General features: G+C 46.8%; 1 protein-coding gene and 1 non-coding gene across 3 annotated transcripts; both read right to left on the reverse strand.

Annotated features, from left to right (window-relative positions):
• Positions 1 to 3,271: 3,271 nt before the first annotated feature.
• On the reverse strand, positions 3,272 to 53,677 carry LOC137324226 (cyclin-dependent kinase-like 4). Of its 2 annotated transcripts, none has more exons than XM_067988366.1 (9): positions 53,510 to 53,677; positions 29,805 to 29,926; positions 19,937 to 20,009; positions 19,456 to 19,546; positions 17,950 to 18,147; positions 17,763 to 17,851; positions 15,501 to 15,557; positions 15,241 to 15,373; positions 3,272 to 3,484 (listed from the first exon to the last, which is right to left on the reverse strand). In XM_067988366.1, exons 1-9 carry the CDS (start codon positions 53,675 to 53,677, stop codon positions 3,381 to 3,383), a joined length of 1,035 nt encoding a protein of 344 aa, XP_067844467.1. In that variant the 3' UTR covers positions 3,272 to 3,380. The 2 variants fall into 2 exon arrangements, with proteins under 2 accessions (XP_067844467.1, XP_067844468.1); XM_067988367.1 differs by having other exon boundaries at positions 3,272 to 3,476; positions 15,239 to 15,373; positions 17,950 to 18,150.
• LOC137324859 (U5 spliceosomal RNA) lies at positions 44,097 to 44,210 on the reverse strand. Its single transcript, XR_010963735.1, has one exon. It is a non-coding gene; the product is annotated as a U5 spliceosomal RNA (small nuclear RNA).
• Positions 53,678 to 72,089: the final 18,412 nt, after the last annotated feature.

Genomic DNA, 72,089 nt, shown 5'->3' on the forward strand with positions numbered 1-72,089 from the left:
GACCACTGCCAGTAGTTGCTGAGGTGCAGGATCCTGCACTCCTGCAAGAACAGCAGTTCCACCTTGACCCCGGACAAGTTCAGGGTTGCATCAGAATTAGGGTCCTACAATTACATAAGTCTGGGTTCTACATTACCCTCCATTTCCATCCCTTGGTATAGATTCTGCATTTGTGTGGTGTCCACGAACTGCTGGACGTTCCTTGGGCTGAGGAACGAGATCTGTCCTCCTTTGGGGGAGTGTCTGCGCTCGGGGGCCGTCGGCAGGGTCTCGTGGGGTGATGTGCCCGTGAGATCCACAATCAGGTCCGGCTCCTCGCCTTCACTGGTTGTTCGCTCTCTGCAACTGTCGTGCTGCCCCGGTTGCCTGGAGTCAGGGCTACTTCTCCCAGGTTCCTGGAGCTGGAGTGTGCTGTGTGTGTCACTGGTCACTGACGCATTTTGCTGTTTTCTTTGAGAATAGCTGGGCCTCCCCACTTTTCCCTTTTCGTCAGCTGGGGAGTGGCCTCTGCTGTCCGTTGGGGACTTTAAGCGCCTCTTGCTGCTGGTCCCACCTTTGGCGTCAGTTCCTCTGCTGCTACGGGATTTCCTCTTTCTCTTTTCCTGAGTGGTCCATCCTTCTTCCACCTTAGGTTTACATACCATTGGCTCTGCGTGCTCAAGGATTGTATCTCTGCGTGCTCAGACATAGTTGAGTGTTGGGGTTTGGCTGGTTTCCTCGACTCTCCCTTCCTGCTCTTTGTCCCCCTCCTGATCGTTGGCTCTTTCACGGAGGCCCACTGAGGATGGGAGGGTTCTGACCTCCTCTGGGGCAGCCATGGCTGCTGCTCTCTTCTCCTGTGTCACCTCACCCCTCGCTGCCTGTGTGTAGTTGCGTCTGAGGTTTGGACAGGTCTTGTACAGGTGCCCAGCCTCTCCACACAGGTTGCAGCACATGGCTTCTGACAGTACAGTATCTGGTGGTCCTCCTTCTTGCAGTTTCTGCAGATCACTGCCTTGCAGGAGGCTGCCCTATGCCTGGGTTTGCCGAAGGTGCGACACACTCTGGGCTGCCCCAGGTACACCACATACCCACGACTCATCCCAATCGCGAAACTTGAGGGAAGGTGAACGATGTTTCCCTCGTCATCCTCCCTCAGCTTCGCCTTGATGCTCCTCTTGCTCGCCCAGATCCTGAACATGTCCTCGATGTCGATGCTCCGATCTGCTCCATCCACGTATCTCCCGTGGAACATCAGTACATCCATGACGGGCACATGTGGTTTGAACATGTGGACCGTCATTGTCCGTTCCTTCTCCTGTGGGAGTGTGAAGAGCGGCTCCGCAGTGAGAAGCATTAACGGTGATTCCTTCCCCTTCTCCTTGAAGGCCTGGAGCATCTTTAGGCATCCTGTGACATCCCTGTAGGTCATGTCAAAGTATCCGCTCCTCAGGAAGTCTTGCAGTCAGAAGATGCCCGCAGCCTTGAAACCACAGGTTTCGAGAAGAACCTTCTTCACAAAGACATTGCATTGTCATGGCGAGGTTCCTTCACTCGTCCTTGCAGTCAGTCTGATGATATTTTGCACCCTGTGCCCAGGTGCTCGGGTAGCCCTTGTCGCCATGTCCACTGTGATTTAGTTTTCACCCTACTGGAGAAAGGTGTTAGGCCAGTCTCTGGCCAGCATTAGGATCCACATATGTCAGCAAAGCTTAAACTGGTAATAGCTGATTCTACTTGATCTGGCACCTTCTTGATGATGGGATCTTCCCTGCCAGATAAGTATTGAATGGCTCGAGCCTCCTCAGTCTAGTGAAAAAGGCTTCACTTCTCAAGTCTCTTCATTTCTGTAACCTCATCACAGGTAACATTCTAGTGAATCTATGCTGCATTTTTTCTATTGCTTTTATGTCCTTCCTATTATATATTGCCTAACAGTTTTAGGCCTTAAAGTGATATAGTGGCAATTTTAAAAGTGAGTAAACTGTACATCATTGATGAGATTTTTTTCTATGGGTGTCTGGGGCATGCCACTCAAAACAATTTTGATTTGTGTCACTTTATTTGGTGTGTTTGGAGTACTTTTTCATATATATTACATCAACACTTCATGTTGCATATCATAAAGTAGCATATGTAAAATGAATCAATCAAAACACACAAACCATGCTCTCATGATGACTCAGTGAACAGCTGAGCAGACCAGCGAGGCCTGTAGTCAGCCCAGCAGTCTGCGTATTAGCCAGCTGTAATCAGCAGCCAGTTACTAGAAGCGACTGTCCTGTCCACCACCACCAGCCAGTCCACAGCCAGCAGTTTGCAGCAACCCCCCAACTTCCAGTCCTGTGTAACATGCTGCAGTGTGTACCATCCACAGGATGCACTGCAGCAACTCGCTAAGGCTTCTTCGACAGCACCTCCCAAACCCGCGACCTCTACTACTTAGAAGGACAAGAGCAGCAGGCACATGGGAACAACACCACCTGCACGATCCCCTCCAAGTCACACACCATCCGGACTTGGAAATATATCACCGTTCCTTCATCGTCACTAGGTCAAAATCCTGGAACACCCTTCCTAACAGCACTGTGGGAGAACCTTCACCACACGGACTGCAGCGGTTCAAGAAGGCGGCTCACCACCACCTTCTCAAGGGCAATTAGGGATGGGCAATAAATGCCGGCCTCGCCAGCGACGCCCACATCCCATGAACGAATAAAAAAAAAACATCCAGGCCATTTAATTAAAAAGGGGGAGAAGTCTGAAAATGTGGTTGGTGAGATCCACAAGTTAGAATTCCCTCAAAAGCTGAAATTATTAATCTACTTAGTTCCTCCTTATAATGTGGCTCAGATGGACAAACATATCCTGTGTAACTGGTTCAAGGCATTGTATGACACTAAGCACATGAGGCTCCAAACACTTTTTCAAACAGTGAGCTGACATATCTGTTCCAAACCTTACCTCAAAAAGATGGAAAACTGATTTGCATGCTATTTGAAAACTTAGCTCTTGGTATTAAGATGTATCTGGATGGATGTCAGCTGAAAAGAGTTAGGCTCCACAGTTGAACAACCTGACAACACTTACTGTGCGTAAACAATCACGGACAAAATCCATGTCTATGGCGTCGCTCTGTCATGGAATTTAATTTGCATTTTTAATGCCACATTAAAAATTATCCACTTGGAGTCTAAGAAGTAAAAACAAGAAAACCTTAATATGAAACGTGGTTTGTTGTTTTTAATTAATGTATACACGAATCATATTTACAGAAAGTAAAACAAGGCAAAGTAATAGCTATGACACCATTTCACTCATATACAGAACCTTCATTGAATATGTTGCATCTAGATGTCTCTGTGTCACTTCATAACCATACTGAGTTTTGATAGGGATTGTTAGATGGTAGGAAGGTGATCAAACCGCTGCTGACGAACCTGTTTTCTGGGATCTGGTGCAGGAGACCCATTATAACCAGGGAGCTGAGGCAAAAGCTGATTTTAAAAATGACAAAACAAACTAATAAAAATGCCACAAGAGTTTGTGATGTGAGCCATAGGCCTCGTTTTTATCCCCCCTCCACCCTTCCTCCCACCCTCGACAGGCAGGAAAGGAGCGGGCGAGTTAAAATCTTGTAAATAGAAATCCCGCCTCACACCCATCGCGTTCCCGGCTGTCGTAATATTAACGGGGGCAATTCAGGCCCTTGACAAGGCTCCCGCTAAAAGCAAGTGGGGGCCAATTTAAGATGCAAAAGTCGCAGTCCGGTGATGTTAACGACACGGTGACATAATAATAAGGTCCATGGGGGTGGAGTCCCGCGCTGTCTGCTGCCTGGCAACAGCAACATGGCGGGAGGAGCCAATTGGCCAGAAGAAGCCACAGTAAGTCTTCGAAATTTCCTTCTGTTTGAACTCCTTGTCCACCGGGAGCAGGAGTGCTCCCCTCAGGCCCCACAAGGAGTCCTTAGGCCTTCCCAGTCCCGGCCTCCTCCCGATCGGAAAGGAAAGACCCTCCTCCCACTGAGTGCCAGGGACCATTCTTACAGGTTCCCAGCTGCAGCCAAATTCCTGCTGCTGCCCACTGGCCAGGTAGCGATCGGGCCGGGTGTTGGGCGGGATTCTGGGAAGTTTTATTTAAACGAGGCCCTGCCATTAAAATTGGTAGGGCCTCCACGTCCCTGAACCCTCCAGGATCACCGCTCACACGGACCGTTCCCTCCCCCTTCATAAAATTCGAGGCCATACAGTGACTGTCAAAACTTAATATTACTTATTCTATACAATGCATTAACACCCAAACAAAAGTAGGACAAGAGAGAATTTATTATTTTACTTGTACAAGTGGAAGAGCACCTCAAGACAATGGTTGAGGATACATCTTCGCTGAGTTCAAGAAACAGCTCACGTTTATACAGCTCAGTAACAACGCCCACCTGTCACAGAATATGGGCGTACACGTACATTCTTTATTGGCTCGGGTAGTTAGTCAATCAAAATAGGGAACCCACCCTTGAGTTCCCATAGCCATCTTGATATTTTGGACGCAGGCCTGGGAAAGTGCTTTTCCCTAAGAAACTGTCTTTATTATCAGTAAGTCTGTAGCTAGTCTCAAGGCTATATCGTAATTTATTCCTGTTAGTCAGCTACCTCTCTATCTAAGGGAGGACAGCTATCAGCATGAGAAAACTCAAAGTAATTACACAATTGTGCTTCTATGTGTTTTCGTGAGAAACTTTATTATGTGAGTTTAAGTGAATTAGCTGGTCAGTTAATATGGTCAAGTATCCCTTCATGCATTTCTATATTCGTGAGTTAGGTGTATTAGAGAGAGTTAATATGGTCAAGTATCCCTTTATGCATTTCCACAGACCACTTCTCAACCTTGGATCAGAATTTCCTGCAATTTAAGCAGAATGTGCATTTTGATTTTTGTGAGTCACAGCACAAATGAATTTTGCATTTTTTGATTGATTAAATGAATTATAGTTAAATATCCTTAATGTTTATATTTAGTCAGATGGATTTTTCTTAACCTAATTTGCTGAGACATTGATGTGTGGCAAAAAGTCCCATTCCTCAACTGGCCATTATTTACCAATGGTAAAAATGTTCCTGTACGTGTTATGTTGGAAACTGGAACTTAGGTAAAGGATTTGGTTGCACCTTGGACTTCAGTCATATCTCTGGAATATTGATTATTATTATCATGTTGGAACCTGCTTATTAACGCTCCAGCTAAAAAGAAGCTTTGTTATAATGACAAAGTGGGTCATTTTTAAGCAAATAGTTTCTGATTTTTAAGTAGCCCAGTACTTGGATCTAGCTCGTCTAAAGAGCTTTCTTAAAATCTTGTTGAAAGATACTTTATTTAAAAATAAAACTGCAATATACAATTTGTGTGCACACACTTACATTCTGTTTTTCCAACCTTGCACACAAATGAAGGGTTGCAAAGCATTCTGGGGAAGAGACTTTCTATGCCTCAATTAGGCCATCTTTGGTTGACTTCACATATTCTCCAATCTTACCACCTACTCTCTCAGTAAAGATTCCTGTTCAGTACAATGCAGCTCATTATCTGGGCCCAAAACATAGTCCATTGTGATAGAACTTAAATGGGTGGGTCGGGGTTCACCGAATTGGAAAGGTACCTAGACACAAGGGGAACACGCCTAAAAGAGATAGTGGACCAACTGATCCAAGGTCATCGCCATTCAGGTCAAGTCTGCCGTGGAGGTGGTGATCCGCCCCGATCAGACCTGCGCTCTACCTGGCAGGAAGATCTCTGATAGCCTGGCGTTACTCAGGGATATGATCGCCTACGTACAGGACAAGGGGGTGAACACCTGCCTCATCAGTTTGGACCAGGAGAAGGCCTTTGACAGAATATCACACACAAACATGATGCATGTCCTCTCCAAAATGGGGTTTGGGGAGGGAATCCGCAATTGGATTCAACTGCTCAACACAGACATCAGTAGCGCAGTTTCAATCAATAGGTGGGAATCAGAAAGCTTTCCGATCAAATCTGGAGTCAGGCAGGGCTGTCCTCCCTCCTCCGTCTTGTTCGTGAGTTGCATCGAACCCTTTGCCGAGTCCATCAGGAGGGATGCGGGCATAAGAGGGGTGATGATCCCAGGCAGCGGAGGCACTCAGGTCAAGGCCTCCCTGTACATGGACGACGTCTGCTGCTCGGATCAGCTGTCGGTCCGCAGATTGATGAGCATCTGCGACCAGTTTGAACGGACCTCGGGGGCCAGGGTAAATTGTAGCAAGAGCGAGGCCATGTTCTTTGGGAACTGGACCGACCAATCCTTTGTCCCCTTCACCGTCAGGTTGGATTATCCGAAGGTGCTGGGGATCTGGTTCGGGGGGGCCGGGGCGTGCACCAAAAACTGGGAGGAGCGTATTGCCAAGGTCAAGAAGAAACTGGGACTGTAGGATCGACGATCCCTCTCGATCGTGGGCAAGAACCTGGTCATCAGGGTGCGAGATGCTCTCGGTGTTGCTGTACGTGGCGCAGGTCTGGCCCATACCTCGCTCCTGCGCCGCGACAGTCACCCGAGCCATCTTCCACTTTATCTGGAGATCAAAAATGGACCGTGTCCGCAGGGACACGATGTACAAATCTCCGGAGAAAGGGGGGAAAGGCGTGCCCAACGTGGCCCACATCCTGATGGCGACTTTCGTGTGCGGCTGCATCAAGCTGTGCATAGACCCTCGGTACGCAAACACAAAGTGTCACTACATGCTGAGGTTCTACCTGTCCCTGGTGTTGAGAAGGATGGGCCTGGCCACGCTGCCACGGAACTCTCCGTCCAGTTGGACCGTTCCGTCCCACCTGTCCTTCGTTGAAAAGTTTATGCAAAAAAACACCTTTGACCACAAGGCGATCAGCAAGTGGTCCGCATGTAACGTTCTTGAGACCCTGCGGGAAAAGGAGATGGTGAATCCTGTCGGTTGCTTCCCCGAGCAGACTGTCAAAGTCATTTGGCAGAACGCCTCATCACCAGGTCTTTCAAATAAGCACCAAGGCGTAGCTTGGCTGGTGGTGAGAAGGGCCCTTCCCGTCAGATCCTTCATGTACTCCCGGACTCTCAGCGCCACCGCGCGCTGTCCCCGAGGATGCTGCGGTGGAGATGAGACTCTCACCCATCTCCTTCTGGAATGTGCCTTTGCAAAGAAGGTCTGGAGAGTGATGCAGTGGTATCTGTCCAGGTTCATCCCGAGCAGTTCCGTAACATAGGACTCTGTGCTCTACGGGCTGTTCCCGGGGACGCATGCCGAGACAGACATCAACTGCTGCTGGAAGACCATCAACTCAGTGAAACCCTTTGGTCTGCCCAAAACTTGCTGGTCTTCCAGTGCAAGGAACTGTCCTCGACTGAGTGTTGCAGACTTGCACATTCCAGGGTCCAGGTCTCTGTGCTGAAGGACGCACTGAAGCTGGGTGCAGCTGCCGCAAAGGCTCTGTGGGGAAAGGCAACCATTTAGAGACCTCCTGCCATTGTATACCGAGGGGCTGCAATCAGGGAAAAACACCTTGGGCAGAATGTAAAATACAAATTTATGTAATGTACTTGTGATGAATCTGTGATGAATCTGTAATCAATAATCTGTATTGATTGTAATGCAATGAGGCACCCTAGAGTGTCATGAACTGTAATTATAAACGATGTGTAACTGTATTGTTGGAATCATATTTGAACTGTACTTTATGTATCTTGCATATTGTGTACTTTTGAAATGTGATATAACTGTATTGTACGTATTGTTGCAAATTTTATGAATAAACTTTGTTGCTTTGTGCAGTGGCAGTATTGTAGCCGATGAGGATTAACTGGCAGGGGAGATCCCACAATCAAGAAGGTGCCAGATTAAGTAGGATCAGCTATTACCAGTTTAAGCTTTGCTGACATAGAGGTGGATCCTCATGCTGGTCAGAGACTGGTCTAACACTTTTTTCCAGTAGAGTGAAAATTAAATTGCAGCGGACATGGCGACATGGGCTACCCGAGCACCTGGGCACGGGGTGCGAAATACCGTCAGAGAGTGGTCGTCACAAAACGTTCTCAGCGTCCTGCAAGGAACGGAGAGGGTGGACTCGATCGGTTTCTTGCCCAACCAGACGGTTGATGCCATGTGGCAGAACGTCTCGTCGCTGGAACTGACCGACAGGCACCAGGATGTAGCCAGGATGGTGGTGAGAAAGGCCCTCCCAGTGCGGTCCTTCCAACACACATGGAACCTCAGCGCTACTGCGAGCTGCCCTCGAGGCTGCAGCGGGGAGGAGGCTGTCATCCACCTCCTGATGGGCTGCCCCTTTGCGCAGAGGCTGTGGACAGAGATGCATTGGTATCTGTCCCAGTTCATCCCAGTTTGGTAACACAGGACGCTGTGCTCTATGGACTGTTCCCCGGGACGCACACCGAGACAGATATCACCTGCAGTTGGAAGACCGTCAACTCGGTGAAGGAGGCCCTTTGGTCCGCCCGAAACATGCTGGTCTTCCAACTGAAGGAGCTGTCCATGACCAAGTGTTGCCGACTGGCACATTCTAAGGTGCAGGATTATGTGCTGTGGGAAGCACTGACGCAAGATGCGCCTTATGCAAAGGCTCTATGGGGAAAGGCCGCCACATAAGGCTACCCAACCTTGTATTGTACACCATGAGTTACAAGAAATACTGTGTTTGAATTGTAATAATGAGATCGCTTTGTGTACAATCTGCAGTGTTTTTGGTTTGAATTGTACTGGTTTGGAATTGTGATATTTACATTGAACAGTGAGTACCTTCAAATTCTATGAAATAAAGTATATTCTGAAATTTAAAAAAATCTTCTGCCTGTAAGGCTTCCCGAGGAGTGGATTCTTTGCGTGACCTACAGAGATGTTGCAGGATGCCTGAAGATGCTCCAGGCCTTCAAGGAGAAGGGGAAGGAAGCGTCGTTGTCGCTTCTGACTGCGGAGCTGCTCCTCGAGCTCCCACAGGAGAAGGAACGAACAATGACAGTCTACATGTTCAAACCGCATGTGCCTGTCATGGATGTGCTGATGCTCCTCTGGAGATACGTGGACGGAGCAGATTGGAGCATCGACATCGAGGACATGTTCAGGATGTGGATGAGCAAGAGAAGCATCAAGGTGAGGCTGAGGGAGGATGACGAGGGAAACATCGCTCACCTCCCCTCAAGTTTCATGATTGGGAGGAGTTGCGGGTACGTGGTGTACCAGGGGCAGCCCAGAGTGTGAGACTCCTGCAGCAAACCCGGGCATGAAGCGGCTTCCTGCATGGCGGTGATCTGCAGGAACTACAGGAAGGAGGACCACCAGACACTGGACTGTCAGGAGGCCAAGTGCTGCAACGTGTGTGGAGATGCTGGTCACCTGTACAAGACCTGCTCAAACCACAGACACAGCAACACACAGGCAGCGAGGGGCGAGGCGACGCAGGAGAAGAGGGCAGCAGTTATGGCTGCCCCAAAGGAGGCCAGAACCCTCCCCCCCGCCATGACCCCCGTGAAAGAGCCAACGACCAGGAGGACAAAGAGCAGGAAGGGAGAGTCGAGGAAACCAACCAAACCCCGACACTCAACCTCGAGACTCTCCCTGAGCACACAGAGTCAATGGAAGGTGAACCAGAGACGGAAGAAGGATGGACCACACAGGAAAAGAGAAAGAGGAAGTCCTGTAGCAGCAGAGGAACTGGCGCCAAAGGTGGGACCAGCAGCAAGAGGTGCTTAAAGTCCCCAACCGACAACAGTGGCCACTCCTTGGCTGATGAATAGGAAAAAGTGGGGAGACCCAGCTATCCTCAAAGGAATGGCAAAACACGACAGTGACCAGTGACACACACAGCACACTCTAGCTCCAGGAACCTGGGTGCAGTAACACGCAGCTCTGGGGCATCGGGAGCAGCGACGTGCCCAGTGCATCCCAACTCTGGGACACCAGGAGAAGCGACACGGAGAGCAACATCTCTCAACACCAGGCAACCAGGAGCAGCACAACGGTTGTGGAGAGCGAACCACCAGCGCAGGCCGAGGAGCCGGACTCAGTCGTGGACCTCATGGGCACAACCCCCAGGAGACCCCGCCAACGACCCCTGAGCACAGACACTCCCCCATAGGAGGACAGACCTCGATCCTCAGCCCAAGGAACATCCAACAGATCATGCACACCACGCAAATGCAGAATCTGGACCAAGGGATGGAAACAGAGGTAACGTAGAACACGGATTGATATAATTGTAGGACCCTAATTCTGCTGCGACCCTGAAGTACCTGTCCGGGGTCAAGGGGGACCTGCTGTTCTTGCAGAAGTGCGGAATACTGCACCTCAGCAACTACCGGCAGTGGTCACACATGTGGACCCAGAGGCAATCGATCTGGTCAAGAGGCAACGAAAGTCGTGACTCGGGCCTGGGGATTCTGCTGCGAGGAGGTCATTCACCATCACCGAGGTCAAGGAGATGGTGGGGGGCCACCTGCTCGTTGCAGATGTTCTGTATGAGAATGCCCTGTTCCGACTGATCAATGTGTACGCCCCAACCCTCAAGAGCAAGTGGCTGGAGGTCTTCCAGCATTTCCCGATGCTGTTGGCGTTCTCCAGGCCGATCGTTCTCGCTGGAGACTTCAACTGCATCATCAATGCGGCTGGATGATCCAACAGGGCCAACGGAATACTGGAGGCCACGTCCAAACTTCTGATGCAAGCGGTGAAAGACGCAAAGCTTTGCAACATTTTCAGCAACTCTGCAGACGGAACATCTGGTCAAGACCAGACAGGTCTCTCCGTTCCAGGATAGACTTCCTATTTGTATCCCCAACGCTAAAGGTCAGATCCACTGACGTCCAGCCATTGTTCTTCTCTGACCACTGCCTCTTACTGGCCGAATATCAATTGCAGGAGGACCAGAAGGTGAACAAGGGGATATGGAAGCTGAACGTGAGACTGTTGACCCTGGAGAACATCGAGGAATTAAAGAGGGATTACACAGGTTGGAGGACCGTGAAATCCCTCTTCGACTCCACGGTGCACTGGCAGGAAACGATCAAGGCCAACATCAAGAGGTTCTTCATCCTCAAGGGTGTTCAGAAGGCAAGGGAGAAACAGAGGGAATTATACCAGCTCCAGAAAAGCATGCAGGGTCTGCTCCAGCTGCAGTCGATGGGGGTCGATTTTGGGGAGGAGCTCAAAGAGGCGAAGGGCCAGCAAGCCTCACTCTTCACCTCCGAGGCCTCAAAGTTCATCTTCCAATCCAGAGTCCGCTCCATGGAGCAGGACGAGAAGTGCTCGCATTGCTTCTTCCAGAAGCTGCACAGAGAGACTTCTGTGATCAGCAGCCTGAAGGAGGAAGACAGCTCGGTGACATCTTCGCAGGCCGACATACTGAGGATCAGCAAGTCCTTTTATGCCGGGCTGTGTGACACGAAGCCCACAGACAGCACGGCCTCCCAGTCCTTCCTGCCCTCTATCACGGAAATCTTAGAGGACAGAAAGTGGGAGAGCCTGGATCAGCCACTGACTTTGGACGAGCTGACAAAGGATGTCCGGTCCTTTGAGAAGAGTAGAACTCCCGGAAACGATGGCTTACCGGATGAGTTGAATTCAGCTCTGTGAGACTGGATAGACCTGGACCTGCTGGAAGTGTATGAGGGTATGCTTCTGGCAGGCAGCATGTCAGAGTCCATGAGGAAAGGCATCATCACCCTCATCTATAAGTGGAAGGGGGAGAGGGAAGAAATCAGAAATTGGCGACCCATTTCTTTGCTAAATGTCGACTACAAGATTCTGTCTAAGGCCGTCGCCAACAGGCTCAAGTCTGCTCTGGAGCTGGCGATGGAGCTGAGAGCATTGGATTTGTCACCTCAAGACTCAACCATTCCATTGCTCTCCTGGCCGGCCTCCGATGCTCCACCGTCTGTAAACTTCAGCTCATCCAAAACTCTGCAACCCGTATCCTTTTACACACCAAGCCCCACTCATAGTAGTAGTCAGGTACAAAAAATAATCAAAAAGGCTAATGGAATGTTAGCCTTTATAACTAGAGGGCTATTATATAAAGGGGAGGAAGTTTTGCTGCAGCTATACAAAGCCCTGGTTAGGCCACACCTGGAGTACTGTGTACAGTTCTGGGCACTACACCTTAGAAAGGATATATTGGCCTTGGAAGGAGTGCAGTGAAATTCACCAGAATGTTACCGGGGCTCCAAGGGTTAAATTACGAGGAGCGATTACATAAACTAGGCTTGCATTCTCTGGAATACAGGTGGTTAAGGGTGATCTGAATGAGGTTTTTAGGATTTTGAAAAGAATTGATAGGGTAGATAGAGAGAAACTTTTTCCGCTGGTCGGGGTATCTAAGACAAGGGGACATATCAGAGCCAGGCCATTCAGGAGAGAACTTAAGAAACACTTTTTCACGCAAAGGGTGGTAGAAGTGTAGAACTCTCTCCCACAAAAAGCAGTAGATACTAGCTCAATCCATAATTTTAAATCTGAGAACATAACAACATAAGATATGGGAACAGGAGTAGGCCATATGGCCCCTCGAGCCTGCTCCGCCATTCAGTAAGATCATGGCTGATCTTCAACCTCAACTCCACTTTCCCACCTGATCCCCATATCCCTTGATTCCCCTAGTGTCCAAAAATCTATCGATCTCAGTCTTGAATATACTCAATAACTGAGCAACCACAGCCTTCTGGAGTAGAGAATTCCAAACATTCACAACCCTCTGAGTGAAGAAATCTTTCCTCATCTCAGCCCTAAATGGCCAATCCCTTATCTTGAGACTATGACCCCTAGTTCTAGACTCTCCAGCTTGGAGAAACAGTCTCTCCGCATCTAACTGTCAAGCCCTCTAAGAATTTTATACATTTCAATGTATTCAATATACTTTTCATTCTTTTAAACTCCAGAGAATATAGGCCCACAGAATCTCTCCTCATAGGACAACCCTCTCATCCTAGGAATCAATCTAGTGAACCTTTGTTGCACTCCCTCTAAGGCAAGTATATCCTTCCTTATGTAAGGAGACCAAAACTGAACATAGTACTCCAGGTGTGGTCTCACCAGAGCCTTATATAATTGCAGCAAGACTTCCTTACTCTTATACTCCAACCCCCTTGCAATAAAGGCTAACATACCATTTGCCTTCCTAATTGCTTGCTGTACCTGCATGTTAACTTTTTGTGATTCGTGTACACCCAAATCCCTCTGACTACCAAGATTTCTTAATTTCTCACATTTAAAAAATATTCTGCTTTTCTATTCTTCCTACCCAAGTGGATAATCTCACATTTCCCCACATTATCCTCCATCTGCCACCTTCTCGCCCAATCACTTAACCTGTCTATATCCCATTGCAGCCTCTTTGCGTCCTCCTCACAACTTACCTTCCCACCTAACTTTGTATCATCAGCAAACTTGGATACATTACACTCGGTCCCCTCATCTAAGTCATTGATACATATTGTAAACAGCTTAGGCCCAAGCACTGATCCTTGTGGCACCTCACCAGTTACATCCTGCCAACCCAAAAATGACCCGTTTATTCCTACTCTCTGTTTTCTATCCGTTAACCAATCCTCAATCGATGCTAATATATTACTCCCAATCCCATGAGCCATAATCTTGTGTAACAACCTCTCGGTGGCACCTTATCGAATGCCTTTTGAAAATCCAAATATACTACATCCACTGGTTCCCCCTTATCTACCCTGCTAGTTACACCCTCAAAAAATTCTATTAGATTTGTCAAACACAATTTCCCTTTCATAAAACCGTTTTGACTCTGCCTAATCATATTATGCTTTTCTAAGTGCCCTGATACTACGTCCTTAATGATAGATTCTAGCATTTTCCCTACTACTGATGTCAGGCTAACTGGCCTATAGTTTCCTGTTTTCACTCTCCCTCCTTTTTTGAATAGCAGGGTTGCATTTGCTACCTTCCAATCCATGGGGATCATTCTAGAATTTAAGCTTTTAGTTCCATTAATTTCTCCAGATAGATTTTTGCTAGCCAAGGGTATTAAAGAATATGGAGCCAAAGCGGGTGGATAGAGTTAGGATACAGATCAGCCATGATCTCATTGAATGGCAGAACAGGTTCGAGTGGCTGAATGGTCTACTCCTGTTCCTACGTTCACCCATCATCCCTGTGCTTGTTGACCTACATTGGCTCCCTGTTCCCCAATGCCTTAAATTTAAAATTCTCATCCTCATGTTTAAATCCTTTCATGGCTTCATCCCTCCCTCTCTCTGTTACCTGCTTGGGCCTACAACCCTCTGAGAGCACTGCATTCCTCCGACACTGGCCTCTTGTGCAACTTCCAGTCCCTTCGCCCCACCATTGGCGACCGTGCCTTCAGTCATCCTACGGTCTAGAATCCCCTCTCTCCACTTCTTTCTCATCTTTTAAGACCCTCCTTAAAATTCAACTCTTTGGCCAAGCTTTTAGTCATCCCCCAGCCCCCCCCCCCCCCACAATATCTCCTTCTTTGGCTCAGTGTCCATTTTTGTCTGATTACGTACCTGTAAAGCACTGTGGGATGCTTTTCTATGTTAAAGCGCTGTATAAATGCAAGTTGTTGCTGTTTGTAAAGAAATAAATAAGCCAACTACAAAATTAAGTACATATATGTTGAAAGTACACCTTCAGTTAAATGTCAAGGCGCTGGTGTTGGTACTAAGTGACTAAATGTGCGTTACTAAGGCATATAAAGACCGGGTCCAGGTCTACGTCAGCACACCCAAGTGAGAGAGTGACAAAGGTTAGCCAGAGTTGTTGTTCCTGATTGCCATCCAGTGACCTTGTAAGTGCACATTAGGAGAAAGACAGGACTTCACTTGATGATGCCCCCTATGGTAGAATAGCCTGTTAGGACTCACTGGGTAGGCTTGCACATGAATAATAGCTACTTGGGTGAGGAGGCTGCTGACACTTGTGGAATCATGTTCAGCATGATTCAATGCATTCAGGAGGGAGGAGAGTAAGTTGGAAATAAAAAATAATACCGCAGAGGAATAGAGCATTTCACTGCCATTACAGAATGTACACTTAGACCCGTGAAAGTAAATTTTACCTCATAATTTGTATTTAATTTTAATACTTTAAAGCATATTGTTTTATTTTCTTTCATGTTATTTAAATTTAATTCTATTTCTCCCCCATTCCATTTCTTTTTGTAGCCACGCTTAATATCAGCTTAATATGATAAACTGGGCAAACAGCAGCTCAATCTGTACCTGCTGTCTTTTTCGATTCCGGCCATCAAGGCACTGCCTGGATTTTTCATTTTCATCTCGATATAAATCAAAGTACCGGTTTTCAAGCAACTCTTCACAACTACATCTGTCCTTTGGATCCATTTTCAAACAACTCTGAATTAAAATGGACTCAAACAGTTATTTGCTACCGGAATAAACAATTCTGAAAAAACAAATGCCTTTAAAAGAAGTAAATATACAAGTACTGCACATACTACTGAAGGCAGTGGATACTTCTCACCTTCATGAAAGTCAGAGCATCAGGGTTTATGTTTGGAAACTTCTCTTCTAGAGGTTCCTAAAAAAGCAGAAAGTTTCTCTATAATATGTAAGATTTACTGAATAGTAAGGAAAGCAACATGTAAACTTTTTCAGCAAGCTCTTAATATTTATATAAATGGTACTATGAAAAATATCTATTAATGGTTTCAGAAAAAAATAGTCTACATAAGCCTGTTACAATTCCCTAAAACTCAAGGTCAAATTCTGGATAAAAGCACTCAGGTAGGAGTGATTTGTTTTTAAATTACCTCATTTTTTTCTCTTTCTTTCTCAAGAGGGCTGACTCAGGTTGCAGTGTAGTTCCACATATGCTGAAACCAATTGTAACACCTTAGTGATTCCAACCTCCTGGTCTATAAAGCTCAGTCCCAATACAGGCAATGCACTTAACAAATAAGGTATCAGGCCAGCCAAAACCTTATTTGTTTAAGGTATTTTAAAAACTCAGATGAGTGTAGCTCTCTCCCCAGTGGCCTAATGGGTAAAGTATCGGCTGGTTTATTTATATGGGCCCGATGGTCCCAGGTTTGACTACCTGTCGGTTTTGAGTTGAATGATTGCAGCTGGAGACCTACAACTGGCCTCACACTCTTGGGCTCCGGAAGGCGGTGGGAAATTAATTCCTGCTGCCAGTTACAGTCCAGCAACCTCCGGTGGAAAATAGGCATTGGGATGGTTTCCGGATTTGGCTTGGCTCTGAAGGTTCCCCATGACCAAACAGTGTGCTGACACTCACTGCTAGGCTTATACAAGAAAAAACTTGAGCAAAGTACCGGAGAGCTGCCAGTGCCCATTAAATTGTACCCCAGCTAGTGGTGCCAATGTATTCAGGACAGAAGGGGAGAAAGAAGTGAAAGAAGGGAAGTTACTAGCTAGTTTTTAAAAATACTGATCTACCTAGTACCCCAATGGGGCACTGCATGTGTGGTATTAAACCATATGGAGCATGAAAATCCCAGGCTTAATCTCTCGTCTGTGCTGAGTTAGCTGATCTCAGCCTGAATGGTGATGGGAAGCCTCAATTGGCCTCAATAAAAGAATTGTAAACAATTTTACAACACCAAGTTATAGTCCAGCAATTTTATTTTAAATTCACAAGCTTTCGGAGGCTTCCTCCTTCGTCAGGTAAATGTTCAGGAGCTCCTTGAAGCCTACGCATTTATACATCACAGAACAATACATGGTGTTTACAGACTGCCCCTGCAACTGCCCGTTGCCAAGGCAATCACCGTGTTCAGACAGAGAGGTGTCACCTGCAGAACCCCCGAATACACATTCAACAAAAAAACAAACAGGAAAAAAAAACACAGAGAGAGGCAGAAACATCCGGAAGGCAGAGAAAGCCAGCAAATGACCCATTATATTAAAAACAGATAACATTTGTTCGCTGGTGGGGTAACGTGTAGCGTGACATGAACCCAAGATCCCGGTTGAGGCCGTCCTCATGGGTGCAGAACTTGGCTATCAATTTCTGCTCGACGATTTTGCGTTGTCGTGTGTCTCGAAGGCCGCCTTGGAGTACGCTTACCCGAAGGTCGGTGGATGAATGTCCATGACGGCATCTCCACATCAATAAAAGAAAGCTTTGATGCTGCTCAGGATCAAGTGACTTGCTGACATTGACTGTCTACGCCCAAGTAGGTAGGATAGCCACTTAAATATAGGGGACAGTGTGCCCATGGAACTTAACCTCTTGAATGAATTACTACCGTATGGACAGGAAAAGAAAATTAAGAGCATAAAAAAATAACTGCAGGAGATATTCATATCTTAATTGGCTTTTTCTAACCCCTGCCTCTCCCTTCCACTCACTCCCCTCCCCCCACTGGAGGCATCACTCAGCATGGAGCCACTCTACTGACATCAGCAACAATGCCCATCAGTGAGAGGCAAGACCCAGAGGGAGGGAGAGAGAGAGAGAGAGAGAGAGAGCTGCTGCCTGACATGTTGAGTGTTTCCTGCATTTTCTGTTTTTGTTCCGGAGAGAGAGATAGAAGCAGATCTAATGGTGGGGGAAAGGTTAGGGAGAGAGGTTAAAACTATGCATATCTCTCGCTAAGTAGTTTAAATGTTTCCACTACACCAAGGTGGGAAGTACTAATTAAAGTACTTCCTTATCCTTTAAAATGGGAATATTTGTATTGCTATTATGTGATTCACAAGTTCATTTGTATTGTCAAAAAGATGTAATAGTTGTTATCTTCTGTACTGCACAGCTTACCATATCCTCAGGGTCTGGCTCAGGTATACTAACACCCAGGAAAAATTGGTTATTCCGGAATACATGCTCGTGTCTTGGGATAAGATTATCTAAAAAAAAAAGGTCTAAATTATGCAATAAACATTACATATACACCACAGTCATGTTAACAGAAAGTAAATGATTACAAGATGATAGACTAGTTTACCCAGAGTCCTTATTATCAAGTAGATTTGGTCCACATCCGATTTCCCAGGCCATAATGCCTGCCCAGACACCAGCTCTGCAAAGACAGTACCTACAGCCCAGATATCTACTGAAGTCCCATGCTGTGTATCTCCCACAAGCAGCTCAGGTGCTCGGTACCATCGGGTTGCTATGTAGTCTGTGTAATCATCTCCCGGACCTGCTGTTGGGGAAAAATAAAATTCATAAAACTTCACGCAAAATATGGTCTCTTCAGATCTTGGATGGTTCCATCTGTGATCTGAAGATTTACTTTCCGCCGCTGGTATGCTCATAAAGGCGAGGAACTAACAATTGTTTTTAAAAATCACAAACCAAAAACTAAATAATTATATGTGAAGATATTTTTAAATCACTTGACTACAAAGTCATACTACTACAATTCAAAGGCTATTCTTACTCAAGTAAACAGTAAATGGTTTGTCAGTTTACACAAATATCTGTAGGATTTCTTTATTTTAGGTATCTCGCCATTCTATTTTTGCTTTAGGATCCAATGCTTGGGTAGTTTTTTTAAGGTTGCGTTACCCTCCAATTTTTCCCCGACTTCTCTCTCATTTTAATTTTCTAGGTGACACGTGTTGTGTAGCTGCAAGTGCAAGTAGATAACCTGCACCCAGGCACCCACCAGCCTGTGCTGTCCATGAACTGGATGCTAGGAGGCACCTACAAATGAGCCATATTTTATTTGATTGCTTTCCAATAGCGCTTGCTAGAGTACGCATGTCTGGACATCGGGTGGAGACATAAGTGAACTAGGTTGTGAGGGTATTGCCAGGACTGGAGAATTTTAGCTATGAGGAAAGATTAGATAGGCTGGAGTTGTTTTCTTTGGAGCAGAGGAGGCTGCGGGGAGATTTAATTGAGGTGTATAAAATTATGAGGGGCCTAGATAGAGTGGATCGGAAAAACCTATTTCCCTTACCAGAGAGGTCAATAACCAGGAGGCATAGATTTAAAATAGTTGGTAGAAGGATTAGAGGGGAGTTGAGGAAAAATGTTTTCACCCAGAGCGTGGTGGGAGTCTGGAACTCTGACTGAAAGTGTGGTAGAAGCAGAAACCCTCATCGCATTTAAAGGGTACTCGGATATGCACTAGAAGTGCCGCAACCTACAAGGCTACGGACCAAGAGCTGAAAAGTGGGATTAGGCTGGATGACTCTTTTTCGGCTGGCACAGACACGATGGGCCGAATAGCCTCCTTCTGCGCTGTAAATTTCTATGATTCTATGCTGACACTCACCTTTCAGTTTCACGTGAAAAATGGACAAGGTGGAGCCTTACCCCAGAACAGGTGCCAGCTTGAGGCAAGAAGGGATGATTAGGGACAGAAAATTAGAAATAAAAAAATTAAAGAAAGGAAAAAACCCTCAAAATTGAAACAGATTGAGTTTTTTATATGTACAATGCTGTGTCAACATAAAAATATCTTATTAATCTATGATGTTCAAAGTAAAAAATGACATACTCTGTATCCTAGCAAATCCAAAGTCACACAACTTGATAACCCCTTGTTTAGTAATCAGAATGTTTTCTGGCTTGACATCTCTGTGAATACACTGGAAAAGGAGCAAGAAATTAAAAAGAAAAATCTGGTTAGTTTTGTCCACATGAAACTTTAATTCAAGTGTGTAAATACTCAGTTCATCAAAATTGAGTAAATTAATTTTGAATATTAAAATTATTTTAAAACTAGGCACAATTACAATAAGTTGACAATTAATGCTTAGTGTGCTGCTCACAGCATTTGTTATGCTAACCGTACACGGTTCCCTTTTGTTCAGGGGATAAAGGTTGAAAAACAGCTAAGTTGAACATTTTAATATTTTTGAAAAATGCAACAAGTCTCTTTCTAAGATCTACAGGCAACAAGATCAAATCCAATCTACTGTTGAAAAACAACAATTTGAATATGTGAGAACAATGGTATCAATATAACAGTGACTTACATTGTGTTTGTGACAAAAGTTAACAGCTTGAAGCATTTGCCACATGATGTTTTTAACCATTGCTTCTGGTAATCTAAACCAGAAAGACATTCATTACCTTCAGGACCAGTGACAATATTTTCAAAACTTTTTTAAAAACTGTATAAAATACCAGATATTTTAATTTTAGGATTTTATTCTTAGCTTTGTTAGAAACTTCAATTCATGCAACAACCTAAAGTGGTAACACTATCAAAAAACCTTACAAGAAATCTAAATCATTTACAGACGGTATGATTGGCTCCAGAAAATTTTTCCAACGAATAAAAAGACTTGGATTTGCATTTACGATTCTTCAGATGGCTAGTCTCTGAACTCAACCATTCCGTTGGAGATGTTAACTAAATACTGTGAGCTTCCAAAAGAGAAAGGAGAGAAATTGTCAGGTGGTCAAGTGCTTAGATTACTCACAACTCTGAGTCAAAGCAAGTTATCATGGAATATTGGAACTTTTGTTTCCCAGATGGCTCAGTAAAGGCTGCACGTAACAGACCTAAAGGACCCACGGTTTGATTTCCTGGTTCAGTAATATAGGAGCTCCTAATTGCTTATTGTGTAAAGGCTTGGCTCCCAAACAAAAATACCTTACATCCATGGGGCGAGATAGAGAGCCCAGCAGTTTTCTACTAGCAAGTTGGATCTAGCCAAAAGACCTTTTGACTCAAGGAGAAGTGGGAAGAAATAGTCTTCTCAATGGAATCAAGGCAGGAAGGTGTTTTTTTTATATGCTAGTGGATCTCCCATGTTGCTGCACACGGGGAGTCAAGAACAAGGGAACAGGGCACTTTTCAGGTCAAGCTGGGTTAGAGGGCTGTAAATAATTGAACCGAGATTAGGGAGAGGAGAGGAGGCAGATTGGAGAGTGGAGATGGAGAGGCTGAGGAAGGGAAGGGAAGCTAGGGATAGGATGAGTGGGAGGGCAGAGAAAGAGACAGGAAGGGAAAAGAAGGGGACTGGGATAGGGTGAGCAGGAGAGATGAGAAACAGGAGAGACGAAGGAGCGGAAGAAGGGAAGAGAGTGTGAGGAGATGTGGATGCGGTTTTGATTCAGCCGGAGGTGGGGGGGTGGCGGTTGTGTCAGTACAGTGTGGCAATTGATACGTTATTTTGAATCTTTGCTGCTTGGGTTTACATTTCAATTGTGAGAGTACCTTCAATGCATTGCATAAAGTTGGAGCTTAAACTGAGTTTTGTGTTACATATTGTTTCATCTTTATGTAAACCTAAGCTTGGTTGAGATATTTATCTCTGTTCAATTCATGTTAGCCTAGTGATTGATATAACTGGCAGAAAATATAAATTGTACCAAGGAGTAGCTGCAGGGGTTTGGAACAACCAAGGGTAAAAGTGTAAACCTATGCCTCCTGGATGTAACACCTACAAGGCCAGCCTGAAGATGGTCTTGGACGATACGTATCAGCTGGTAAAGGGCCACTTGATTGTGGCACATGTCTTTCAAAAGAAACATTATGGCATAAGAAGACAGCTAGTTTGCTTTTATATTGGCAACTTGGTGAAAGGAAAGGCCCATCCTAGATCAACAGCAGTACAAGGTACCAGGTTAAGTTAGCCCCTAGCTACAAGGTACTTATTATTGGACATGAATTACAGGCTTCTCAGGTTACCAGAAGGCACAATGGCTGGTGTGTGACATGTTTCCATGGGACTGGACCAGGAGGTGCCAGGTCATCCTAACGCGACACTGGACAGGGAACAATTCTCATTTTCATTGACGACATCATTATTATCACTTTCTGTGTCGCCTTCTAATGCTTGGCTAACAGATACTATCAGTGGGGTGTGGGTCACACAAGATCCATGGTGAATGAATCTGAAAAAGCAGAACAAGACAATACAGTGCCTACAATGAACCTCGGTGGAATATCACAGAATAGGTTTGCCTGAAAAGACTTTCACTGGCTTCAGATAGGAGGAAATTGATAAAGCCTTGTGGCCTAGAACTCTGATGTCAGGGATACTTTGTCCTCAGATTCTTCTGTCCTGAGAAAGATGGGAACGTACTGTTTAACTCAATGGCTCAGTTACTATACTGGTTGCAATCTCCGTTAACTTCAAAGGTACTTAAGCTGGAACAATCATAAAATGTTACAGCACAGAAATAGGCCATTCAGACCATCAAGTCTGTGCTGGTATTTTCTTCGTGAGCCACCGAATCTAAACCCATTCTCCTGCTTCCTTTCCATATTGTTTAACTTCCCTCCTTTTCAAGAAACTGTCTAATTCCCTTTTAAAAGAATTTACGGATTCTGTTCCAATAACGCTTTGCAGCAGATAATTCCACATTCAAACCACTTTCCGTCTAATGGTTTTTTTCTAACCTCCCCTTTAATTATTTTTATGATTATTCCTCATTAATGTCTTGCTGACCAATGGAAACAATCTGGGGGAAAAATTGGATAAGGGTCCGTTCTGGGCGATGGTAGCGCGATGCGCCACCACCCCATGCCCGACGGACCCCACGCAGGCAGCACATGAACTTCGTGCTGCCTGCTACTTACCATGAAATCTCCGTGCAGCAAGCGCAGCCCTTGCTGCTGAGAGGCTGCACAGAGAATGAGGAAGTTGGAAATGGGGCGTGCACAGCGCACGTCATCAGCAGCCTGCACTACTTAAAGGTGCAGGCACATTTCCAATGGCAGGCACACAGCCAAGTAGGAGAAGGGAGAATGGCATTGCAAGTAGCTGCACCAGCAAGAGAGAGGGCTCCACGATTCTCAGACAATGCTCTCGAGGCCCTGGTGGAAGGCGTGGACCATAGGAGGGCAAGCATGTACCCGCAGGGTGGCCGGAGACCCTCCAGACTACAGCTGCGCAGGCATTGGCAGGCTGTGGCACAGGAGGTGAATATTAGGAGCATTGCACCACGCATGTGGTTGCAGTGCCGAAAGAAGTTTAATGATTTGACACGAGTGGTCAAGGTGAGTGAATGCAAGTGTCAAGTGGCACATCCTACCAACTGCACCAATACTCCATGCACGACATCTCCCATCACCCACCCACCCACCAACAAACACTGCCATCCATACGCAATGCTGCATCTCACCCGCACATTGTACCACACTTGCAGGCCACACAACCACCACTCACAAGTCACACAAACTGGCAGCTATTCTATCGTGACAGGCACATCACCCACACACCTTGCAGGACACTCACTGACACACTTTCCTCTGTCTTGCAGGAGAAGGTGGCACCCGGCAGCAGGAGGGACCTGAGGCTGGACAAGCAAGTCTGCATGTCCTCACCCCCATAGAGGAGACGTGCTGCGGATCATTGGACGGGCCATCGCTGCAGCCATCACAACGTGCCGCGCTGGAGGTCCCAATGAAGGAGGTGTCTGCATATCTAATGCTCCTTCTTCTTTTCCACATCTCCCTCCTCCCATAATCTTTTCTGACACACGTGCTGCACATGCTGTCAGCACACACCTCTTACTTGCTCCTTTCCCCACTCCACAACTCAACCTGTTTCCCTTTGTCATTGCGTCCTTTAGAGATTAGGTTAGAGGAGGGATCTGCACGTGGTGAGACACCGAGCACAAGTGCGCAGGAGCCGGGGTGGAGGGAACAGATACCACAGGTGCCAGCTCGCCGGAGGGCGAGGTCGCTCACTAGTTCTGCTGCAGAGGAATCAGATGAGGACTTCGATGGGCCAGGCTACAGAAGACGGCCGATGGACAAACACCAACAAATGCTTGGGGCATTGGAAAGCCTGCCAGAAAGCCTGCGCACAATGAGAAGGGGCACGGAGGAGTCCAGCTCCAACTTGGCACAGGGCTTTGCGCAGAGCTTGGAGCCCATCCTTTCCAACATGGAACGGGTGGTCACCTCCATCAGCGTTCCTGTGGAACCCACCATGATGCAGTGTCTGATGACTGATGTCACAGCATCCATTGCAGCACAAACATCTGCCATCCAAGGTCTGACTGCTGCATTTGCAGCTCAGGCTGCTGCCTTGGAAGCTCAGCCTGCTGCTATCGTGGCTCTGGGGACCACTGTGGAACAGGGATTCCAGGGCGTCACAGCACTCCAGCAATCCAGGTCACCAGGTTTGCTGAGGCATCACCCCGGGAGAGTGGCAGTGGCACCAAGGCAGTCAGACCTGCTGTCCTCTCTCAGGACAACGGCATTCCTTCTCCCACCCCTGCCACTCCGCCAGTGCCCCTGTTGTTGCCTCTCGGCCAGCCAGGCCAGACTGCTGCAGCCCATGCTGAGATGGTGCAGTCTGAAGCCGGGCCCTTCAGGCCCAGAGCTGCTCGAGGTCGTTCTCTAAGGCCATCTGCAAGTTACTCCATTGAAGGCCAGCAGCCTTGCACCACCCATGCTCCAGCCACTGGGGAAGCACCTCATAGGAACACTAGGATAAGTAAAGGCACACAAACAACAGGCACTAAGGGAATGCACAAGGGTGAATAGTTCTGTTTTGTTTGCATAATTTCATTTATTCATCCATAAATGAGAGTTTGATTTTGCATTTGGTGGTGGTTTTTATTTATGCAATGAGCTGAGGGGGACACCAATATGTAATCAGATGGAGGGTGATTTGATTATCTTGTGGGAGGGGAAAGGTGGGAATGTCAGACTGTTGGTGAGTTGGGGGATGTAGTTCCAATTATTGATAGTGGGCACGGATCAGGTGAGCACGCACAGCCCTTGCAGACAAGGCGTGTGGTTCCTGCTGCACCCTTGCATCCTCCACTTCCTCTTCCAGCTCCACCACCTCCTCCTGCTCCTCTTCAGCCTCTTCCAGCTCCTGCTCCTCCACCTCTTCCTCCTCAGCCTCCTCCTCCTCCACCTCTGGCTCAGGATCATCTGCAATCATTGGTGGCAAAGGCTGGTCCCTCATGATGGCGAGGCTGTGCAGCATGCAGCAGACCACCATGAATCTGCCCACCTGCTCAGGGGAGTACTGCAGGGATCCTCCAGACTGGTCTAGACAGCGGAAGCGTTGTTTGAGGAGGCCCATGGTGTGCTCCACAATGTTCCTTGTGGCAGCATGGCTCTCATTATAGGCCTGCTGTGCACGTATGCGTGGATTCCTGACCGGTGTCATAAGCCACGTCGTGAGGGGATAGCCTTTGTCACCCAGTAGCCAGCCTTTGATTTGCCGAGTCGGATGAAAGATAGCTGGCACGTTGGACTGACAAAGGCACGTGACTACTCCCAGGGAAGCGGGCACGACCTCCAAGATGTGATGCGTGTGGTCGCACACCAGCTGCACGTTGAGGGAGTGGAAGCCCTCTCGGTTGATGAAGAGAGCCGAGTTGATGTGCGGGGCACGCAGGGCAATATGTGCGCAGTCAACGGCACCCTGCACCATGGGGAAGCCAGCAATACGGGCGAACCCCCGTGCTCGCTCGTTCTGATTGTCTCTGTTGAGACGGAAGGTGATGAATCTGTTCCTCATGTGGTACAGTGCGTCTGTGACCTCCCTTATGCAGCAGTATACTGCATACTGCGAGATGTTGCACGTTGCCAGCAGAGGCCTGAAATAATCCTGAGCCGTAGAAATTCAGTGCCACGGTGACCTTCACAGCCACAGGCACAGACCTTGCCCTGCTCTGAGGCTGCAGTTGTGGCCGCACCAGTTGACAAATCTCGGTCAAGGCTTACTTGGTGAACCTCAGGCGTCGGATGCAATCCTCCTCGGTCATGTTGAGGTAAAAGAATTGATCCCGGAAGGCCCTCATTGGGTAGGGCCTCCTGCTCAGTGCCCTGCGCCTCCTCATCCTCCCTCTCCTCGCAGCTTGACCTGCTGCCCGTGGCCTCTCTGCATGCCCCCAGTCATGCTCAATGCCCAACAGGAGCCCTAGCAGACCGCTCATGGTTGGTAGGAATGTTGTTCCACCAGCATTGTAACTTTCCAACCCGTAAGGCAATACCTGCCAAAGCACTCAAAAGTAGTGTAGGAACTCTCAATAAGAATAGGGAGCTTCAAAAAACACTTACTACTCCTCCAGCAGCCAGAAGCAATAATCCAACAACTAACTTGCAACACCTGCATGGCCCTTTAAATAGCGCAGGTGGGGGTGTCCTTCAGGCACTGTAAGAAATGTTTAGATGGTCGGGGATAAGACTGTGCATTGAGTTGAGTGTTAAGGTCGAAAATGGTGTGTATCATTTTAAATCAGCTTTGCAGCCATTTTCTCCCTACTTTACATGCTTCCGGCGTCCGGTATTAGCACATGCGCTAACTCCTATACCAAGATGGCGTCAGGCGTCAGGCCAAAAGAACGGACGCTACATGGCCCAGTTTAGCGCCCTCTGTCTTTGTTTATCTTATCATAGCCCTTCATAATCTTGAAGACCTCTATCATTTCATGTCGTAAACCTCTCAGCACTGATGAAAAAGCTCTAACTTCTCAAGTTTCTCTTCATAACTGTAACCCCTCATCCCTTTTCCATTGCTTTTATATCCTTCCCATAATGGGTGCCAAAACCTGTACACAATACTCCCAAAAGTGGACTAAGGTCTTGTACAGGTGCAACATTACTTCTTTCCTTTTGTATTCTATGCCTTTAGATACAAAGCCAATTATTTTGATTGTTTTTATGGTCTTATCTATGTGTACTGCCCCTTAATGACCCGCAACAAGGTCCTCCTGCTCCTCTACTCCATTTAAAATCTTGCCATTCTAACTTCCAAAATGTCATCCTTCATACTTTTCTATATTGAACTGTATCTGCCACCTATCTGCCCATCCTGCTAACCTATCCCTGTCCTTCTATAGTCTTTCACAACCTTCATCATAATTTGCTATACCTCCAATTTTGCATCATTGGCAAATTTCTAAATTTTCCATAATTCCTAAGACCAGATCAATTATGTAAATAACAAATTGTCAGACCCCAGTCACCACATCGGCCCAGTGTGAACAACTTCCTTTTATTCCGAGCCTTTGCTTTCTGCCCTCTAGCCATCTCTCATAGGTGGAGAAGTACCTTACGTTCAAAAAGATTGACGATCCAGAGTAATTGTCAAGAATTATTATGTATTTATGTTTCTTCAATTTTTGGATGTTAAATCTGTTCATTTGTTTGACAAGATAGTCACGTGGGCATCGGATGTGTTGTATAATGATGAGATATTAGAGATTGGTGCGGAGAGGGAATGCAATGATCCTTGGAACCTGGTCTGTGTTAAGACAAAGCTATGGCCCCTGCCAGCACTGGGAAAGGGAAGGGGGAGAGGGTGGGGGAAGTTGGGCATATAAGGGAAAACCCAAAAGTTTCTGTGGAGAGAGACAGAAGGCAAAGTGCTATTGCAGATTTGTATCAGTTATTAGTAAATAAATCCTGTAGGGAGCTTTGACTGGAAGAAGCTGAAGACCCTGTCATCCAATGCTTAATTTGGATCTGACAATGAAAGCTTTCTCTTCTCACTTCCAGCATACAGCAAAGACGGATGGACACCATAAGCACAATTGAAGTTTGCATTAACAGCAGAAGAATGGATCTCCATTTATATTCTTGGCATTGGTGTAACAAACGCTTTAAAAACCTCACAGCTGGAACTTTTACTACTGGATATTATCTGTAGCAAGATAATAGCATAAACTAACAAATCATTTAACAAACTTCTTTTGAAGGACTACAAATGGAAGCCTAAATATTTATCTCTGTATTAGAGAATTCACTCTAAAGATCCAATTTCATCTGAACTTTCTTCTTAATTGTACTTTTTTTCAATTTCAAAATATACTTTATTCCATAAAATTTAAAGATATGCACAGTGCACACACAGTTCAAGTAAAAAGACACTAAATGCAGCAAGGCAGTTCAAAGCAATACAGTGCAGATCGTATACACTATGATCTCATTATTACAATTTTAAAACATCATAAATATTTTCTAATACATTCTGTACAATACAAGATGAGGTGGCTTTTAATGGTGGCCTTTCCCCATAGAGCCTTTGCGTAGGTCGCACCTTGCTTCAGTGCATCCCGCAGCACGTACTCCTGGACCTTGGAGCGTGCCAGTCAGCAACACTCGGTCGTGGACAGCTCCTTCAGCTGGAAGACCATCAGGTTTTGGGCAGACCAAAAGGCCTCCTTCACTGAGTTGATGGTCTTCCAGCCGCAGGTTATACCTGTCTCAGTTGGCGTTCCGGGGAACAGCCTGTAGAGCACAGCGTCCTGTGTTACCGAACAGTTTGGGATGAACTGGGGCAGATGCCAATGCACCTCTCTCCACACCCTCTGTGCGATGCAATTCATCAGGAGGTGGACGACGGTCTCATCCCCACCACAAACTCAAGGGCAGCTCGCGGTGGTGCTGAGATTCCATGAGTTGGAAGGACTGCAATGGGAGGGCCCTTCTCACCACCATCCAGGCTATATCCTCATGCCTGTTTGTCAGTTCTGGGGATGAGACATTCAGCCATAAGGCATCGACCATCTGGTTGGGGATATGCCCGATCGAATCCACCCTCTCATTTCCCTGGAGAGCTCTCAGAATGTTCTGTGTCGACCACTGTCTGACGGCCTTGTGGTCGAAGGGGTTCCTCCTCAGGAACTTCTCCACCTGGGACAGGTGGTGGGGGATGGTCCAGCTGGACAGGACCTACTGCATCTGCTTGGCCAGACCTAGCCTTCTCAGTGTGTTGGACAGGTAGAAGCTCAGCATGTAGTGACAATTGGTGTTTGCGTACTGGGACTCTACATGCATCCTGAGGCACTCACACACAAAGGTGGCCATCAGGATCAGGGAGGCATTTGGGAAGCTCTTCTCCCCTTTGTTTGGGGGCTTGTACACGGTGACCCTGCGGACCTTGGGCCTCCAGACCAAGTTGAAGATAGCTTGGGTGACTGTGACGGTGGAGTTGTGGGGAATGGGCCAGGCCCTGGCCACATAGAACAATGCCGCGAGTACCTCACACCTTATCACCAGGTTCCTGCCGGTTAAGGAGAGGGATCGTCCCATCCACGTACCAAGCTTCTGTTTGGCCTCGGCGATCCGCTCCTCCCAGTTCTTTGTGCAGGCTAAGGGCCTCCTGAACAAGATCCCCATCACCTTCGGTAGTCGGACCTGACGATGAAGGGGACATAGGATCGGGTCTCCCACCTGCCAAAGAACATGGCCTTGCTCTTACTTCGGTTCACTCTGTCCCCGAGGCCAGCTCGAAACGGTCCCAGATGCCCATGAGTCTGTGGAGCGACTGCTGATTGGAGCAGAAGACGGTGACGTCGTCTATGTACAGGGAGGCCTTAACCTGAGAGCCTCCGCTGCCTGGTATCGTCACCCCCCTGATACCCACGTCCTTCCTGATGGACATGGCAAACAGCTCAATAAAACAAATGAACAAGACCGCGGAGAGAGCACAGCCCGGCCTGACTCCAGATCTGATCGGAAAACTCTCCGTCTCCCACCCGTTGATTAGGACTGCGCTTTGGATGTCCGCGTAGAACAGTCAGATCCAATCGCGGATTCCCTCCCCAAAACCCATTTTGGAGAGCACGTTCATCATGTATGTGTGGGATATTCTGTCGAAGGCCTACTCCTGATCCAGGCTGATGAGGCAAATGTTCACCCCCTTTCCTGCACGTGGGCGATCGTATCCCTGAGCAGCGCAAGGCTATCAGACATCTTCCTGCCGGGTACAGGTCTGATCAGGGTGGATCTCCCACTCCAGAGCAGACTTGAGCCTGTTGGCGATGACCTTAGACAGAATTTTGTAGTCGTCATTTAGCAAGGAAATGGGTCGCCAATTTCTGATTTCTTCCCTCTCCCCCTTCAGCTTGTACAATCTTGCTCATCTGTGTGCAGTGTTTTTAGTAAAACAAACTTCTATGTTGAAGTGCTCTTACCCTCTGGGATACCTCTGCAGCTCATTTAATACAGTGTGATCACAGTACTCAAACACGAGATGCAATTTACGTTTTCTTCTGAATACTTCGAGAAGGTTCACTAAGTTATTGTGCTTTAATTGCTGTAACAAAGATATATATAATGCTGTTTAAGTTCCTTACACACTACATTCTCCTTCAGATTTAGCAATATTGTGACATTTTAACACTCATCTCTGCACTGAACCAATTCATTTTCCCAAAACACAGACTATGAAACACTGAGGATTGGATAGGTTTGGGGGTCTGAAGCTTAAAAGTTCTAAAAAAAACTAGCAAAAGGGAAAACAACAAATCATATTACTGCATTACCATATTTTTTTTTAAAAATCAGGTATGAATTCCAATTGTATTGCATGAATATTCACAATTCTCTCCCTCTCTTTAGTCACTGACAAGGAGTAGAACACTTGGAATACAATTCCATAGCCATCAATTGCCCTTCAGTGCCTCGCCCCACATGGGCATTAATTATCCGTATGTGAACCTTTATAATACACGTCAGGATCATGAGAAACCACAAAGATCATCATCATTATAAACTTCCCTGATAAATAACTACGCATTTCTGTTGGGAATAACCAAATAAGTATCAACAGTTGCAGTAAGCAATATCTCCCAGGAAGGAAGATGTTACATCATATTCAAAAGAAGAAATCCCATGTGCATTAACATAATCACTTTGTCCTTCTATTTTTAACACAACACATGCCCTACAAGAAGCAGGGCCTCAAAAAATAAGTTAAGCTGTATTGATTGTAATGCAATGAGGCACCCTAGAGTGTCATGAACTGTAATTATATACGATGTGTAACTGTATTGTTGGAATCATATTTGAACTGTACTTTATGTATCTTGCAAATTGTATAATCTGTATTGTGTATATTTGAAATGTGATATGACAACTGTATTGTATGTATTGTTGCAAATTTTATGAATAAAGTATATTTTTTGAAAAAACCATGTGTTAAACTGGCAGGGGAGAATCTGATAGGCTGTCCCTTTGCGCAGAGGGTGTGGAGAGAAGCGTTGGTATCAGTCCCGGTTCATCCCGAACAGTTTGGTAACACAGGACGCTGTGCTCTATGAGCTGTTCCCCCGGACGCACACCAAGACAGATATCACCTACGGCAGGAAGACCATCAACTCAGTGAAGGAGGCCCTTTGGTCGGCCCAAAACCTGCTGGTCTTCCAGCTGAAGGGGCTGCCCATGACTGAGTGTTGCCGACTGGCACACTCCAAGGTCCAGGAGTATGTGCTGTGGGACGCACTGAAGCGAAGTGTGGCCTCAGCAAAGGCTCTATGGGGAAAGGCCATCATGTAAGGCCTCCCCACCTTGTATTGTACACCATGAGTGATAAGAAATACCGTGTTTGAATTGTAATAATGAGATCGCTTTGTGTATGATCTGTAGTGTTCTTGGTTTGAAATGTACTGGTTTGGAATGGTGATATTTATGGTGTAACTTTAAATTCTATGAAATAAAGTATATTTTGAAATAATTTTTTTTTCGCCTTTTAGTAAAATTTCCGTGGAGAGGAACATTCAGAGTTTTAAGTAATTTTTTGAGGCCTGCTTTTGTGGGGCTGACTTATTGCTGAAAGAAAAATTTCTCTTTAGTTGTGAATACGTAGTAGGTGTGTCTTTGACGAGTTGTCATTATTATGATGAGGTGGCCATAGGTGCATTAGGCAGGTTGGCAAGTGCTTGGGTTTTGGGTCAGTTCTGTAATTGCAATGTGTTAAATGTTTAAATATTTTTGATTAAGCCGTGCGTGTTTTAAACAACAGGCACCGATGGGACGGGTGGCTGAATACCTGCCTCATCAGCTTGGACCAGAAGGCCTTCGACAGAATATCCCACATGGTCATGCTCTCCAAAATGGAGTTTGGGCAGAGGAGAGTCCGTGATCCAGAAGGCGGATCTCCCAGAACGAGTAGAAACAGCTATAACCAGTTGGCGCTTTGTTGACATAGAGGTGGATCTCAATGCTGGCTGGAGACCGGTCTAAAACCTTTCTCCAGTAGGGCGGGAACGATTTTTTTTTGCAGCGGACATGGTGGCCGGAGTTTCCCGAGCACCTGGGCAGGGGGTGTGCAACACCATCAGGCTGACCACAAGGGTGGTTGAATGACCCTCGCCTTGCCAACGGAATGTCTTCGTGAGGAAGTTTCTTCTCGAAGCCTGTCAATTCAAGGCCGGGGACATCTTCTGCCTGCAGGACTTCCCGAGGAGTGGATATTTCAACGTGACCTACAGGGATGTCGAAGGATGCCTGAAGATGCTCCAGGCCTTCAAGGAGAAGAGGAAGGAAGCACTGTTGTCACTCCTTATTGAGGAACTGCTCTTCGCGCTCCCGCGAAGGAACTGACGCTAACATTCCACATGTTCAATCTGCATGTGCCCGTCCTGGATGTGCTGATTTTTTTTAATATTTCAAAATATACTATATTTCATAAAATTTAAAGCTACCACAAATCCAAGGCGATACAATTCAAAACAATAAAACACGGATCGTAAACAATACAATTCCAATATTACAATTTAAAACACAGTACATATCTTCTAATACACGTTGTACAATACAAAGTGGGATGGCCTTTCCCCGTAGAGCCTTTGCGTAGGCTGCACCTCACTTCAGTGCATCCCGCAGCACGTATTCCTGGATCTTGGAGTGTGCCAGTCGGCAACACTCCGTCGTGGACAGCTCCTTCAGCTGGAAGACCAGCAGGTTTTGGGTGGCCCAAAGGGCCTCTTTCACCGAGTTGGTGATGTTAGCGTGGATTTTGGACTGTTGAATTAAAGGCAACGATGAAGTGACTAATGGGTACATGACAGTGGTATTTACCCTAAAACCACATTGAAATGCGCTTTGTGTAGATTAGACTAACCTTAATTAAAGGCTTAAATATAACGCTTGACTACTAATAAAATGGACACTTAATTAAACAAATGTCTGACTCCGAGTGGTGATTTTTTTCCCACAACAGTGATCTTTCAGCAACAGTTGATATCTGTCTCGGTGTGTCCCCCGTGGAACAGTCCATGGAGCACATTGTCCTGCGTTACCGAAATGTTGGGGATGAACCAGGACAGATACCAACGCATCTCTCTCCACATCTTCTGCACGAAGGGGCAGTCGATCAGGAGGTGGATGACGGTCTCCTCCCTGGATATGGACCAACAAGAGGCGCATCAAGGCGATGCTGAGGGTGGATGCCGACAGAAACATCATCCACCTGCCATCAAGTTTCGTGATTGGGACGAGTCATAGGTATGTGGTGTACCCGGGGCAGCCCAGAGTGTATTGATCCTGCGGCAAACCCAGGCATGAGGTGGTCTCCTGCAATGCGGTGATCTGCAGGGACTGCAGGAAGGAGGGCCACCAGACACTGGACTGTCAGGAGGCCAAGTGCTGCAACTTGTGCGGAGAGGCTGGTCACTTGTACAAGACTTGCCCAAACTGCAGACATACCTACGCACAGGCAGCGAGAGGTGAGGCGATGCAGAAGAAGTGAGCAGCATTCGTGGCTGCCCCAAAATAAGCCAGACCCCTCCCCCAACCGCTCTGCCCCACGTGAAAGAGCCAACGACCAGCATGACGGCATAGGGCAGGAAGCAACCAAACCCTGAAACCCAGCCCCGAAACTTCCACTGAGAACGCAGAGTCGATGGAATGTGACCCAGGGACGTAAGAACGATGGATGACACAGGGAAAGAAAAAGAGGAAGACCAATAGGATTAGAGGTACAAACGCCAAAGGTGTGACCAGCAGCAAGAGGTGCTTAGAGTCCCCAACAGACAATAGCAACCACTCCTCAGCTAATCATGGGTGACTTTAATCTACACGTAGACTGGCCAAACCAAATTAGCAATAATACTGTGCAGGATGAATTCCTGGAATGTGTACGAGATGGTTTTTTAAACCAGTACATTGAGGAGCCAACCAGGGAACAGGCTATCCTAGATTGGGTATTGTGCAATGAGAAGGGATTAATTAATAATCTTGTTGTGCGGGATCCTTGAGGGAAGAGTGACCATAACAGGATAGATTTCTTCATTAAGATAGAAAGTGAAGTAGTCCAATCCGAAACTAGGGTCCTAAATCTAAACAAAGGAAACTACGAAGGTATGAGGAGTGAATTGGCTATGATAGATTGGGAAGCTTCATTAAAAGGCATGACAGTGGATAGGCAATGGCTAACGTTTAAAGAACAAATGCGTGAATTGCAATATTTATAAATTCGTTCTGGTGCAAAAACACAAAAGGAAAAGCGGCCCAACATGGTTAACAAAAGAAATTAAGGATAGTATCAGATCCAAAGAGGAGTCAAATAAAGTTGCCAAAAAAAGTAGCAAGCCTGGGGATTGGGAGCAGTTTAGAATTCAGCAAAAAAGGACCAAGAGATTGATTAAGAGGGGAAAAATAGAGTATGAGAATAAAATTGCAAGGAACATAAAAGTGGACTGTAAAAGCTTCTACAAGTATGTAAAAAGAAAAAGATTAGTGAAGACAAATGTAGGTCTCTTACAGTCAGAAACGGGAGAATTTATAATGGAGGAGAACAAGGAAATGGCAGAGCAATTAAACAAATACTTTGGTTCCATCTTCACAGAAGAGGACACAAATAACTTCCCAGAAATGCTAGGGAACCAAGGGACTAGTGAGAAGGAGGAATTAAAGGAAATTAGTATTAGTAAAAAAATAGTGCTGGAGAAATTAATGGGACTGAAAGCCGATAAATCCCCAGGGCCTGATAATCTGCATCCCAGAGTACTAAAAGAGGTAGCCATGGAAATAGTGGATGCATTGGTTGTCATCTTCCAAAATTCTATAGATATTGGAACAGTTCCTGCAGATTGGAGGGTGGCAAATGTAACCCCACTATTTAAAAAAGGAGGGAGAGAGAAAACAGGGAACTACAGACCGGTTAGCCTAACATCAGTAGTAGGGAAAATGCTAGAATCTATTATAAAGGATGTGATAACAGGGCACTTCGAAAATATCAACTGGATTAGACAAAGTCAACATGGATTTATGAAAGGGAAATCATGTTTGACAAACCTACTGGAGTTTTTTGAGGATGTATCTGGTAGAATAGATAAGGGAGAACCAGTGGATGTGGTTTATTTGGATTTTCAGAAGGCCTTTGATAAAGTCCCACATCATTGGTTAGTGTGCAAAATTAAAGCACATGGGATTGGGGGTAATATACTGGCAGGGGTTGAAAATTGGTTAACGGACAGGGAACAGAGAGTAGGAAAAAATGGGTCTTTTTCAGGGTGGCAGGCGGTGACTAGTGGGGTACCGCAGTGATCAGTGCTTGAGCCCCAGTTATTCACAATATATATCAATGATTTGGATGAGGGAACCAAATGTAATATTTCCAAGTTTGCTGACAACACAAAACTAGGTGGGATCGTGAATTGTGAGGATGATGCAAAGAGGCTTCAAGGCGATTTGGACAAGTTGAGTGAGTGGGCAAATACATGGCAGGTGCAGTATAATGTGGATAAATGTGAAGTTATCCACTTCGGAAGGAAAAACAGAAAGGCAGAGTATTATTTAAATGGTGATAGATTGGGAAATGTTGATGTACAAAGGGACCTGGGTGTCCTTCTACACCAATCACTGAAAGCAAACATACAGGTGTAGCAAGCAGTTAGGAAGGCAAATGGAATTTTGGCCTTCATTGCAAGAGGATTTGAGTACAGGAGCAAGGATGTCTTACTGCAGTTATACAGGGCCTTGGTGAGACCACACCTGGAGTACTATGTGCAGTTTTGGTCTCCTTACCTAAGAAAGGATATACTTGCCATTGAGGGAGTCCAGCGAAGGTTCACCAGACTGATTCCTGGGATGGCAGGACTGTTGTACGAGGAGAGATTGGGTCGACTCGGCCTGTATTCACTCGAGTTTATAAGAATGAGAGGGGATCTCACTGAAACATATAAAACTCTGTCGGGGCTAGACAGATTGGATGCAGGGAGGATGGTTCCCCTGGCTGGGGGGTCCAGAACAAGGGGTCACAGTCTCAGGATACGGGGTAGGACATTTAGGACTGAGATGAGGAGAAATTTCTTCACTCAGAGGGTGGTGAACCTGTGGAATTCCCTACCACAGAAGGCTGTGGAGGCCAAGTCACTGAATATATTTAAGGAGATAGATTTCTAGACACAAAAGGCATCAAGGGGTATGGGGAGAGAGCGGGAATATAGTATTAAGATAGAGGATGAGCAATGATCATACTGAATGGCGGAGCAGGATTGAAGGGCTGAATGGCCTACTCTGCTCCTATTTTCTATGTTTCTATGAACAAGGAAAAGGGGGGAAACCCCACCTTCATCAAAAGATCTCAGCAACTACCGGCAGCAGTTATGCATATGGACCCAGAGGCAGTCAATCTGGTCAGGAGGCAACGATAGTCATTCCTCGGGCCCGGGGATTCTGCTGCGAGGAGGCCAATTCACCCCCACGAGTTTAAGGAGGTGGTGGGGGGCCTCCAGCCCGTAGCAGATGTTCTGTACAAGAACACCCCGCTCCAACTGATCAATGTGCATGCCCCGGCCCTCAGGAGCAAGCAGCTGGAGGTCTTCTAGCGCCTTCCGATGCTGCTGGCGAACTCTAGGACGGTCGTTCTCGCCGGAGACTTCAACTGCATCATCAATGCGGCTGGACGATCTAGCAGGGCCAACGGAATATTGGACACCACGTCCAAACTCCTGACGGAACCGGTGAAAGATGTAAATCTTCGTAACGTCTTCAGCAACCCCGCATACGGAGCGCCGCAGATATACACCTGGTCCAGGCCAGACGGGTCCCTCCGTTCCAGGATAGACTTCCTATTTGTGTCCCCAACACTCAAGGTGTGATCCACCGATGTCCAGCCGGTGTTCTTCTCTGACCACTGCCTCCTACTGGCCGACTGTCAATTGTAGGAGGACCAGAAGGCGGGCAGGGGGATAAGGAAGCTGAACGTGAGACTGTTGACACCGGAGAACATCGAGGAATTAAAGAGTGAATACACAAGTTGGAGGGCAATGAAACCCCTCTTCGACTCCAAGGTGCACTGGTCCGAAGCGATCAAGGCCAACATCAAGAGGTTCTTCATCCTCAAAGGTATTCAAAAGGCGATAGAGTGACAGAGGAAAATGTCGCAGCTTCAGAAAAGCATGCAGGACCTTCTCCAGTTGCAGTCAATGGGGGTCGATGTCGAGGAGGATCTCAGGGAGGTGAAGGGCCAGCAAGCCTCGCTCTTCGCGTCCGAGGCCTCAAAGATCATCTTCCGGACCAGAGTCCGCTCCATGGAGCAGGTTGAGAAGTGCTCGGGCTTCTTCTTCCAGAAGCTGCACAGAGACACCTCTGTGATCAGCAGCCTGAAGGAGGAAGACGGCTTGGTGACATCTTCGCAGGCTGATATACTGAGGATCAGTAAGTCCTTTTATGCCAGACTGTATGACGGACTCCCAGTCCTTCCTGTCCTCTATCACGGAGGTCTTAGAAGATAGTGAGCGGGAGAGCATAGATCAGCCGCAGGCGTTGGACAAGCTGACAAAGGCCGTCCGGTCCTTCGAGAAGAGTGGAATTCATGGAAGCGATGACTTACCGGTTGAGTTGTACTTGGCCCTGTGGGACTGGATAGGCCCAGACCTGCTGGAAGTGTACGGGGGTATGCTTCTGGCAGGCAGCATGTCAGAGTCCATGAGGAAAGGCATCATCACCCTCATCTACAAGCAGAAGGGGAGAGGGAAGAAATTAGAAATTGGCAACTCATTTCCTTGCTAAATGTCAACTACAAGATTCTGTCTAAGGTCATTGCCAACAGGCACAAGTCTGCTCTGGAGCTGGTAATCTGCCCCGATCAGACCTGCACAGTACCCGGCAGGAAGATCTCTGATCGCCTTGTGATGCTCAGGGATACGATCGTCTACATGCAGGACTGGGAGGTGAACTCCTGCCTCATCAGCTTAGACCAGGAGAAGGCCTTCGACAGAATATCCCACACGTACATGATGGATGTGGTCTCCAAAATGGGTTTTGGGGACGGAATCCACGATTGGATCCGACTGCTCTTCTCGGACATCCGTAGTGCAGTCCTAATCAATGGGTGGGAGTCGGAGAGCTTTCTGATCAGGTCTGGAGTCAGGCAGGTCTGTCCTCTCTCTGCGGTTTTGTTTGTATGTTGTATTGAGCCGTTTGCCGCGTCCACCAGGACAGGGGGCTGACGATCCCAGGCAGCGGAGGCTCTCAGGTCAAGGCTTCCTTGTACATGGATGACGTCACCATCTTTTGGTCTGATCAGCGGTCGGTACACACACTGATGAGCACCTGTGACCAGTTCAAGCTGGCTACGGGGGCCAGAGTGAACCGAAGAAAGAGTGATGCCATGTTCTATGGCAGTTGGGAGACCCAATCCTTAGTCTCCTTCACCGTCAGGTCCAACCACCTAAAGGTGCTGGGGATCTGGTTGGGGGGGCCCAGGCCTTCACCATGAACAGGGAGGAGCGGATTGCCAAGGCCAAACTGTAGCTTGGTGTGTGGGGGGGGCATGCCCTCTCCATAACCGGCAGTTTCCTGGTGATAAGGTGTGAGGTGCTCGCGGTGTTGCTCGATGTGACCAAGGTCTGGCCCATTCCCCACTCCTCCACTGGCACAGTCTCCCGCGCTATCTTCCACTTTGACTGGAGGTCCAAGGTAGAACACATCCACAGGGTCACCATGTACAAGACCCCAGACAAAGTGGGGAAGCGCGTCCCCAATGCCGCTCTGCTCCTGATGGTCACCTTTGTGTGTGGCTGCCTCCCGGATATGTGTAGAGCCACAGTACGCAAACACCAAGTGTCACTACATGCTGACTTTCTACCTGTTCACCACATTGTGAAGCCTGGGTCTGGCCACGCTGGCCAACCAGACGCAGGACGTTCCGTCCAGCTGGACCGTCCCCCACCACCTGTCCCACATGTAGAAGTTCCTGAGGAGGAACCCCTTCGACCAGAAGGCTGTCCGACAGTGGTAACAACAGAACATACTGGGAGTCTTGAAGGGGAAGGAGAGGGTGGATCCGATCGGGCAGTTCCCCGAACAGTCGGACGATGCCATTTGGCAAGATGTCTCGTCGCCCGAACTAACCAACAGGCACAAGGATGTGGCCTGGATGGTGGCAAGAAGGGCCCTTCCAGTGCAGTCCTTCCAACACGCACAGAATCTCAGCGCCACCGCAAGCTGCCTTGAGGTTGCAGCGGGGACAAGACTGTCACCCACCTCTTGATGGGCAGCCCCTTCGTGCAAAGGATGTGGAGAGAGATGCATTGGTATCTGTCCTGGTTCATCCCCAACAGTTCGGTAACACAGGACGCTATGCTCTATGGGCTGTTCCCCGGGACGCACACCAAGACAGATATTAACTGCTGCTGGAAGACCATCAACTGGGTGAAGGAGGCCCTTTGGCCCACCCAAAACCTGTTGGTCTTCCAGCTGAAGGAGCTGTCCATGACCGAGTGTTGCTGACTGGCACACTCCAAGATCCAGGAGTACGTGTTGAGGGATGCACTGAAGTGAGGTGCGGCCTACGCAAAGGCTCTATGGGGAAAGCCCACCATGTATGGCCATCCCACTTTGTATTGTACACCATGAGTCATAGAACTACTTTGTTTAATGAGATCGCTTTGTGTATGATCTGTAGTGTTCATGGTTTGAAATGTACTGCGTCCTTCCTGATGGACGCGGCAAACGGCTAGATACAACTCACAAACAAGACCGCAGAGAGAGGACAGCCTGCATAACTCCAGATCAGATCGGAAAGCTCTCTGACTCTCACCCGTTAATTAGGACTGTGCTGCGAATAACCAAGTAGAGCAGTCGGATGCAATCGCGGATTCCCTCCCCAAAACCCATTTTGGAGAGCACGTCCATCATGTACATGTGGGATATTCTGTCAAAGGCCTTCTCCTGGTCCAGGATGATGAGGCAGGTGTTCACCCCCCCAGTCCTGAGCAGGACAAGGCTATCAGAGATCTTCCTGCTGGGTACAGTAAAGGTCTGATCGGGGTGGATCACCCACTCCAGAGCAGACTTGAGCCTGTTGGCGACGGTCTTAGACAGAATCTTGTAGTCGACATTTAGCAAGGAAATGGGTCGTCAATTTTTGATTTCTTCCCTCTCCCCCTTCTGCTTGTAGATGAAGGTGATAATGGCTTTCCTCATGGACTCTGCCAGCAGCATACCCTTGTACACTACCAGTGGGTCTGGGCCTATCCAGTCCCACAGAGCCAAGTACAACTCGACCGGTAAGCCGTCGCTTCTGGGAGTTCTACTCTTCTCAAAGGACTGGGAGGCCTTTGTCAGCTCATCCAAGGTCAGTGGCCAATCCATGCTCTCCCGCTCGCTGTCGTCCAAGACTTCCTTGATAGAGGACAGGAAGGACTGGGAGGCCACGCTGTCTGTGGGCTTCGCGTCATAGAGCCTGGCATAATAGGATTTGCTGATCCCCAGTATGTCGGCCTGCGATGAGGTCAGCGAGCCGTCTTCCTCTTTCAGGCTGCTGATCACAGAGGTCTCTCTCTGTGCAGCTTCTGGAAGAAGCAGCGCGAGCACTTCTCGCCCTGCTCCACGGAGCGGACTCTGGACCGGAAGATGATCTTTGAGGCCTTGGATGCGAAGAGCGAGGCTTGCTGGCCCTTCACCACTCAGAGTTGCTACCTGACATCGATCCCCATCGGCTGCAGCTGGAGCAGATCCTGCATGCTTTTCTGGAGTTGTGACACTTTCCTCTGTTTCTCTCTCGCCTTCTGAACACCTTTGAGGATGAAGAACCTCTTGATGTTGAGAATCCCTACGTGGTCAGTTTTCGGTAAAATATTAAGATGCCTACGTGGCAAAGAAGCAGAATGCAAAATGGTTAGAAAGGGTTAATTAGTTAGTAACTGAGATTGGTACAGGTGGCCTGGCCTCCTGCTGGGCCATATGTTTGCGTAGTCAGCAGGTTTGCATTGTCTTATCAATGTAGAGTCTTTGATGTGATTCAAGGACTGGTCTGAATGTCTCCATGTTTATGGCAGATCAATATAGGTAACGAGCTTAGCCAAAGTTGAAAGACATTCCAAGTTGGGAGATAAGGAACAGAAGGAACAGGAAAGAACATTCCAGGTTGGAAGGTGAGGAAGTATCCCCTTTGATGTCTAACAGCAGCATGATCAGCACATGGACGATCTATGATTGGCCGGCAATAATGTAACCTCGCATGGCAACCTATGCCCGGCTTATGATTGGTGTTGACCCTCGTTAAGTATGTTCCAACCCCTATTGATCTGTATAAAAACGTGTGGATTTCTGTATGTTTCTTGTTCTTGCTCTGCCAGCATAGAGGGGCTCTATCAGGAGTCCAAATCAATGCTGCAGACTAAGAACCCTGCTATTAAAGTTGGGATGAACTTTAAAATGTATTCGACTTCAGTTTTTACTGAACCAGACTGAGGGGAAAGAATCCGGATCGTCAATGTTGGCCTTGATTGCTTCCCACCAGTGCACCGTGGAGTCGAAGAGGGGTTTCACGGTTCTCCAACCTGTGTAATCCCTCCTTAGTTCCTCAATGTTCTCCAGGGGTAACAGTCTCACGTTCAGCTTCCATATCCCCCTGCCCGCTCTCTGGTCCTCCTGTGATTGACAGTCGGCCAGTAGGAGGCAGTGATCAGAGAAGAACACTGGCTGGACGTCGGTGGATCTGACCTTGAGCATTGGGGACACAAATAGGAAGTCTATCCTGGAACGGACAGACCCAGTGTATATCTGCGACGCTCTGTCTGCAGGGTTGCTGAAGACGTTGCGAAGCTTTACGTATTTCACCACCTCTATCGGGAGTTTGGACGTGATGTCCAATATACCGCTGCCCCTGCTGCATCGTCCAGCTGTATCGATGATGCAGTTGACGTCTCTGGTGAGAATGGTCGGTCTGGAGATCGCCAGCAGTATTGGGAGATGCTAGAAGAGTCCATCCTCTCGCTCCAGAGGATCGGGGCGTACACATTGATCAGTCGGAGCAGGGCGTTCTTGTACAGAACGTCTGCTCCGAGCAGGCGGCCCCCCACCACCTCCTTAACCTCAGTGATGGTGAATTCACCTCCTCGCAGCAGAATCCCCAGGCCCAAGGAACGACAATCGTTGCCTCCCAAACAGATTGACTGCCCGTGGGTCCACGTATGTGACCACTGCCGGTAATTGCTGAGGTGCGGGATCCCGCACTCCTACAAGAACAGCAGGTCCCTCTTGACGCTGGATAGGTAGTCCAGGGTCGCGGCACATCGCCTAGTCGATTTGATCCTACGCACGTTTATGGATCCAATTTTTAAATCCATTTTAAAATACAAAAGAAAACATTCAGGTTTTACTACTACATCAGTCCGGGGTTTACGTTACCGTCCATTTGGGACCCTGGGTTCAGATTCTGCATTTGTGCGGTGTACATGAACTTCTGGACAGTCCTTGACTAAGGAAGGAGGCCTGTCCTTCGTTGGGGGAGGGTCCTCGCTCGGGGGTCGATGGTGGTGTGTCAGTGAGATCCACAACCAGGTCCAGCTCTTCGTCCATTGCTGGGGGTTCGCTCTCCGCATCCGTCGTGCTGCTTTCAGTTGCCCGGAGTTGGGGGACCTCGCTCTCTGCATTGCTGCTCCCAGCGTCCTGGACTTGGGGTGCGTTAGACACGTCGCTGCTCCCGATGCCCTGGGGCTGGGTGTTGCTGCTCCCAGGTTCCTGGAGTTGGAGCGCGTTGTCAGTGTCGCTGGTCACCGTCGCGTTTTGCTTCTTCCTTTGATGAAGGTGGGGTTTCCACTCTTTCCTTTGGTCGTTGTCCGAGGAGTTCGCTGTTGTCTGTTGGGGACTCTAAACTCCTCTTGCTGCTGGCCCCACCTTTGGCATTCGTGCTTCTGGTCATGCGGGATTTCCTCTTTTTCTTTGCTTGTATCATCCATCCTTCATCCGTCCCTGGTTCGCCTTCCATTGGCTCTGTGTTCTCAGCGGTAGTTTCGAGGTTTGGTTGGCTTCCTTGACACTCTCTTCCTGCTCTTTATCCTCCTCCTGGTCATTGGCCTTTTCACGTGGGACCACAGCAGGGGGGAGGGGTCTGGCCTCCTTTGGGGCAGCTATGTCTGCTGCTCTGGTTGTTCCTCTTGCTGGTACAGATCCCATGCATGTCCGCAGTGTTGATGCTCCACTCGCTCCGTCCACGTATCGCTTGAGGAACATCGGCACACCCACGACGAGCACATGCGGGGTGACCATGTGGACCGTTAGCGTCCGATCCTTCTCCAGCGGGATTGCGAAGAGCGGTTCCGCATTGAGGAGTGACAACGGCGCTTCCTTCCCCTTGTCCTTGAAAGCCTGGAACATCTACAGACATCTTTCGACATTCTTAAAGGTCACGTTGAAATAGCCGGTCCTCAGGAAGTCATGTAGGCAAAAGATGTCCACTGGCACGAATCCACAAGCTCTCAATAGAACCTTCCTCACAAAGATGTCCTGTTGCTATGGCTTGGGTCCTTCATGCGTCTTTGAGGTCAGCCAGACCGTATTGCGCACCCGGGGCTCTGGAACCTCTGGTCGCCATGTCCGCTGCAAAGAAGAAACTGTCTTTATCTTACTGGAAAAAGGCGTTAGACCAGTCCCCGCCCAGCATTGAGATCCACCTCTATGTCAGTAAAACTACAAACAGGTTACAGCTGTTTCTACTCATCCTGCTTCGTCCTGGGAGATCCGCCTTCGGGATCATAGATTCTCCCCTGCCAGGTAAGTCATTTAAACATTTACATCAACTCGGTGATGAAGGAGGAAGCCTCCGAAAGCTTGTGGAATTTAAAATAAATTTGTTGGACTATAACTTGGTGTTGTAAAATTGTTTACAATAATGCAATGAGGCACCCTACGGTGCCATGAACTGTATTTACAATGTATGGTGCGTAACTATTGATTGTACCACGACCCTTGTTTTGCACTGTATGGAACATTGCAAATTGTATGACCTGTACTGTATTGTTTCAAAGCGTGACTTGAACTAAATTGTCCGTACCTTAACAAATTTTATGAATAAAGTTTATTTTAAAATATAAAAAAATTTAACATTGCAATTATAGAACTTATCTGAAACCTAAACATTTGTCAAACCCACTATTACACCAATAGCCAACTCATCACAATAATAACTATAAAAATACAGTTACCATATATTCACAACTAAAAATAAATCTTTCTTTCAACAATAATTCAGCCCCACAAAAGCAGGGCCTCAAAAAATTACTTAAAACTCCGAGTGTTCCTCTCCACGGAAATCTTTAGTAAAAGGCGAAAGATTTATACGATCTGAAGAGAAACCAGAGTGTACTAAAAGTTTAGCGTCAACTCCTCGCTCCTAAGCGGCAACAGGCCTCTTTAACATTGTAATGGGACACTAGAATTAATCCAGAGAAAACTAATTCTAACAGATCAATACAGCAGATGCAAAAGTAACGACAATCTTCAATCATCATGGTCAAACCTGAAGTTTATTTTGCTTTTCTGCAAAGTACTTTGTACAGCATTATGGGTATGTAAATGAGCTCTGAGCTTTGTGGGGGCTGGGTTTACAGTGACCTGTACAATTCTTACTTGGGTACAAGTTTACTTCATATGTTTATTCTCTCTGTGTTTGAACTTTCAGATAAGAAATTTTAATCAGCAGTTTCCGCTAGTGAGCAAACCGTATTTCAGTTCATACAGGAAGCCACTGACACAATGAGAGCAGACACAGAGCTCAGAGCCGTGCATGGAAAGGAGGCAATTGAGGAATCCACTTCAAAATCTAGTATCCATGTCACTGCGTTCAATTTTTATGCTGAAATTTATATTTGACCAAAGAAACTAGACTTGTTGATGTATCCGTGGTGTTAATTTTAACTGTTGATCCATTAACTATCTATATTCTGCTTTCATTTACGCAATTTATTTGGAAATGACCAAAGGCAAGAAATGAAGATGGCGTTTATTCTTTCAAGGGTGAAACAAACCAAAACAAAATATTAAAAATACTTCAAACGTAGATGTTTACAACATTCACAATTCACTACCTGAACTTGGGTATAGGGACAAAATTTCAAAATTTCCAGATGACACAAATCTTGGAAATGTAGTAAACAGCAATGAGGATAGTAGCAGAATGCAGGAGAGAGAGGGTAGAGAGGGGTTAGACATCCAAAAGGAAATAGGGATGATAGAGCATGGTAGGAGGCAGGGAAATGGTGTGAAGGGTGTGATCTTTGAGCAGGGTTAGAAGCTGGGAGGAGGGGAACATAGTAACAGGTCGGAGGACAGCTCGAGGTTTCCGGCGTTGGAGGAAGTGTTTTTTTAATTTCAAAATATACTTTATTTCATAGGATTTAAAGATACACACAGTTCAATGTAAAATTCATAATTCCAAGCAATACAGTTCAAAGCAATACAATACAGATCGTACACAATACAATCCCATTATTACAATTCAAAACACAGTACATAATCTTATCAAACCTGGTGCACAATACAAAGGTGGGATGGCCGTACACGATGGCCTTTCCAACCAGAGCCTTTGCGTAGGTCGCATCTCGCTTCAGAGCGTCCTGCAGCACGTACTCCTGGACCTTGGAGTGTGCCAGTCGTTGGAGAGCGAGAATTGACGACTGCTGCAGAATGGTGCAGTGGAGCTGTAGCATAGTAGAAGTGGCTGCACTGCTGCAACCTGTGATGCCAGTAAGGTAAGGGTGGCTATTGTGAAGCTGGGCAGGAAGGGGATGGGATACAAAGAAAGGGGACAGGAAGTGGGGAGTAAGAAGGGGAGGGAGGAAAGCGAAGAATGAGAGGGGAAGAGTAAGGAGGAGGGGGAAGAGTGCAGAGGGAGGAGAGAAAGTGGGAGGAGAGAAAGAAGGAAGAAAAGAAAGGGAAGATGGCGGAAAGAGTGGGAAAGTGGGAGGAGAGTGGGAGGGTGGAAGGAGAGTGGGAGGGTGGATGGAAAGAGCGAGGGTGGAAGAAGAGAGCGAGGGTAGAAGGAGCGTGGGAGGGTGGAAGGAGAAAGGGCAAGGAGGAAAGAGAGATGGATGGTGGAAGGAGAGAGGGAGGGTGGAAGGAGAAAGGGCAGGGAGGAAGGGACAGGATGGGGAAGGAGGACAGATGAAGGGGAGCTCATGGAAGAATGAGGAGTGAGGATGTGTGTGTGTGTATATATATATATATATATATATATAATAATTTAACAATACAGTAATTTATTTTCTATGAGCACTAATTATGATGCTCTTGATAAGCCGTCCTTTTTATGGGGGGGGGGGGGGGAGGGGGTGCGATGAGTTAGACCGACCAGCAAGATCAGCTGTGAAAGGCAGGGACTGCTAAGGGAGTCCGTGGTAAATATCAGGCTGGGGGATTCAGGGTGAACCCACAGATGGCAGCGAAAAACCAGTGGGAGCCGCAGGCAATGGGTGCGAGGAGCACCTCAACCGCAGTCATTTTCTCTCTTCATAAAAATATGATGTAAATAAATATGTTGTACGAATTATAAAATGATTCTTGAATTCCTATCTGTTAGGACGAGACACGGCTGAGTGTGCACTGAGCAATAAATACTATTTTGCCATAAAGATACAGTAATGAGGGGAAAGAGTCATTCTGCAGCACCACCCAGTGGCCAGGCCTGTAACTTTTTTTTTATATTTCAAAATATACTTTATTTTATAAAATTTAAAGATACACACAGTTCAATGTAAAAGGACACAATTTGAAGCGATGCAGCTCAAACCAATACAATGCAGATCATACACACTGTGATCCCATTATTACAATTCAAAACACAGTACATATCTTCTTATACATTCTGTTCAGTACAATGTGGGGTGGCCTTACATGATGGCCTTTCCCCATAGAGCCTTTCCGTAGGCCATACCTCACTTCAGTGCGTCCCACAGCACGTACTCCTGGACCTTGGAATATGCCAGTTGGCAACACTCGGTCATGGACAGCTCCTTTAGCTGGAAGACCAACAGGTTTCGGGCGGACCAAAGGGCCTCCTTCACCGAGTTGATGGTCTTCCAGCAGCAGCTGATACCCATCTCGGTGTATGTCCCTGGGAACAGCCCGTAGAACATAGTGTCCTGTGTTACCAAACTGTTACGGTTGAACAGGGACAGATACCAACGCATATCTCTCCACACCTTCTGTGCAAAGGGCTAGTCCATCAGGAGGTGGACGACGGTCTCATCCCCACCACAGCCTCGAGGGCAGCTCGTGGTGGCGCTGAGATTCTGTGCGTGTTGGAAAGACTACACTGGGAGGGCTCTTATCACCATCATCCAAGCTACATCCTGGTACCTGTTGGTCAGTTCTGGCAACGTGACGTTCTGCCAAATGGTTTCGACCGTCTGGTCGAGGAACTGCCCGATCGGATCCACCCTCTCCTTTCCCTACAGGACCCCCAGAATGTTCCATGCCGACCATTGTCTGATGGCCTTATGGTCGAAGGGTCTTCTCCTCAGGAATTTCTCCACCTGGGACAGGTGGTGGGGTATGGTCCAGCTGGACAGGGCATCCTGCGTCTGCTCGGCCAGCGTGGCCAGATAGTCTTCTCAGTATGGTGGACAGGTAGAAACTCAGCATGTAGTGACACTTGGTACCTTCCTACTGGGGCTCTACACACATCCTGAGGCAGCCACACACAAAGGCGGCCATCAGGATTGTATATGGTGTCCCTGTGGATGCATTCTACCTTGGACCTCCAGACAAGGTGGAAGATAACTCGGGGGACTGTGACGGTAGAGCAGCGGGGAATGGGCCAGACTTTGGCCACGTGGAGCAACACTGCGAGTACCTCACACCTTATTTCTAGGTTCCTTCCGGTAATGGAGAGGGAGCACTCATCACTGCGCCCCTACCCCCCCCCCACCAACATACCAAGCTTCTGTTTGACCCGTTCCTCCCAGTTCTTGGTGCAGGCCTGGGGCCCCCCGAACCAGATCCCCAGAACCTTCAGGCAGTCAGACCTGACGGTGAAGGGGACAAAGGATCGGGTATCCCATCTGCCAAAGAACATGGCCTCACTTTTGCTTCGGTTCACTCTGGCCCCCGAAGCCAGTTCGAACTGGTCGCAGATGCCCATTAGTCTGTAGACTGACCACTGATCGGACCAAAAGACGGTGATGTCGTCCATTTACAGGGAGGTTTTAACCTGAGAGCCTTCGCTGCCTGGGACTGTCACCTCCCTAATACCTGCGTCCTTCCTGATGGACGCTGCAAATGGCTCGATACAACATACAGACAACACTGCCTGACTCCAGATCTGATCAGAAAGCTCTTCGACTCCTGCCAGTTGATTAGGACTGTGATATGGATGCCCGCATAGAGCAGTCAGATCCGATCGCGCATTCCCTCCCCCAACCCCATTTTGGAGAGCACGTCAATCTTGTACGTGTAAGATATTCTGTCAAAGGCCTTCTCCTGGTCCAAGCTGATGAGGCAGGTGTTTAGTCACCCAGCCCATCTGTGCCAGTTATTTGAAACACACATGGCTTACTCCCAAAAATTTAAACATTAAGCACATTGCAAGTACAGAATTTATCCAAAACACAAGCATTTGCCAACCTAACTAAAGCACCAGTAGCCACCTCATCATAATAATGACAACTCTATAAAGGATATGGGACAGAGGGGATCTACTTACTCACAGTAACCCACCACCTGTCCCAGATGGAGAAGTTCCTGAGGAGGAACGCCTTCGACCATAAGGCCGTCAGGCAGTAATCAGCACAGAACGTTCTGGGAGTCCTGCAGGAAAAGGGGAGGGCGGATCCGATCGGGCAGTTCCCCCACCAGGCGGTCAATGCCATTTGGCAGGGCGTCTCATCGTCGAAACTGACCAACAGGTACCAGGATGTGGCCTGGATGGTCCTTCCAACACGCACGGAATCTCAGCGCCAGCGCAAGTTGCCCTCGATGCTGCGGTGGGGACGAGACCATCGTCCTCCTCCTGATGCACAGAAGCGTGGAGAATGCATTGGTATCCGTCCCGGTTCATCCTCAACAGTTCGGTAACGCAAAATGCTGTGTTCTATGGGCTGTTCCTCGGGTGTACACCAAGACAGATATCAACTGCTACTGGAAGACCATCAACTCGGTGAAGGAGGCCCTTTGGTCCACCTAAAACCTGTTGGTCTTCCAGCTGAAGGAGCTGTCCACAATCGAGTATTGCCGACTAGCACACTTCAAAGTCCACGAGTACATGCTGCGGGACGAACTGAAATGAGGTGCGGCCTACGCAAAGGCTCTATGGCCACCCCCCATTTTGTATTGTACAGAATGTATTAAAAGATATGTACTGCATTTTGAATTGTAATAATGGGATCATAGTGTGTACAATCTGCACTGTATTGTTTTGAACTGCATTGCTTGAAATTGTGTCCTTTTACATTGAACTGTGTATCTTTAAAAAAAAGATGCTCAGCGTGCAAGCATCCAAAAGGAAGCTGCAGTTGTTTCAAACTGAAGTAACATCAAAAGGTTGCTCCACTTCCCAAGTTGGCTGAAGAGCTGATGACAGAGGAGAACTCTTGTTTGGAATATTTTGCTAACTTCTGACACAGTTTCCATGCACAGTTGCACTCAGTCTTTCAGGATCACGTTCACATCAGCCAGCTTACATTGCTTGTTCTTGACTCATTTTCATTGCGGCCCAATGGAAACTGAAATTACCAAGCAAATGCAACCCTTTTAATAGAGGGAGACTTCAAGTGGAAGTTGCTTACTGAAAGCTGGTTATGTTTTGACGCAGAAACACAAAACCACTGCAATCGAAGAATTCTGGGCGAGCAGTGCCCAAGTGCCAAAGAACTTGCAATTGCCATAAGCATCATCTTTAGTTCTATATGGGATTTTAGTGCCTGTATTCACTGCCATGAATTTGATAAAGAACCATCAACAACAATCATCATACATGCCCACCTCCAGCCATACCTTTGTATTGCCACACTGCAGTTTTATACACTTAACTTCCAGCCCCTCACATGCCATTTCTCCCACTCAACTAGCGGCCCATTTGGACTCCAGACCTCAAACTCACTAACAATTTTTGTAATTGGACCTCCAGTATCCCTTTCTATTATAGAATAGCCAGCATAGAACATCATCTGAAAGGAGGTGGCGAATCCTGTCAGAAAATTCTAAACACCATTTTAAAAATAGACCATTCAGCTGGGAACAAACTCAATAGCAGCTAATTATTGCTTTGGAGACATGAAAAAGATTGGCAAGCCCATGGCAGATGATGGAGTTGGCCCCCAAGAGCATGACATTCCACTGCCTTGGAGAATCATGGAAATTTACGGCACAGAAGGAGGCCATTCGGCCCATCGTGTCTGTGCCAGCCGAAAAAGAGCCATGTGGCTTAATCCCACTTTCCAGCTCTGGTCTGTAGCCTTGTAAGTTAAGTCACTTCAACTGCATATCCAAGTACTCTTTAAATGCGATGAGGGTTTCTGCCTCTACTACCCTTTCAGGCAGTGAGTTCCAGACCCCCACCACTCTCTGGTGAAATTATTTCTCCTCAACTCCCCTCTAATCCTTCTACCAATTACTTTAAATCTATGCCTCCTGGCTATTGACCTCTCTGCTAAGGGAAATAGGTCCTTCCTATCCACTCTATCTAGGCCCCTTATAATTTTATACACCTCAATTAAATCTCCCCTCAGCCTCCTCTATTCCAGTGAAAACAACCCCAGCCTATCCAATCTTTCCTCATAGCTAAGATTCTCTAGTCCTGGCAACAACCTTGTAAATCTCCTCTGTACAATCTCCTCTAGTGCAGTCACATCTTTCCTGTAATGTGGAGAGCAGAACTATATGCAGTACTCTAACCGTGGCCCAACTAGTGTTTTATACAGTTCTAGCATACCCTCCTGCTCTTATTTTCTATGCCTCTGATAATAAAAGAACGTATCCTGTACGTCCTCTTAACTACCTTATCTACCTGTCTTGCTACCTTCAGGGATCTGTGGACATGCACTCCAAGGTCCCTCTGTTCCTCGCACTTCTCAGTATCCTACCATTTATTGTGTATTTCCTTGCCTTGTTTGCCCTCCCCAAATGCATTACCTCACAATTCTCCAGACTGAATTCCATTTGCCACTTTGCTGCCTACCTGACCAGTCCATTGATATCTTCCTGCAGTCTGCAGTTTTTTTCTTCACTATCCACCACATGGCCAATTTTTGTATCATCTGCAAACTTCTTAATCATGCCCCCTACATTTAAGTCTAAATCATTGACATATACCACAAGAAGCAAGGGACCTAGTTCTGAACCCTGCTAGGAACAGCCTTCCAGTCACAAAAATACCCGTCGACCATTACCCTTTGCTTCCTGCCACTGAGCCAATTTTGGATCCAACTTGCCACTTTCCCTTGGATCCCACTGGCTTTTACTTTTATGACCAGTCTGCCATATGGGACCTTGTCAAAAGCCTTGCTAAAATCCATGTAGACTACATCAAACGCACTACCCTCATCGACCCTCCTCAACCCTCCTCAAAAAATTCAATCAAGTTAATCAGACACGACCTTCCTTTAACAAATCCATGCTGATTGTCCTTGATTAATCCGTGCCTTTCTAAATGACGATTAATACTGTCCTTCAGAAATTTTTCCAATTATTTGCCCACCACCGAGGTTAGGCTGACTGGTTAGGCCTGTAATTACTCGGTCTATCCCTTTCTCCCTTTTTGAACAACGGTACAACGTTAGCAGTCCTCCAGTCCTCCGGCACCACACCTATAGCCAGAGAGGATTGGAAAATGAAGGTCACAGCCTCCGCTATTTCCTCCCTTGCTTCTCACAACAGGATATATTTCATCCAGGCCTGGCGATTTATCTACTTTCAAAGATGCTAAACCCCTTAAAATTTCCTCTCTGACTATGTTTATCCCATCCAATATTTCATACTCCTCCTCCTTAACCACAATGTCTGCATCATTCCCCTCTTTTACGAAGACAGACACAAAGTATTCATTAAGAACCATGACCATGTTTTCCGCCTCCACGCACAGGTTACCTTTTTGGTCTCTAATAGGCCCTACTCTTTCCTTAGTAATCCTCTTGCTCTTTATGTACTTGTAAATCATCCTTTGGTTTTCCTCGATTTTACTTGCTAATATTTTTTCATGCCCTCGCTTTGCTTTCCTAATTTCCTTTTTAATTTCACCCCTGCATTTTCTATATTCCTCTAGGCTTGCAATATTGAGCACTCGGTGTCTGACATAAGCTTCCTTTTTTGCCTTATCCTACCCTGTATGCTCCTTGACATCTAGGGGGCTCTGGATTTGGAAGTCCCACCCTTTCTCTTTGTGGGAACATATCTGCTCTGAACCCTCACTATCTTCTCCTTGAATGCCTCCCACTGCTCTGACACTGATTTACCTTCAAGTAGCTATTTCCAGTCCACTTTTGCTAATCACATCTCAGTTTAGTAAAATTGGCCTTTCCCAACTGAGAACTTTTAATCCTGGTCTATCTTTGTCCTTTTCCATAACTACACTAAATCGAACTGAACTATGATCACTACCACCAAAATACTCTCACATTGATACCCCTTCCACCTGCCCAGCTTCATTCCCTAAAACTAAGACCAGAACTGCCTCCTCTCTTGTTGGGCTTGCAGCTTACTGGCTAAAAAAGTTCTCTTGAATGCGTTTTAAGAATTCTGTGCCCTCTATACCTTTTACACTGATTCTATCCCAGTCAATATTAGGGTAGTTGAAATCCCCTACTACTACTACCCTATTGTTTTTGCACTTCTCAGAAATTTGTCTACATATTTGCTCTTCTCAGCAGTGTAATTGCCCCTTTTTTGTCCTTCTGCAATCGCATGGCTAAGATAGTAATGAAATGGTACCACATAAACCATAGCCTGCTATGCTTCTATATTCTCAGTGAATTGGTGCCGATAACCGAATTGTAAAATTTGAGTTAAAGAAAGTAAAGAAGTAAGCATAATTGACTGTTGTGCAGTGTGGAAGAGTCTATCCATCCGAAAGGTGAGCATGATTCGCTGCCATGAAGCTTAGTGAAAGAATTAATGAAGCCTTCCACACTGCATTATTTTTCTGCGACAGCGAATCTTGCTCACTTAGTTGCACAGTGAACCAATGAATGGATTCTCCCAAACTGCACCATGTCCCTTCTCCCTAAGTTGCCATAAGGTCAGTGCTAAATAGCGCATGTAGAACATTGAACTGCAAATTGCATCTGCTTTTCAGGTGAGTTAATTTGCTTTCTTCAGAACTTGCTTAACAGGATGGTAAAAAAAGTCTGTTCACTTGAGATTAATTTCAGCTTTGTAATGAATTCATACTTAAATATTTGAATAAAAATACTTTCTAAACTGCATTGGTGAGTTAAACTGGGTAAAACATTAAAAAACAAAGAACATTTTATGATTACAAAGAGGTGGAACTGTGTAGAAATTTCTTCTAAAGTGCTTCTGTTATACGGCAGTGAAGATAATTCTTTTCTGCCATTACTGTTTCTCTAATGAAACCAATACCAGCAAATTGAGCACAATGTGAAAAGAATGCACCTATAAACTACTGCTTAGTGATAACACTGAAGGACATGAACAGCCTTTGAAGTCATACCTTTAACATGCGGATCTCTCTCATGGCTATCTTCTTTATCAATGGATCGTCCTCCGATTCCACAAATTTCTTGATGGCAACGATTTGTCCTGTATCCTTGTTTCTGCTCTTGAACACTACGCCATAACTTCCTTCACCAATTTTTGCAAGTTTTTCATATTTTTCCATTTGTTCCCAATATATATTTAGTATAAATTACTTGACAGCATAGCAGCTATTGTAATTTCAAGCGTAGTCAGAATTAAATTGAACTATATCTTACAAATTAAAATCACAAGCACAGAAGCATATTTGATATTCTCAGTGAAGCATGCTGAATGATCTTTTTTTCAAACAGGAGTTAGTTACCTGAAAATAGAAAAAAAAAGCTTACGAACCACTGTATATTCAATTATGTTAAATGTATCTATTGACTGTGGAACATGTTACAGGAATGTTGTAAGCATGTAGAATGTTAGATTGTTTCTGCAATTGCCCACAAATTGAGCTCTGAATTTCAGTTGCCCAACCATGGGGAGCTGCCGAGTGAAAGCCTGCCACTTTTGATATAGGAAGGGTGAGAAAGTCTGCTTCCTCATGCCTCTTTGAAGCACTGTGGGATCTTTTTCTACATTAAAGGTGCTATACAAGTCTCAAGGTGTTGCTGTTGTTATACTGCCCTGTATGATAGTAGAGCTGCAGAAGAAAGTTCACACAAGCCACATCAGAATCCAAGGTTGTTTGTGGGCAGCAGGTAAAGTGATTCACAGGGTTCTGCTGAACCAGGACATTGAGGCATCCATATGCAGGTATGAGTTATCCAAGCATTTTTATGCTAAACAGCAAAGGGAACCTCTTATCAGCCACCAAATAGTTGGTGATCTGTTTGAAGTGAATAAAAGAAATTATTTCATATGTTTTGACTGTTAGTCTGATTTATTTTTAATTAACAAACTGATAAAAACAGAGAAATATGTCATTGCCAAGATGAAAGCTAATTTTGCATGCCATGACATTTGAAATGAAGTTATTTCAAACAATCGGCCACAATTTCACTCAGATAATTCCAAAGAGATTGCACAATATGAATTTGTACGAATATTGAATTATGAGATGGTACCAAACCATCCCTTCTGTCCCACTGCGGAAATTATTTTATGATTGACACCAGAAATGTAGAATCGAGACGCCTGCACAGTGAAGAGCACACTTAATTATCTGTGATGGCCATGAAATAACAAACATAAACAAAATCAATCTGTTCCTTGGCGTTCTATTTGACCCTGAGATGAGCTTCTGACCAAATATCCGCGCCACCAGCAAGACCGCCTACTTTCACCTCCGTAACATCGCCCGTCTCCGCCACTGCCTCAGCTCATCTGCTGCTGAAACCGTCCATGCCTTTGTTACCTCTAGACTTGACTATTCCAATGCTCTCCTGGCCGGCCTCCACCTTCCACCCTCTATAAACTTGAGCTCATCCAAAACTCTGCTGCCTGTATCCTAACTCGCACCAAGACCCGTTCACCCATCAACCCTGTGCTCGCTGAACTACAATGGCTGACCAACCATGGGGAGCTGCCAAGTGAAAGCCTGGCGCTTTAGAACTCCTCGATTTTAAAATTCTCATAATTGTTTTCAAATCCCTCCATGGCCTCGCCCCTCCCTATCTCTACAACCTCCTCCAGCCCTACAACCCTCCGAGATTTCTGCATTCCTCCAATTCTTGCCTCTTGTGTATCCCCGATTTTAATTGCTCCACCATTGGCGGTTGTGCCTTTAGCTGCTTAGGCCCTAAGCTCTGGAACTCCCTCCCTAAACCTTTCTGCCTCTCTACCGCTCTCTCCTCCTTTAAGACACTCCTTAAAACCTACTTCTTTGACCAAGCTTTAGGTCACCTGTCCTAATATCTCCTTATGTGGCTCAGTGTCAAATTTTGTTTGATAATGGCTCCTGTGAAGCACCTTGGGACGTTTTACTATGTTAAAGGCGCTATACAAATACAAGTTGTTGTTGTTGATGTTGTATAATTTCACTTAGAAACAGCGCATATGCTGCTAATCTTATTTAGAATATATTGCAAAATGAATAAATTGGCTGTGCTATGAAGATTTCAAAATTGCCTTTAATTCCTATATCGGTGAGCAGGTTATTGGTGAGTAAGTGCCGCTTGATAGCACTGTCGACGACACCTTCCATCACTTTGCTGATGATTGAGAGTAGACTGATGGGGCGGTAAATGGCCGGATTTGGTTTTGTCCTGCTTTTTGTGGACAGGACATACCTGGGCAATTTTCCACATTGTCGGGTAGATGCCAGTGTTGTAGCTGTATTGGAACAGCTTGGCTAGAGGCGCAGCTAGTTCTGGAGTACAAGTCTTCAGCACTACAGCTGGGATGTTGTCGGGGCCCATAGCCTTTGCTGTATCCAGTGCACTCAGCCGTTTCTTGATATCACGTGGAGTGAATCGAATTGGCTGAAGACTGGCTTCTGTGATGTTGGGGATATTGGGAGGAGACCGAGATGGATCATCCACTTGGCACATCTGGCTGAAGATGGTTGCAAACGCTTCAGCCTTGTCTTTTGCACTCACGTGCTGGACTCCGCCATCATCTGTGTCTAATAGTTAACAGAACTAATTATGAATCACCCTTATGCAGGTCCTTAGTGCCTGTCTTCTATGCTTACATATCCTAGTGCTCCCAAGAAGTGTTTCCCTAGTGGCTACAACTTGGGAGGTGTAAGGTTGCTGAGCTTCCATTGAGGAGTAAGGTTGCTGAGCTTCCATTGAGGACACTTCAGACGGCCATGGAGGAAGACCACACGCAGCTCTGGGTCTTGAGGACTCAACTGCATACTGCAGCATCTCGGCGTGGGCCGCAGCAGTCTGGCTCAGTTGACTGTGTGGCACTAACAAGGGCACTGGTGGAGTGTCTGGTGGGAGAGCAGGCACGTTGTTGTCCTGAGAGACAATAACAGATGCCTCTCCACTGGAGCCATGGCCACTCTCCTGGGACTGTGCATCAGCACTCCTGCAGCACTGCACGAGAACAGGTTGATAGAACATTGGCCCCATAGCCAAGATGGCAGCTATCTGAGCTTCCATGGGAGCTGTGAGAGCTGTCAGGAGAGGCGCCATGGCTGTGGGTGCCACACATCGTGTTGATGTAGCTGACCACGATCCATGTTGGACAGAATGGTCTCCATGCTCTGTGCGAAGCCTTAAAGAAAGACTTGCACTTATATAGCACCTTTCACGACCTCAGGACCTCCCAAAGTGCTTTACAGCCAATTAAATACTTTTTGAAGTGTAGTCACAGTTGTAATGTAGGAAATGTAGCAGCCAATTTGCGCACAGCAAGCTCCCACAAACAGCAATGAGATAATGACCAGATAATCTATTTTAGTGGTATTGGTTGAGAGATAAATGTTGGCCAGAATTCCCCTGGTCTTCTTTGAAATAGTGTCATGGGTTCTTCTACTTCATCTGAGAGGGGAGATGGGGCCTCAGTTTAACATCTCAACTGAAAGACGACACCTCTTACAGTGCAGCACTCCCTCAGTACTGCACTGGTGTATCAACCTGGATTTAGTGCTCAAGTCTCTGGAGTGGGACTTAAACCCACGACCTTCTGATTCAGGGGTGAGAGTGCTACCAACTGAGCCACAGCTGACCCTTGACACAAGTTGGAGCTGGACTCCTCTATGCTCTGCGACATTGTGCACAAGCACATTGGCAGGCTGCCCAGTGCACCTAGCATTTCCTGGTGTATGCCCATCAGCCTTCTTCAGAAGCCTGGGCCCTTGGAGTCAGCATCTGTGTCCTCTGCAGAAGAGCTAGCATGCGATCTTACCCTCCGGCAAGCTGGCACCGGTGGTGTCCAATCCCTCTACTCTAGCTCCTGCACACTTGTGGCCAGTGATTCACCACGTGAAGATCCATCCTCCAGCCTAGCCTTTAAAGTACTTGTGGTGCCAGTGTCTGAGCTGGTGCTTACAAGGGTGAGATTGAGTGACGCTGCATCATCAGGGAGGCTGGCCTCCTCTTCTTCAAGTGGTAGAGATATCCCCACATCTTTAGCACCTGAAATAAAGGAATTTTATCTTTTATTGTAAAGGGAATAGAGAGAGAGAATTGGCTGGTGAAAGCATCTGGTGAGATAGAAGAAGGGAAAAAGAGGATAAGGTGAGAACAAACCCTGTGCAACGTCTCATAAGAACATAAGAAACAGAGCAGGAGTAGGCCATACGTCCCCTCGAGCCTGCTCCGCCATTCAATAAGAAAATGGCTGATCTTCTACCTGAACTCCACTTTCCTGCCCTATCCCCATATCCGTCCAACATTACCAGTCACCATAGTCATGGTTCTGCCCCTGCCAGTGATGGCCAACGCTCTTTCTTCAAGGGAGGAGAGGGTATGCAGGAGGACTTGGACTCTTCCGCTGGTAGCGTTTTGTCTGCAGTGGTGGGTGACCTTCTCCTGCAAGAAAGGAGTTTGTTAGTGACATCCATGTGATGAGTTTAGAGAATGTGCCTGTCATGGTAGAATAGCTGATATGCAGTGTGTCAGATGTGAGGTGTGGGGAAGTGAGGGTTTCAAAAGTGGTGAGTGTGTGAGTATAAGGAGATGGACGTGTAGTGAAGTGTGATGTAATGATTGTGGGAGAGTGAAGGGAAGCAGGGAGGGGAGTATTGTGAGTAGTGAGGCTGGAGGTGGTGGACGTGTGAGCAGAGAGTAAGAGAACAGTATTCTTACCTTGCCAACCCTGGTGAGGTCATTGAACTTCTTTTGGCATCGCATCCATGTCTTGATAGTTAAACTCCTGGCATTGACCTCCTCTGCGCTGTCTTTCCATTGGTGTCAGAGTTGTTGCCTGGAGGGCTTTCTGCCTCATGGGGGGGGAAACAGGATCTCCCTCCTCTGGTACACCGTCTGGACCAGAGCCTCCAAGGTAGAATCCGAGAACCTGGGGACACGATCTGCAGGTTTTGCAACCATTTTTCTCTTCAGAAGTTTTCCCTGTTGTCTACAGCCAGAGTGCACCTCTCTTTTAAGAGATACCGGCTGCCTTTAAGTCACCTCAGAGGCGCCTGATTTCCAGTCCCCCAAACAGGTGCAGAGACAATAAATAACGCAGGTAGCATTGACTGCATGTCAAACTCATTAGAATGAGCACGCAGCAAGAATGTTACGTGCTGCCTGGAACAACACTAACAGGTGCATGCAGTGCGCGCCCCGCACTCTGTGCGCCCGTTTTCCAGCATGATCGAATTTCTAGGCCATCGTCTTTAATATATGACAATGAGATCTCCCAAGGCACTGCTCACAGTGAGTTAGAACAGTGTGATGGGGAAAGTGTGATACTTACAAGTGCATGCTATACCCAAGGCTTTAAAATACCATATACTAGTAAATCTCCCGTGGCACTACCCTCAGTAAGTGAGAAGATGCACTGTTTTATAAGGGCAGGAATAATTTAATATGCAAAGCAGAATGTAACCTGCGACATTGCTCGGGGGAATCGGAGGAAATGCTATTTTATAACAATCCACAATGTATTATCAGGATTATCAGTTTATGACTCAATAAAGGTATAATTTCAAAGTTTGCAGATGACACGAAACTCAGAAATGTAGTATACAATGTGGAGGATAGTAACAGACTTCAAGATGACATAGACAGACTGGTGTAATGGGCAGACACATGGCAGATGAAATATAACAAAGAGAAATGTGAAGTGATACATTTTGGTAGGAAGAATGAGGAGAGGCAATATAAACTAAATGGTACAATTTTGAAGTGAATGCAGGAACAGAGACACCTGAGGGCGTATGTACTCAAATCTTTGAAGGTGGCAGAACAAGTTGAGAAGGCTGTTAAAAAAGCATATGGGATCCTGGGCTTTATTAATAGAGGCATAGAGTACAAAAGCAAGGAAGCTATGCTAAACCTTTATATAACACTGGTTAGGCCTCAGCTGGAGTATTGTGTCCAATTCTATGCACCACACTTTAGGAAGGATGTCAAGGTCTTATAGAGGGTGCAAAAGAGATTTATTAGAATGGTACCAGGGATGAGGGACTTCAGTTACATGGAGAGATTCGGAGAAGCTGAAATTGTTCTCTTTAGAATAGAGAAGGTTAAGGGGAGATTTGATAGAGGTATTCAAAATCATGAAGGATTTTGACAGAGTAAATAAGAAGAAACTGTTTCCAGTGGCAGAAAGGTAGGTAACCAGAGGTCACAGATTGGCAAAAGACCCAGAGACAATATGAGGAAACATTTTTTTAAGCAGCGAGTTGTAACAATCTGGAATGCACTGCCTGAAAGGGTGGTGGAAGCAGATTCAATAGTGAATTGGATAAATACTTGAAGGGAAAAAATTTACAGGGTTATGGGGAAAGGGCAAGCTCTTGGTTAGTTCTTTCAAAGAGCCGGCACAGGCACGATGGGCCGAATGGCCTCCTCCTGTGTTATACCTACTATGATAATGGCTCTGATATTTAAGGGAAGGTAGGGAGGGAATGGGGGGACGGGGAGAACGGGGGGGTTGTAACAGCCAGGAAACCTAGAAATGTGGGACCTCATTTTAATTTGTTTTCTCTGTTTCGCGGCCGGCAGACAGCCATATTGAGAGGCTGGCTGGCTGTCCAGCGGGAATCCTGCACCGGAACGCCTGCACTAGAAGGCCGCAGCCGGGGAATGGCGGGGGGGGGGGGGGGGTGGCGGGGGGCGGTTGGAAGAGATCATGGGGGAGGAGATCGCGGGGGGTTCGGTAGATCGGGAGATGGGGAGCCAGGGGGGAAGCACTCCTGCTCCTCCTGGCCCATAAGCATTGCTGGAAAGGCACCTACTTAACTATTGGATCTGGCTGTTCACCCTCCCTTCAGTTACCAGGTTTCCCGAGGGCCTGCAATCATTAAATGGAAAAGTCTGCTAAAATCTGAGGCCCACAGCCTTGTTAACATATTTAAATTACTGACCTGCCTCTCGAGAGCAGGTTACCAGCCTCCATTACAACTGGAAGTGGGCACGTTCGAGGCGGGTTGGGGTCAGGTTCCAGATTTCTGAAATTTTAACCTACACCCCCACCACTGTCCCTCTCATCGTGGGGGGATAAAATTCCCCCCAATGTGTCAGTATTGCATGATATTCTTGGATTTTTAATCAGTGTTTTAGGGATCAGATTTTGTAATTCTGTCAATGTTTCTTTGAAAACTGTATTTCAGTGGTCTTGATTATTATTAGATGCTCTTTCTCGTATGTACTCATTTTTTTATCTCTACCTTTTTTTAAAAGCCCAAGATACACATCAAGATGGTAGGCAAGGTGTTCCAAGTTGGAGGTTAGTACCAGTGATTCTGAGGGTGTGAGGAATCACGTGATTTAGCAGCATTGGACAGTGGTCTTGAGGTTTTGCAGAACTAGGGTGAGAGTCCTGGAATTTGACCGCATTGTGGTCGGATTCTGAGGCTTTGTACCACTAGAGAGGCAGTTCTGTCAGACAGCAGGACAAAAACAGAGGATTGGTAGCGCTATAGTAGGGGTCTTGAGGTTTGACAGCATTCAGAAGGGTCCTGGGGTCTAGCACCACTGAAGGGGTGGCCTTGGGGTTTGATAGCATAGGGTGAGGATCCTCAAGTTTGACAGAACTGAAATGGGGTCCCAGGCTCTGGTGGCTCTGAGATGGTTGCCCTGGGGTTTAATAGTGTTGCAGAGGGAACTGTGTGGTTGGAGACCACTTTTTGGCAGCACTACAGAGGGGAAACCTGGGTTTTGCTGAACTGGGGGCGGAATGTGGGACCTGGCAGCACAGAGTTGAAGGGGGACAATTTTTCAAGAGATCTCCCAAGAGACAGTTAAGTGCATTTTGACTGGTTCCTGTAAATAAACACATGGGTACTTTAATGAACATAAGCTGCAAATATAAAGAATCCCTAGGACATACAATGCTTCCATTTCAAAAATTACTTAATAAAATATTATGCTGATTCTATGTGGATGTGGAAGTGAGGGAGCAGTGAAAGAATCTGGAAAAAAGTGTCTAAAGTTTCTGCCTAGAGACAGTGATGGAAGTGTTTTTTGATTTGTTCCTGGAAAATAGTGTTTTCTCACTCAAATTGTATGAACAAATCTTTACATAAACAGTGATTCCTTTTGAATTTTTCGTAAGAAAATTAAATCCTGTACCAAATGTCTGCCTTTGTTTCTAAATGTAAAATGGTAAATTAACTGAAAAACTAGGGATTTTGGCTGTGTCAAATGAATCCCTTTGATTCTTTATACTTATTTGAAAAGAAAGAACTTGCATTTATATAGCACCTTTAACAACTTTAGGATGTCCCAAAGTGCTTTACAGTTCATGAAGTACTTTTGAAGCATAGTCACTGTTGTAATATAGGAAATGTGGCAGCCAATTTGTGCACAGCAAGGTCCCAGAAACAGCAATGAAATAAATGACCAGATCATCTATTCTTTTTTTAAGTGTTGGTTGATGGATAAATGTTGGCCAGGACACTGGGAGAACTCCCCTGCTCTTCTTCGAATGGTGCCATGGAATCGTTTACATGAACCTGAGAGGTTAGACGTGGTCTCGGTTTAATGTCTCATCCAAAAGACGGCTTGGTGTCAGCCTAAATTATGTGCTGAAGTCTCTAGAGTGGGGCTTGAACCCACAATCTTCCGACTCAGGGGCAAGAATGCTACCAACTGAGCCAAGTCAGTGGTAGCAAAAATTTGAATGTGACACTTAGAAGTGTGATGTATAGGTAATACAGCTCGTGGATTTCCAACAGCATTGCTCAGTGTGAGACAAGGTTTTATTGCAAGGGGAGTGCGCACCCGGGTGTGAAAGTGGGGAAGGGGTGCACATCTCCAGTGAAAAGATTTAGACAAATTTCTGTCAAGTGTTTGCTTGGACACAGGTGCTTAATTTTAAAAAAACAATTAAAATGTAACATCTATAAAAGTCTCACTTGGTTAATCATTGTTGCAGTATGGGTGCTAAATGTACTAACTAGTGATTCATAATTATGTACCACTGAGTTTGATTTTAATCTTAGTTAACTGGATTAAAATTGCAACAGTCATTGTGGGACCAGCCTCAGCATCACTCCGTACAGCCAAAGCAGCGATTGGATTTTTTTCATTATTTACTTTTTGTGTAATGATAAGCCTGCTGGAGATACCTCGTCTTTATTCATTTTCTGTAGATCTAGTAATTGACGTGGCAGAAAGGGTATATAAATTGTACTGAGGAGGAGCTGGAAAGGGTTTGGAACCTTATGCCCAGGGCAGACTATATAAGCCTATGGCATCAGGTTCGGACAGTCCTAGAAAAGCAAACTTAATCAAAGGTTGGAATAAGGAGTAGCCCTGTAGCAAGTACCCCAATGGGAAGTCCCATTGACAGGCAGCTGCAACTGGATTTAGGAGACCAGAGAACACCAACACATGTAGCAGCATCAACTATGATAGAAACCACTGCAGTGGTCACTGCTCTATCAATACAAATAGATGAAAGGATAAGCAGCCCATTATGCTTAACAACAATAGTGCAGAGTCTCTGCATGACTGGCTGAATTGAATATCAGCACATGAGAAAGGGGTGGAGAAGAGCAACACCTGAATAGTGTCCCAAATCTGGGAAGGGAGCCTGGTCAGCGGCTCACAGTTTGCCAAGTGGAAACTAGGAAATGGGAAGAATTCTCCAAATTGTTTAAACAAGGATAAGAGTTAATTACAGCTTGGGGCGGGGGAGGGGGGGGGTGGGGGTGAGGGGCTATGAGTGGAAAGACCAATGGCTATACGGGTTTCCTGTGGAGTGAGGTCAAATGCAAGCCTGCCACCGATCAGTCGGAGTGGAGCACACTTCAAATTTATTTGCAACCTTCAGGGGAAATGACTTGATAAACAGCTATCTATATTAATAAAAGATATTTCACAGTCTTACTGGACAAATGCCATATTTGCTGTGATGATTCCAGCAGTAGTCAACAAGATTAGCAAAGGTTATGTAGTGACAAATTCTATGAGGTTCAGAGCCACAGGAGCAGTTAACATAAATTTGAATGCTGGAGGCGTGAATTAATCAGGACTATTCGTTATTGGAGAATTTAGAGCTGCGATTTAATTCATTGGCCTATATTAATTTTTATAAGAGGTTATCATTGCAGGCTGCCAATGGAACATCACTAACAATACACTGTTCGCGAGATGCATCCAATATCCTATGGACAGCAGTAGCAGCACGACAAGGCACAATTTTACAGATTGACAAGATTCTCCAGGGTCTAAGGAGTCACAGATTGCACCCAAGCACTCTTCATTAACGCTACCACTTACATTAACAGGAAAGGATTCCATTCTCATTGTCCAGCTCATTTGTAATCAGAAACACCACATCATGCAAATGAATGCTTACTTCCCTGGCAGCTGCCACAATGTCTTCATTTTAAAATAATCCAGCATGCTAGCACTCTTTCATTCCACAAGGAAAGTCTCAGATGAAGCCTAGGATATCAGAGTTATCCTCTGGAGCCATAGTTGATAACAGCTGTGCACAATCCTGGAGCACAAACTGATCATTTGTATAGTGAGGTCCATATATATAATATATATACACACACATTATATATATCTCCATAAGGTCCCCTTAGAGTTGTATCTTTACAATGCTAAAGTGCCTTAGTGTATCAAGTTATTTTTCATTGTTCTTGCTTTTAACACCACAGGAAATCTTGTTGCTCTCGTTTGCACTGCTTCTAGGGCTTGGCTGACTGCCTTATATTGCAGCAATCAGAACTATATGCAGTATTGCAGGTGAAGTCTTATTAGGCCAGTGTACAGCCAAAACATGATCTGAGACTTTCAACTTAATGATTTGACAAAGTAAGCCAACATCCTATTTGCTTTGTCTACTGCATACAGAGGTACATGGAATAAGAGGCCGAGGAAGACCAAGGAAGCTCTGGATAGGCAATGTCAAGAATGGCTTGTTACAGAAAGGGATACAGATGACAAAAGCAGCCAGGCTAGTTTAGAACCGACAAAAGTGGAGTGACTTCATTCGGCCCCATCATCGCTGCTGAGCTGACGGTCGAGAATTTAGTAGTAGTATTGCCATCTCACACTATTTGGGACAGAGTGAGCAATGACTAAACTAGCACCTGTAGTGCTCTTTCAATTTCCTCCATGGAGTGAGCACACAGCTCCAATTTTTGCTTCCAGTATGCAGTACGTTATCTCAAACTTTATTTGCCACTGATCAGTCCAGGTATAAACCCAGCTTCACTCTCCAAAATGTTGGCTGGCTTCTCTAAATCTACAACTCCCTGTAACTTGGTGACATCTGTGAATTGAACTACCGTGCGGTGAAGATGCTCCCGCAATGCTGTTAGGTAGGGAGTTACAGGATTTTGACCCAGCGTCAATGAAGGAATGGCGATATATGTCCAAGTCGGGATGGTGTATGACTTGGAAGAGAACTTGGAGGTGATTGTGTTCCCATGCACCTGCTGTCCTTGTCCTTCTAGGTGGTGGAGGTTTGGGAGGTGCTGTCGTGGAAGCCTTAGCGGGTTGCTGCAGTGCATTCTGTAAGACAGTACACACTGCAGCCATGATACGCCGGTGGTGGAGAGAGTGGATGTCTAAAGTGGTGGATGGGCTGCCAATCAAGTGGACTGCTTTGTCCTGGATGGTATCGAGCTTCTTGAGTATTGTTGCAGCTGCACTCATCCAGGCAAGTGAATGTCCCATCACACTCCTAACTTGTGCCTGGTTGGTGGTGAAGTCGCTTTGGGAAGTCAGGTGGTGAGTCAATCGCAGCAGAAAGAAAGGAAGAACTTGCACTTACATAGCGCCTTTCACAACCTCAGGATGTCTCAAAGCACTTTACAGCCAATTAAATACTTTTGAAGTGTAGTCACTGTTCTAATGTAGGAAACGCGGCAGCCAATTTGCACACAGAAAGCTCCCACAAACAGCAATGAAATAAATGACCAGATCATCTGTTCTTTTTTTAAGTGTTGGTTGAGGGATAAATGTTGGCCAGGACACCGGGAGAACTTCCCTGTTCTTCCTCGAATGGTGCTATGGAATCGTTTACATGAACCTGAGAGGGGAGATGGAGCTTCGGTTTAACGTCTCATCTGAAAGACAGCAACTTTGAGGCGTCAGCCTAAATTATGTGCTTACTCTCTAGAGAGGGGCTTGAACTCACAATCTTCTGACTCAAAGGCAAGAGTGCTTTACAGCCAATCAAATACTTTTGAAGTGTAATCATGTTGTAATGTAGGAAACGCAGCAGCAAACCAATTTGGTATTGGAGACTGTTGACACCTTTCCTTCATCCATAGAAATATGCAACCAAGTATTAGTTGAACTAGAGCACTACACCCAATGCAATACCACTAAAAAGACATAACCACGAAGGGAATAAAGAACTTTACCTAAAAGCCTGGATGAATCCATCCAAAACAGTAATGCAGTAAGTGGTAAACATAAACACACACTGATGTCAAGTGTCTTTTTCTTCCCTCATAGGCAAAACGGAATCTTAAAAAGCATGCAAGGACATTATTCGAATTCCCAACAATGAAAGTGCCGGCCCGAGCACCACCGTTATGTGCGGATTCGCAACGCCCGAACATTCAGCACTGCCGCCACATTTACCCCCAAAAATCGCATCTCCGCTTCAACGAAACACCGGAGAAAATGGCAGCCTCACGCGGCAAACGTCAGCGAGGAATCCTCGATATAACGGATTAAAAAGTACACCTTCTCCAACATTAAATGGGAATTCAGTACCTAATGGCACAGGAGTACTTAACTTTTTTTCTGTCCGTTGTGCATATTTTGCCCCAGAAAAATACAATATATCGAAGTGCTGGCGACCTTTACTTATGAAGCGGCCAACAGCCGTTTCCATGGAAACGATACCCATTAGAGCGCGTGCTGTCGGCAGTTGATTGCCGGGGGGGGGGGGGGGGGTGTCAAAGTGAGAGGAGTGAGGAGAGAGGGAGGTGAGGAGTGGGAAGAGGAGTGAGGAGGTAGAGGGAGCAGAGGAGTGCGGAGAGGAATGAGGCAAGGGGGAGGTGAAGAAAGAGAGGGAAAGGTGAGGAGAGCAGTGAGGAAAAAGAGGGAAGGCTATGAGAGGGGAGTGAAGAGAGAGAGGGAAGGGTATGAGAGGGGAGTGAAGAGAGAGACGGAAGGGTAGGAGAGAGGAAGATGAGGAGTGAGGATAGGAGAGAGAGGTGAGGAGAGAGGGAGGAAGGAGTGAGGAAGGAGAGGAGGGGAGAGGAGTGAGGGAGTTGAGGAGTGAGGCAAGAGGGAGGTGAGGTGTGAGTAGAGCGATGAGTGGAGAGAACGGAGAGGAGAGGAGAGAAGTGAGGGGGTGAGGAGTGGGGAAAGTGAGGAGAGAGGGGGCGTGGGGGTGAAGTGAGGAGGAGAGAGGGGGCGGGGGATGAAGTGAGGAGAGAGGGGGCGTGTGGGTGAAGTGAGGAGGAGAGAGGGGGCGGGGGATGAAGTGAGGAGAGAGGGGGCGTGTGGGTGAAGTGAGGAGGAGAGGGGGTGTGGGGGGGAGGAGAGAGGGGGTGTGGGGGCAGAGGAGAGAGGGGGTGTGGGGGCGGAGGAGAGAAGGGGTGTGGGGGCGGAGGAGAGAGGGGGTGGGGAAAGAGTGAGGGGGTGGGGGAAGAAGGGGAGAGAGAAGTGTGAGGAAGGTGGGGAGAGAAAGGAGAAGGGTAGAGAGGGGCACATGGGAGTATAATCCACATTTTAAGTAAAGAAATGAAGCATTGATGGGTGCTACAAATTGGGGTCTGCCCCAGGGATCTACTCGGATTCAGTGGTGCCAGTCACTCCCTTAAGAGGTTTGATTGCATGCCGTCTTAACAGAAGTTGACTCCCACTGCCCTGTATCTGCTTTTTTTTCATAAAATATACTTTATTCATAAAATTTGCAGCACAACATACAATACAGTTGTCATATCACATTCCAAACGTACACAATTCAGATTATACAATTTGCAGGTTACATCAAGTACAGTTCAATGAATACATTGTACATAATTACAGTTCATGACACTCTGGGGTGTCTCATTGCATTATACTCAATACAGATTATTGATTACAGATTCATTACAGGTATGTTTCAGATGCATTACAGGTACATTACATCAATTTGAATTTTACATTCTGCCCCGGGGGTTTTTCCCTGATTGCAGCCCCTCTGTGTACAATGGCGGGAAGGCTCTAAATGGTTGCCTTTCCCCACAGAGCCTTTGCGGCGGCCGCACCCAGCTTCAGTGCGTCCCTGAGCACGTAGTCCTGGACCTTGGAATGTGCCAGTCTGCAACACTCGGTCCAGGACAGCTCCGTGCACTGGAAGACCAGCAGGTTTCGGGCAGACCAAAGGGCGTCTTTTACCAAGTTGATGGTCTTCCAGCAGCAGTTGATGTCCATCTCGGTGTGCGTCCCCGGGAACAGCTCATAGAGCACAGAACCCTGTGTTACGGAACTGCTCGGGACGAACCTGGACAGGTACCACTGCATCTCTCTCCAGACCTTCCTTGCAAAGGCGCATTCCAGAAGGAGGGTCCGTCCGTTCCAGGGTAGACTTCCTGTTTATGTTCCCGAAACTCAAGGTCAGATCCACCAAGGTCACTCCGGTGTTCTTCTCTGACCACTGCCTCCTCCTGGCTGACTGTCACCTACAGGATGATCAGAGAGTGGGCAGGGGTACATGGAAGCTGAACGTGAAACTGTTGACCCCGGGAAACATTGAGGAACTAAAGAGGGATTACAAAGATTGGAGAACTGTAAAGCCCCTTTTTGATTCCCCAATGCACTGGTGGGAAGCCATCAAGGCGAACATCAAGAGGTTCTTCATCCTCAAAGGTGTTCACAAGGCGAGAGAGAGGCAGAGGGAAACATCCCGACTCCAGAAAAGCATGCAGAATCTTCTCCTGCTGCAGTCGATGGGGATCGATGTCGGGGAGGAACTCAGGGAGGTGAAGGACTAGCAAGCCTCGCTCTTTGCCTCCGAGGCCTCCAGGATCATTGTCCGGTCCAGAGTCCGCTCCGTGGAGCAGGTCGAGACTTGCTCACGTTTCTTCTTCCAAAAGGTGCACAGAGAAAGCTCTGTGATCAGCAGCCTGAAGGAAGAGGACGGCTCGGTCACATCCCCGCAGCCCGACATAATGAGGATCTGCAAATCTTTTTATGCTGGACTGTACGATGTGAAGCCCACAAACAGCGCGGCCTCCCGGTCCTTCTTGTCGTCTATCACGGAGGTTCTAGACAACAGCAAGCGGGAGAGTCTGGATCACCCGCTAACTCTGGACGAACTGACAAAGGCCGTCCGTTCCTTTGAGAAGAGTAGAACTCCCGGAAGCGACGGCTTATCGGTGGAGTTGTACTTGGCTCTGTGGATGAGAATTTAGGAGGCATGGTTAGTAAGTTTGCAGATGACACCAAGATTGGTGGCATTGTGGACAGTGAAGAAGGTTATCTAGGATTGCAACGGGATCTTGATAAATTGGGCCAGTGGGCCGATGAATGGCAGATGGAGTTTAATTTAGATAAATGTGAGGTGATGCATTTTGGTAGATCGAATCGGGCCAGGACCTACTCCGTTAATGGTAGGGCGTTGGGGAGAGTTATAGAACAAAGAGATCTAGGAGTACAGATTCATAGCTCCTTGAAAGTGGAGTCACAGGTGGATAGGGTGGTGGTGAAGGCATTCAGCATGCTTGGTTTCATTGGTCAGAACATTGAATGCAGGAGTTGGGATGTCTTGTTGAAGTTGTACAGGGCATTGGTGAGGCCACACTTGGAGTACTGTGTACAGTTCTGGTCACCCTATTATAGAAAGGATATTATTAAACTAGAAAGAGTGCAGAAAAGATTTACTAGGATGCTACCGGGACTTGATGGTTTGACTTACAGGGAGAGGTTAGACAGACTGGGACTTTATTCCCTGGAGAGTAGGAGGTTAAGGGGTGATCTTATAGAAGTCTATAAAATAATGAGGGGCATAGATAAGGTCGATAGTCAAAATCTTTTCCCAAAGGTAGGGGAGTCTATAACGAGGGGGCACAGATTTAAGTTGAGAGGGGAGAGATACAAAAGGATCCAGAGGGGCAATTTTTTCACTCAAAGGGTGGTGAGTGTCTGGAACGAGCTGCCAGAGGCAGTAGTAGAGGCGGGTACAATTTTGTCTTTTAAAAAGCATTTGGACAGTTACATGGGGAAGATGGGTATCGAGGGATATGGGCCAAGTGCAGGCAATTGGGACTAGCTTAGTGGTATAAACTGGGCGACATGGACATGTTGGGCCGAAGGGCCTGTTTCCATGTTGTAACTTCTATGATTCTATGATTCTATGAACTGGATAGGCCCAGACCTGCTGGAAGTGTACGGGGGTATGCCTCTGGCAGGCAGCATGTCAGACTCCATGCGGAAAGCCATCATCACCCTCATCTACAAACGGAAGGGGGAGAGGGAAGAAATCAAAAATTGGCGACCCATCTCACTACTTAACGTGGACTACAAAATTCTGTCCAAGGTCATCGCCAATCGGGTCAAGTCAGCCCTGGTGGTGGTGATCCACCCCGATCAGACCTGCGCCGTACCCGGCAGGAAGATCTCTGATAGCCTGGCGCTACTCAGGGACACGATCGCCTACATACAGGACAGGGGGCTGAACACCTGCCTGATCAGCCTGGACCAGGAGAAGGCCTTTGACAGAATATCCCACACGTACATGATGGACGTGCTCTCCAAAATGGGGTTTGGGGAGGGAATCCGCAATTGGATCCAACTGCTCTACACAAACATCAGTAGCGCCGTTTCAATCAACGGGTGGGAATCAGAAAGCTTCCCGATCAAATCTGGAGTCAGGCAGGGCTGTCCTCTCTCCTCCGTCTTGTTCGTGTGCTGCATCGAACCCTTTGCCGAGTCTATCAGGAGGGATGCGGGCATAAGAGGGGTGACGATCCCAGGCAGCAGAGGAACTCAGGTCAAGGCCTCCCTGTACATGGACGACGTCGCCATCTTTTGCTCGGATCAGCTGTCGGTCCGCAGATTGATGAGCATCTGCGACCAGTTCGAACTGGCCTCAGGGGCCAGGGTAAATCGTACCAAGAGCGAGGCCATGTTCTTTGGGAACTGGACCGACCGATCCTTTGTCCCCTTCAGGTCGGATTACCTGAAGGTGCTGGGGATCTGGTTTGGGGGGGCCGGGGCGTGCACTAAGAACTGGAAGGAGCGTATCTCCAAGGTGAAGCAGAAACTGGGACTGTGGGATCGACGATCCCTCGCGATTGTGGGCAAAAACCTGGTCATCAGGTGCGAGGTGCTCTCGGTGTTGCTGTTTTTGGCACAGGTCTGGCCCATACCTCGCTCCTACACCGTGACAGTCACCCGAGCCATCTTCCGCTTTATCTGGAGATCAAAAATGGACCGTGTGCACAGGGACGCGATGTACAAATCTCTGGAGAAAGGGGGGAAAGGTGTGCCCAACGTGGCCCTCATTCTGATGGCCACTTTCATGTGCGGCTGCATCAAGCTGTGCGTGGACCCTTGGTACGAAAACACAAAATGTCACTACGTGCTGAGGTTCTACCTATTCCCGGTGTTGAGAAGGATGGGCCTGGCCACACTGCCACGGAACACTCCGTCCAGTTGGGCTGTGCCGCACCACCTGTCCTTCGTCGAAAAGTTTATGCAAAAAAACACTTTCGACCACAAGGCGATCAGTAAGTGGTCCGCACGTAACGTCCTCGAGACCCTGTCGGAAAAGGAGATGATGGATCCTGTCAGTTGGTTCCCCGAGCAGACTGTCAATGTCATTTGGCAGAACGCCTCATCGCCAGAACTTTCAAACAAGCACCAAGACATAGCTTGGCTGGTGGTGAGAAGGACCCTTCCTGTCAGATCCTTCATGCACTCCCGGACTCTCAGCGCCACCGCACACTGTCCCCGAGGAAGCTGCGGTGCAGTCGAAACTGTATCTGCTAGCACATAAGCGGGACTCAGGAATGTAACAATGAAATTCTCTTGTGATCTGGACTAGATCTCCATGTCTTAAGCACACTTACTCCTTTCGTTTCTACAGATGATGTGGTTTTGGTTCAGTTCCTAAACTGCTTTTTGCACAGTAGGTAAAACATGCAGAACACAGTGTGTGATGAAAGTGACGTGGCCTAAGTGCAATTTCTCTTTGTGTACTATTACAAAAATAAAAGACGCATAAGACTTACTAATGTAGATTCATATCATCTGTTCTGCTGACGGTGATGGCCTCCCATCTTCAATCCTCCATAAACTTGAGCTCATCCAAAACTCCGCTGCCCATATCCTAATTCACACCAACTCCCAATCACCCATCACCTCTGTGCTCGCTGACCTACATTGGCTCCTGTTCCAGCAATGCCTCGATTATAAAATTCCCATCCTTGTTTTCAAATCCCCCCATGGCATCGCCTCCCCCATCTCTAAACTCCTTCAGCCCTACAACCCTCCGAGCTCTCTGCGTTCCTCCAATTCTGGCCTCTTGCGCGTCCCCAATTTTAATTGCTCCACCATTGGTGGCTGTGCCTT

Source organism: Heptranchias perlo, chromosome 8 (genome assembly GCF_035084215.1).
Source record: "Heptranchias perlo isolate sHepPer1 chromosome 8, sHepPer1.hap1, whole genome shotgun sequence".
Taxonomy (NCBI): domain Eukaryota; kingdom Metazoa; phylum Chordata; class Chondrichthyes; order Hexanchiformes; family Hexanchidae; genus Heptranchias; species Heptranchias perlo.

Coding starts and splice junctions, on each gene's coding strand:
- LOC137324226 (XM_067988366.1), bottom strand. CDS start 53,677: ATGGAAAAATATGAAAAACTTGCAAAAATTGGTGAAGGAAGTTATGGC. Junction 20,010..29,804: donor CTGCAGAGGTATCCCAGAGG/GTAAGAGCACTT, acceptor TTTCTGGTTTAG/ATTACCAGAAGCAATGGTTA. Junction 3,485..15,240: donor CCGGAATCGAAAAAGACAGC/AGGTACAGATTG, acceptor TTTGTCATTTTT/AAAATCAGCTTTTGCCTCAG.